This window comes from Ascidiella aspersa, chromosome 2, assembly GCF_963924565.1.
Source record: "Ascidiella aspersa chromosome 2, kaAscAspe10.2, whole genome shotgun sequence".
NCBI lineage: Eukaryota > Metazoa > Chordata > Ascidiacea > Phlebobranchia > Ascidiidae > Ascidiella > Ascidiella aspersa.
Genome location: NC_139448.1, coordinates 16,897,348 through 16,968,148, shown reverse-complemented (window position 1 = coordinate 16,968,148; position 70,801 = coordinate 16,897,348). Strand labels below are relative to the sequence as shown.

The following is a 70,801-nucleotide window of genomic DNA, read 5'->3' as shown; positions in this document are numbered from 1 at the left end:
ACGTCAAATGCTGTGTGTTCTACTCGTTTTGGTGATATTGTAACAATTCTTTCTAAAAAACACTACTTGAAGTGACAATGAATGGTAGACCGCACCAAAACATTAGGCGAGGCACAGTTTGGACATCCCGATGGCTTAATAGAACTCGGCAAGCGTCGTAATAGGATACTAGTTTGCCAAAAATTAAATTCCTTTATCAGATCAGCACTTAATTTTAGTGTTTATCCTTACTAAACCTTTAAATAAAGTTAGCCTCTCGAGAGCCTTAAGCAAAAACAAATTTAAACACCAAATGTATTTCTGTTGTAGCCAATTAGATTTCACCTTATGCTAGTCAACCTTTAGGTTTGCGTTCTTATCGGTTTCGAAATTACAGCGCAAACGCACATTGAACTCGGGACTCCAGTAGTCTTACTTTCAATTTTTAGGAAAGCTGTCCGCGAGACAACGCATAGGTGAGCAGCGGTGTTTTACTTCAGTGATATATTTTATCAATTAGTAGGGTTAACACAAAAACTGTACATCAATAAAGGCATTTTGACCGTATGCAATAATTAATCGACAGATAACTTTATAAACTTTCCATTAGGTTTAAAACTTTTTTAAAACCAATGTCACGTTCGTTCGCCAGGAAATCAAATTACGAAATGTTTTTTCAATCAATTCAAATTGCCAGTCGATTTGTGCATCAAAAATGTACAACATTGGTTTCAAACTTTATACCAAAACGTAAAGTGAGGTTATCCATACGCTGGAATTCCATTAATTATCTTTGTAAAAATTTTGACTGTATATTTTTTCTCGGTTTGCGTTGCATAAACTTTGACTGCTATTCCGAAAAAAAATTTTGCAAAATTACAAAGCACAATTATGAGGTATGGAATTCCGAATGGTATTAAACGTCCCCCAATGTCCCACGAACCACTACTTTAAGGGAGTACCATTTTTACGACTTTGAATGGCTTAAGATATTTTAGAAAGACCGTACAGACGTACAACCTATAATAAAGAAGTATATTACGTCAACTTTTTGGAGCGCATTTAATCCTAATACGCTTTTTTTGCCCTTGGTTGCCCTTAAATATTTTATGATGTTGTCTATTGTTGGTTGATTTTTTGGGTGCATCTAAAATATACAGGATCGCAAGGATAGCAAGGATCGCAAGGATCGCTAGGATCGCAAGGATCGCTAGGATCGCTAGGATCGCTCGCAAGGATCGCTCGCTAGGATCGCAAGGATCGCTTGCAAGGATCGCTCGCTAGGATCGCAAGGATCGCTCACTAGTATCGCTAGGATCACTCGCAAGGATCGCTCGCTAGGATCGCTCGTAAGGATCGCTCGCTAGGATCGCTAGGATCGCTCGCAAGGATCGCTCGCTAGTATCGCTAGGATCGCTCGCAAGGATAGCAGGGGACGCAAGGATCGCTAGTATCACTAGGATCGCTCGCAAGGATCGCTCTCTAGGATCGCTCGCTAGGATCGCTCGCAAAGATTGCAAGGATCGCAAGGATCGCAAGGATCGCTGGGATCGCTGGGAGCGCAAGGATTGCAAGGATCGCTAGGATTGCAAGGATCGCTAGGATCGCTAGGATCGCAAGGATCGCAAGGATCGCAAGGTCGCAAGGATCGCAAGGATCGCAAGGAACGCAAGGATCGCAAGGATCGCAAGGATCGCAAGGATCGCAAGGATCGCTAGGATCGCAAGGATCGCTAGGATCGCAAGGATCGCTAGGATCGCAAGTATCGCAAGGATCGCAAGTATCGCAAGGATCGCAAGGTACACAAGGATTGCAAGGTACACAAGGATCGCAAGGTACACAAGGATCGCAAGGTACACAAGGATCGGAAGGTACACAAGGAAGGCATTTTTCAGTTTGTAGTTAGTCCAGTATTAATTGTGGTATGCGGTCGTATAAATAAATAAAAAACATTTGACCCAAGAAAATGTTGCAGATAATTGAAATGTTTGTACTACTCAACGGCACACTTTTAGAAAGCGTTGAAATATCCAAACTTTAGCTAAATGTGTAGTGCAATGTAGGTTTTGATATTATAAATATTGTTAGGTTTGTTTTTCATTACTATAGGAATTCTCATATGAGGGAAAATAAGGTCGTTCTTGCCTTAACCGTATCCAGAACTGCGGAGTCGGAGTCGGACACGTAAAACTACCCGAGTCCCGTAACCGACGTGTGCAGTACCAAATTGTTAAACTGATATGTCTACCAACTGTAAATTGTAAAGGCGGGATAGCATATGGTGCATATTTTCTAACCATGTATTTTGAGTGGATGGATTGTGGCTACACCCCTATGAGTGAATTGCCGAAAATCCAACGAATTTATTTCCGTAAATTGGCGGAGTACAGGCTGTAGAGCAGCGGTCGGGAACCTTTTTAGCTAAGTGAGCCATAAAAGTGAAATATTCATGATTGTTTTTCCAGGAGAGCCATATAATACTTTTTACATAGGCTATATTATATGGCTGGAAAAAATAGTAAATTGAGCAGGGCCGTTTATTTAGTTATCATTTAAAGCAGTGCTCCGCAACCTTTTTTTCACTTGCGGCACACCAAGAGAGCTAAAAATATTCGGCGTCTCACGTACGAAATATATGACAATCGACAATAGACAACAAAACCAAATATGCTGGGCTACCCAGAAAAAATTATCGATTTCTGAATAAACGCGCCGAAGGCGCCTATAATTTGGCTTTTTACGTCCTATTATTTGCAAGTTTTGTGGTTTTACGCTCTTTCTAAAATATCCTAATACGGCCAAAGGAACACCAGCCATAGAACTGAAATTAGAACAACACCAACGTCAGAATAAAACAAATTTCGGAACTATAATACCTATCGTAATAACGTCTAAATCAGAATAAGTCCTAAACCCGTCGGGATGTTAGTTAAAAAAATGTTTTGAAGTTCGCTCTCCGGCGATTGGACGTAACATAGGTTTTAAAAAAAGTTTTAACTATGAAGGAAAGTTCATAAAGTTACATCTGGATTATTGCCAACTTGCCAAGGTTTTCTGTAAAATTTGCCGGCTAAAAGTTCAAACTTAAAAAACATCACGAAGCACAATTTGTAATTTTATGCCTACTTTTGAATAGCATTATGTTGCCCCTTGCTATTAGAGGGATTATAAGCATATGTAGCCAATATAGAACAACTATCCCCAGAGGTTTATTGGTAAAAAACGAACAATTTTCTTCTTTAAAGTAAAGTTCGGTTCTTTAAAACGTAATTATAGGATTGTATTGAAAACTGCTCCGTTATGTGGACGTACTCAATCCACTTTTAAACACCAAAAAAAATTGCACCGGAAGTGTCCATTTTAATTTTCTACACATATTTATAATTTTGTCTGTTTTTAGACGGTGCACAACCGAAATTACGGTCATAGGAGGAATATTGCTGCCGATAAAGGCTTACTACCCGAACAACCGGTTTTTTTTTAAACCCATTCGACATTTGGTTCCCAGCCAGAAGACCCGTTTGTTACTGCTATTTTAACGATGCTTGGCAGAAAAGTGGACACCTCTTCCTACCAGCGATCCTTGCGATCCTAGCGATCCTTGCGATCCTAGCGATCCTTGCGATCCTTGCGAGCGATCCTAGCGAGCGATCCTAGCGAGCGATCCTTGCAATCCTTGCGATCCTTGCGATCCTTGCGAACGATCCTAGCGATCCTAGAGAGGGATCCTTGCGATCCTTGCGATCCTTGCCAGCGATCCTAGCGAGCGATCCTTGCGATCCTTGCGAGCGATCCTAGCGAGCGATCCTATCGATCCTAGCGAGCGATCCTTGCGATCCTTGCGAGCGATCCTAGCGAGCGATCCTTGCGATCCTTGCAATCTTTGCGAGCGATCCTAGCGATCCTTGCGATCCTTGCGAGCGATCCTAGCGAGCGATTCTTGCGATCCTAGCGAGCGATCCTTGCGATCCTAGCGAGCGATCCTTGCAATTCTTGAGATCCTTGCGAACGATCCTAGCGAGCGATCCTTGCGATCCTTGCGAGCGATCCTAGCTATCCTTGCGATCCTTGCGATCCTTGCGATCCTTGCGATCCTGTATACTTTAGATGTACCGGATTTTTTAGCCATGAATGATACTGGCAATTGCACGTTTCAAAGTTGGCGGGAGCTTGTGAGACCAGACAGTAAACAACCAGCTTGAGTTGGGGTAACGCTACGCAAGACCTACTTAAAGACGACATTGTTTGCTATAGATTTGTTTGAACTAAATTGTAATTTGCCTTGTCATTCCTGTAGGCGTTTCCCTAATACTGCCCACAAAATAATTGCACCGTCAACCAGGGGTTTTCAAAAGTCAACTTTACCCAAGAAAAAATGTTTTTACCCAAGATTGAATATTTAGGAATTAAGCAAACAATAATGAAATATTATCATAGAATTGCAAACCAACAACTTCAATTAAATGTACTCTAATTTTATTCTTTTTAAAGACCAACAATTAAACAATTATTAATTTCGTAAAACTGCAGAAAACTATTTACACACAACGAATTGCGTTTAACATATTTACTTATTATATGTCTAGAGTCTAAATCATCATGATTTCCTAGATTTAACCCAGTGAGCTTTATACTATACTAACCTTTCTGATATTAAAAGTCCCCAATGTCCCACGAACCACTATTGTAAGGGAGTACCATTTTTACGACTTTGACCGGCGTAGGCTATTTTAGAAAGACCGCACAACCTAGGATAAAGAACATTAACTTTTTGGAGTGTTTGGCGCGTTTAATCACAATACGATTTGTATGCCCTTTGTTGCCATAAATATTTCTGATGTTGTTTATTGTTGTTTGACATATATTTCTTGGTATGCTGCTGAATGGGTTAAACTTTGCTAGTGTTCCGCAAGTTGCGGAGTACAGGTTTAAATAAATGGTAAATGAGTTCATGATTTTTTAGCCATGAGTGATACTGGCAACTGCACGTTTCAAAAGTGGGCGGTGGCTTGTGACGTTAGATAGTAAACAAACCGCTTGAGTTAGTGTACACTTGGGGTAACGTTAGGCAATGCCTATTTAAAGACGGCATTGTTTGCTAGGTGTGTTTGAACTGAATTGTACGTTATGTTAGTCCAATTAATTTGCCTTGTCATTCCTGTGGGCGTTTCCCTAGTACTGCCCAAATAATAATTGTACCGTCAACCAGGGATTTTTAAAAGTCAACTTTGTTTTTACCCAACATATAATATTTAGAAATGAAGCAAACAATAATGAATATTATTATAGAATTGCAATCCGACAACTTCAATTAAAAAACTCTATTTTTATTTTTTTTAAATATCAACAATTTAACAATTTGTAATTTCGTAAAACTGCAAAAAACTATTTACACAAAACGATTTGCGTTTAACATATTAATTTATTATGTGTCTAGGGTCTTAATCATCATGATTTCCAAGATTTAACCCAGTGAGCTTCATACTATAATACCTTTCTGATAGTCTGTTTTTTCCTTGTAGGTTATTTTCATCTCCTTAACTTTGTAAATCAAATGTCGTACTCCATTTCTAATAAAATAACACAGGCATTGCAAAACTAGAACACATGCATTAAGGTCAAACATTTTTTTGATGTTAAAATATAAATTGAATAATTGTAATACCTTTACAGGCGTTACGTTTGTTTTTTCTTTTATACGAAATGGACGACCTCAATACTTTTTACTAGGACGAAGACGGGCGTGGACTTAGCGATCGCGAGATTAGGGACGAGGTGGACACTTTTCTATTCGAAGGTCATGACACGACGGCGAGTGGAATGTCATGGGCCTTGTACTGTCTGGCTGCCCACCCGGATCTACAGGAAAGATGCAGAGAAGAGGTCATGGAAGTATTGGGCGACCGCCAGGAGGTGGAATGGTAGGCATTTCTGACAAGCTACCGGCCTATTTTACATACATCAGTTGCATTTACTTGTGTGTTGATTTTTAAGATTTATCAGTTTTACCTACTAAGGAGACTATATGCTGCTTTATTTGCGAATGCACTTTTGGATTTTAAGTGACGAAAATGTCGAATAACCAATTCCTTACACATGTTCGCTTGTAGGAAGGATCTATACAAGTTGTTGTACATGACCCTCTTTATCAAGGAGGTGCTTCGTCTATATCCCCCTGTATTTGCGATCGCTCGCAAAACTACGTCACCAGTGGTGTTTGATCGTGGATTTGGAGAAGACCAACACTGTCTCGACGATTCACCAGTATAAATTTTCATCATAGACCCCGTGTTAACGCCGAGTAACGTTTGTTGAGAAAGTTTTGTTTGGCTTTTAGTTTTTTTCTCCTTTCGCTCCATTTAGGCGAATTCAAAGCGAAAGTAAAAAATACCCAATCGATCTTCATTGAGGTCATAATAATATGGGTGTTTTTTGAATACTTGGAACCGGTTTGGTGAAATGGCGAAAAGCCGTTGTCACACGGTGGGACTGTTGACAAACTTCTTTGGAAACGTCCCCGTAAACTGGCCGTTTGTTTGCTAAGTCACAGTACTCTTACTTTTAATAAAATCGATAAAAGACCTTTCATCCTTTTGTTTGAATTTCCTTAGTCAATACCACCCGCATCTAATGGGTGTTGGGACGAGCTTTATAATTCACACGCTCAAGACTTATTCGTCCGGGCGTTTCCAAATTTTGCGCCTTCTTTACAAAAATTTTGTGTTGTCTTTCAACCGTCGTATTTTTTTAAATAACCTGGCACTGTAGCTGTAACATTCCTATAGTCAGACACTTTTCATGCCAGACTAAACATCCAGATATTTTTTTTTAACTATTTTATTTTTCTCCAAAGATCGTACCCGGATCAGGACGCACGACCATTCACAGCGGAACGAACGTCGGAATTCCTATCATCGGGTTGCATCGCAACGAAACCTTATGGAATAACCCTTCGGTAAACACCAGTTACCTCATAGTATCAAAATAAGATTGTTAATAGCCCCGATTTCTAAAACTGGAATAAGTTACTTCTCTGACCTAAATTGCAGGTACTTTGTACGGCACATCTTTGCGTTTTAATTTTGCAATTCGTTGTCGACATTATACGTATTATACATTACCGCGATAGTCGCATTGGTTATAAACATTTTTTTTTTGAAGAATTTTGATCCTTCACGGTTCGAAACCAAAAACGCATCTTCTAGATCTCCATTTGCTTACATACCCTTTTCGGCCGGACCCAGGTATATTTTTAAAACCTGATTGTTGTGTAGCATGTTTTATTTTGAAAATCTAAATTTGCTTGCCAAATGATCAATTTATCCAAGCTTTAAATCAGGTTTAAGTCGGCCTTTTTTAAGCCGAGCAGTATATCACCCCTGCTCTACTGGAGTACAGTTTATGGCTTACTTCAGCCAGGTTGTTCTACTGTACCGAACTGATTGGAAAATGAAGAAACCTTTGTTCAGTTGTGGACAGAATACGAATTTATCAGTTCGATAACTAGTAAAAATAACTTAAGGTAGTAACGCATTCAGTATACATTAAATTTAGGACGCCAATCTATAAAACTTTATATTCCAAGAAAACAATCTTTCTTCATTGGCAATAAAATAGATTCTTACCCAGCGTTTATTGAATTCCTAAAACATGGCACAATTTGGGGTTTAGGGTTGGGGTTTTGGCGGTGTTTGCGTAACTATTATTTAAACAAATTTTTTGGATTATACCACCCCAATTTTGCATTATATTTATCATTAATGTCGTTATCAGCTAGTGTGTGGGGAAAAAAACGGCAGTTATCTACTGCTCGGCTTCAATTCCTTAGAAGGAAAACTATAAACCCGATTGAAGCCATCCAAATTTGTCAGATCGGCTTGGTTAACCTATGTTGAATTGCTGTTTATAACTGCCGCCTACGAACGGTCAAAGTCGCTGTTTAGTGCAATTAAATCTCCAATTTATTTAAGCTTAAAATTTTTTTTGTGTACCCTGATATGTCGTTACGCTAACTTGCTGTTTTGTAACAATAAGTCAACTGTGATAAATTTAGTTAATTATCCTCGTTAGATAATAAATTATTCATAGGGCTGTTATAACTTAATTAATGTTTATTCTGTCATGAGGCAAAAAGGGCAACCAGCAGGTTAGCCGTCCTTTCCATACAGCTATAGGGTGTATCTTTATAGAATCGAAAACCATCGGCGGCAGGTTTTAGCCAGTCGATCACTGCTCCGCTGACGCGTATATTAACAAGTAAAACTCATAGTTAAAAACATGAGTAAAAACAGGATCAGACGTTTTGTTTAAAGGAAAATATATTTCGCCAAAGTGGCATCATCAGTTCCTGTAAGAGTACAAATAAATAAAATCAGAGCGCAGCCTGGGATAAATGAGTAGGCGACGCAAATACACGACTGGGATAAATGAGTAGGCGACGCAAATAAGGGGAAAGGAGGAAAGTTTCCCCTTCCTCCACTTATTTGCGTCGCCTACTCATTTATCCCAGTCGTGTTGCCTGCGAGGCTGTAGTGCTTTTCATTGCGTTTTTAGTCTATTATAATGTTTTAATATTTTATTGTTTACTTTTATTGGTTTGTTGATGGCTGCGCTCTGATTTTATTTATTTGTACTCTTACAGGAACTGATGATGCCACTTTGGCGAAATATATTTTCCTTTAAACAAAACGTCTGATCCTGTTTTTACTCATGTTTTTAACTATGAGTTTTACTTGTTCCATACAGCTAAAAACCTTTTTTCATTACAAAAACGTTCATTTTGTCGAATGTACTAAGGAACTGCATCGGTCAGAACTTCGCGATGGCCGAAATGAAGGTTGTGCTTGCCAGGGCGCTGATGCGACTTCGCTTCTCGATAAGCGAGCTATGTCCGGCTCCAGAGATTTTCCCCATGATTGTATTGAAATCGACCAACGGCATTCAAGTCGTTGTGGAAAAACTTTAATCTGACGTATGAGTTTTTTTCTCCTATAGACCTAAACCTTTCCGTGGCTTAGAAGAACAAATTGAAACATTGAACAGTTTTTTGTACTTTTGTGGTTTCTATATGCAATTAACTAATATACATTTCATCACAAGATGATTTTCTGTAGCTTTGAGATGTTATTTGATACGGCCGCTAATTAAACATGCAATAAAATCTTGGCAAATCTTACGTTGCCTTTAGTTTACAAGTAATTACACAGGTTTTCAATTGAATATTTCTGTTTAAAAATATTATTTTTTAGGGCTATCGATTTAAGTAAAAAATAAAACTTAAACATTGCAAAATGCAAACTCTTTTTTAAATTCTGCAAATTTATATGTTACCGTTCAAAATCTGTAGTGTAATTCCGCTTGCAGAAAATCCACCCATAAAACATTTCTATAAAATTTTATGGATTTATTATACTCTGGAGTGTTAAAATTTATTTAGTTGGGTCAAAAACGCGCTGATGTGTTTTGACAGCAATTTTTAGGTTTTAGTCATAACCTTGTAGAACACTGTGTTTTTTTGTTGCAAATCAGAAGTGGGTTCAACGAAACCCATTTTTTCTGCAACAATTTTTTTTAAAGTTGTCGCTAGACGCAAATAGTCCTGGAAATAAAATACATTACCCTATTGATGATCCTGGAATAAAAATGCATTAACCTCAATAAAACGCTATCCTTTTCACCGTATTTACTCGTTCAACTACTGTTACGGTAATATAATTTGCTGACATGCCTTTGCGGGTGTGTGAGGAAACATTTGTTTGTACACTTGAATGCACATGACCTGTTTTTTTACACGCTAACATTCTATACGTAAGGCGGCCTTAATCTCAAAATTTTGTCGTTGGGACTATTTACAAATGCACTTGAAAATATTTGCTTTCCATGGTAGGCCTAAATAGAGGAACCGAGGTACTATAAACAATTACTATAGAAAAATGTTGTTTGTACGGACACTTTGCCTTGTGCAAGTGTAAAGCGAGAATGTGCAAAATTTTTCTTGACAGGCTACACCAGACATTTTGACGTAAAGTGGGATAGTACAGTGATGTAATATTGTTGAGTATGAAAGTGTTTTAAAGGTAAACATTGGGAAGCGATTACTTTGCTCAGTGAAGGTATGTTCTGTTGGTCTACAAGTAACTGCGTGTGTTACATTTTTTTCCGTAATTCAAGCCTCAATTAGAACATTTACACTCGTATACATTTTTTATTTGTCATTGTAAGCGATGTAAACATTAGAGATAAATTTCAGTCATAAGACCTAAACTAGAACAACATCCATATCAAGCCAAAAATACATTCAGTTTGATTGCGCCAAAGCAAATTATTCGTCTAAAAATATGATTACGATTGCGACACGTACATTTTTAAATAGCCATTGACCCAAAAGCTGCATTGCCACACTTAAACAACGTGAAATAATTGCGTAACGCGTGTTAAGATAGTTTTAGATTATGACTTTTTTCTGCACAAAATTATGGCTTTGATTAGTTTATTTCAAGCTTTTAAAATGACTTAAATCCCAGTCAAGTCATTGGTAAAATAACATAAGTCTAAATCAAGTCCCAGTGAAGTCCAAATCATTATAAGCAAGTCAATTTCAAGTCGAGTTGTCGACGTAAAATAAACGTTAAACAAATAAAATTGGCAAATCTTTAGATTTTATGAATAATGCCTCAAGTAAACGTAAAAAAAATGCAACATATAGCTAGTGGATTAGTTTACGTCATTATTACTGAAACAAATGAATATAATTTTCAGAAATCAACAAACAAACTAATTGGCTTAGGTGTACAATTGTAGTAAAAATTAGTGAAATTTAGAAGTTTTAATAATGCATCCCCCAAACAAAAGGCCAGAGTGGCCCTTGTATCTAAAATTACACGTAACATACTGATTATTATATATTGTATAATACTATTATAAGTTAGAACCAACATCTGAAAAATCTACCAAACTTTTGTATTACAATAGTCTATCGGTAACGCATTCTTTAATACAGTCGTGCTCTATACTATAGCAGTGGTCCTTAAACTTTTTGAGACACGCCCCCCTTTTACAGTTTTAACAAAACTCGCGCCCCACCTTGTTTCAAAATTAAAAAACATAAGCATAACAGCAATTTATTTCCAGGTTAGTTGCATTAATGCGAAGGATGTAACTGTTTTTTGGATACCAAATGTTTATTTCGAGGATTAGTACCAGGGATATATCACTTCGCCTAAATGTTTGGTCATAATTCATACAGAGTTTTTAAATTTTTCGCCCCCCAAGGGGGGGGGGGGGGGCGTGTACCATAGTTTAAGTACCACTGTACTATAAGTTTAAAACTTACCCCTTGACGTCAAACCTAAAAATTTAACGTCCTTCAGAAAACACCATTCAGATTGTCTTGGTCGACCTAATTTGCTACATTCAGTTAAGACTAACAAGTGCATTGAATTTAGAGATCTCTTGCCTATCTTGCCTAACGGTTGCCTTTTAAAATTTTCCGGATGATACACCACTACTTTCGACCGCTGCGTTACTTACGTAACGGTTATGCTTGGACGATGCCATTATGAAAGCAACAAAAAGAGAAGGGTTAAAGAAAGAGCAAAGGAGGGAAACAGACTAAGGTGCAGAACGCGCTTACACAGTTAAACATCGCAGCAAAGGGTACTGGAGCAGCAGCAGCCAGGGAGAGAAATTATTTATTTTGAAAATTGTCTAGTTTATGAGAGCGTTAGAAACCGTTATCACTCGGCTGATTATTGTTGTGATAAGTATTTACAGCAATTATAAGGGTAGTACCCGAATTCTGTGCAACACAATTAGACGGTCACAACCATTTTACATTTTGTTTCTGTACTTAGGCTGTTAAATTCATTGTATTTAAATCATGCTAGAGTTAGTCGGATAAAGCACGAGTTCGGTCTCAATGATTTTGTGCCGAGTCATGATGGTAAAAGGTGCTCTGCAATGTCATTTTCCGGTGAATAGAACAGCGAGTAGAACAGTTGTGCACCATCACGCCGTTTTATTGAGAAAATAATTCCACTTGTTGAAAAGCCCTCCCACTGGCTGAACAGTCATTTTACTCTCGTTTAGATATTCGTAATGTTGGCTTGTTATGGGATATTATCCCGCCTCGTTCAGCAATAGAATCCCCTTTACTTCGCCAACTCATATCGTTCTTAATAGTAAACGTAACAAGATTCAGTTTATGTGTAACACAGTCTTGGTATTGGTTTTGCGCTTAGTTGAGTTCATATCAGGTCTATTTTTGTATGATAATCTGCCTACTTTTATGAGTTGTACGTGCATAATATACCTTTTTTTTTAAGAATAAGAAGTGAAGCTAAAATGGGGTTTAACTCTACCGCTAGCATGATGAAGTCAGCCGTACTGACTGGTTCAGCGACAACGATGTCCTTATCACCACCCAGTCTGCACCATTGTACTAAGAGGTAATACAATATATCTAACTTAACAGTTACAAATGCCGTTTGGTTGAAGAAAAATGTTGTCTTAATATTACGTGTTTGAGACCCGAAGTAGACCAGAAGAGTAATAGGTAAACCTATAATGTACCATCAAATTGTTGTAAATAATTAAACTCTTTTAGGGAACTGTTGGAATATTTCGAAAACACCTATAGCCTTGACGAATGGATATTTACATCACTCAAAGGTAAAAAAATTGTAATTGACTATAAACAATATCGAAGCTCAAAACCCAGTATTTGTAAAACGTTTGTACCGACATTATTTAATGCAGAGGTCGGCAAACTGTGGGCCGCGGCCAAATGTGGGCCGCAGAGCAATTTTTAGTGGGCCACGAGTTACTTTCGAATAGCTTAGTGTTATCATGTATTTGTTAGCCGCGTGCCGTTCATGTATTGCACTTCATTTAAAAAGTTGGTGTGGCATAAAATTTTTAAATTGGCGCAGCTTGGAAAGACTCGCGTGCCAAATGTGGCCCTAAGAGCCTGTCTAAGTATATATTAGTCAAATTAAACTATATGTAAACGAAAATATTTCGCGCGTATGTCCTTCGTTTTATAGTATGTTTTACATTATGGCTTCGCAGTGTTTTAGGCAACAGGGCACCCTTTAATATTTTAGCTTGGGATCAAATATCCTGAATCAGCCTTTTTTTCGTAGTGGTTTTACGCATTGGGCCTTCAATAGCTCTAAACCAGTGGTTCCCAGCCTTTTTGTTGTCACGGACCCCTTTAGACAGATTATTAGTTCTGCGGACCCCTACCTAAATTTTGCCTGAAACTCAATTAACATACTATTGACTATTGTAATAATTATGCTACTCAACTACTGTACTGTGTCAAATTGTTGCTGTTGTTGTTGAAGAAAGAAAGAAAGAACAACAGAACAAACGAACAAAGGTTGAATACACGAATGGCATAAAAGTTATATAAACAATTGACATAATACTAAAATAAAGAAACTAGAAAACAGTGGGGAAAAATATATAAATAAAGACAAGATAGGCCGACAACCAACCCGAACCCGCTACATCTGCACAGCAGGAAAATAGGGCCAGAGGCAGGGGCGCCCGCAGAAAATTTTCCAGGGGTGGGCAATCAGGGGTCCTGAATTTTCAACTAAGGGAATTCCCCTATTTTTCGCCTGATGTTAATGAATAATGACGTCATTAAAACAGTGAAAGTATGACGTCATAGAATGGTGATTGCAAGACGTGATAGAAAACACCCAGAAACACCAAATACGTCCAGCAAAAGCGAGCACGTGCGTCGTCGACAATCCTGTCAGGCGCCAGCTGCGAAATAACGGTGTACAATTGTTAACTTTAGGCAAAAAACAAACCAAGACCGTGAAATATGAGTGTTTAATTGTGGTAGAATCATACATAATTCGACTATCAGCAGCGCAGTTTTCAAGTTCCAACAAGCGCTAAATTACAAGCACGTCTTTCACCACGTGCAATACTAAACGAAGATCGTTTTTACCGGCTGTTATTATGCCACGATTGGCGCAACATCTGCGCCGAGCTGTGTGCCAAGTCAGCTAAATTACAAGCTTTGGCTGAGGGGAAATAAGTCGTGTCCATTGCACCTTAGCACGTGGTCTTAGAGTATGCATAAAGAGCATAATTTTGCGTTAACTATCATTACTTAAAAATTTATACTTTAAAACGCGCACGACAGTCACCATTATACCTCCTTTTAAGAATCTGCTTCATTTCAACCAGTGTTTCTCAAACTTGGGTCCGCGAGACAATTTTCTGGTACCGCGAAGAACCCAACAAAAAATCAACACGACGCTCCTGAAGAAGAAAGCGTTTTGTGCAATAAAATTTTCAGTCAACTTATTTTTCCAAACCGAGCTGATTAGTTGTTCTTTCATGTTATTGTACGCTTTGAGTTTAATTGTCCATTATGACGTCATAGTGTTGCATTGTGCTGACGAGAATCACGTTTTTACAGCTTGCCGCGCTGCCAATGTGGACTGTACGGTCACGGTTTTAAAACTGTTCGTGATTGCTTCACTCAAATAAATGATTCGTTAGAGGTTAACATAGCCGAGCTGATAGCAAAGAAGCAAGTGCACCAATCCCATTGATACCATCAAAAACAAATGTTATTTTGTGTTATTTTTAAAGGACCGTGAGCAATTTAAAAAGTTGCTGAGGGACCGTTGCGCAATATTTTTAAAATAGTTTGAGAACCACTGATTTAAACAAATGTCGATGTTACACCAACATCGGATATAAGCGCAGAGACCGAACAGCGAGAAACATACTGCGCATAACTTGACGTTTTTTAGCGAGAAAAAAATAAACAAGGTTTGACTTAGCGTTGTCAATTGTCGAATACTTGCTAATCACTAATCAGTTAACCTAAACCAGCGCTTCTCAACCAGTGGGGGCCATAAGAACATTTGAGGTGGGCCACAGACCAATTTGAAAAGCTAGATTTAGTTTCATTTGCGTCATTATATTTCATTTTAAAGGAATAATGGTTTGGGAGGAATTAAAAAGAAATGTAATTTTTTTGTTCAGCCGCAAGTATCTCACTAATGCACGGTTGATTAAATAATCTGTTTTGAAATATGTTCTGCTGTGTTTTGTTCTAAACCTATTTTAAAAGTTTTTTCTTTCATAAAAATTCTATTGGGCCACAGAATGGCCCAATAGAGAATGGTCATCTTTCATTAAACAGCCTTCAAAAAAAGTGCGCACTTTTTTTTATCAATGGTCATCTTTAATTAAACTTAATTATAATAAAAGTTGAATAAAGTTTTGTTGTATTCTTGCACGTTTTAAGATGAGTCGACGTTCTACAAGTGTCCAGACCGCCTGCGACTGCCGCTAATATTTTACTACTGCCATCCAGCCGTGGTCTACATTAACAAACTCCTCTTGGCAGGCTGTATAAAGGTAGGCTACGCTGTGTATGAAACACATTTTTTAAAGGCAGAAGTCGCCGTATTTTTGGTGCATTTTTGACAAATTGCATTTTGTTATGTAATACATTGATATTTTGCAAAACGTTTTTGATAAAATCGCAAAACGTTTTTGATAAATCAAATAAAAAAATAAAAAATTGTTTCGAGCCTCAGCGGTATTCTTACGTCATACTCTGAGAGTGCTTTTCAGCCGGGTATATTATACCTTTAAGTGTATACCGGATAAAAACTAGGGTATACAACTGACAAAAGTATACGAAGGGTATACAGATTAGGTTAGTAGCCTATTAGTGCATGCACAATTGTGACAGAATACGTTTTTCGAGACCATGCCCCCAAATAATATGTATGTTTTAACCGAGTAAATACAAAAAAAAAAAAAAATGCATAATTTATTTTTATGCCCCTTGCCAAACAAACATCCGGATCTTCCCTTGTTTATGGGCAATGTATTTTTATGGAACACGAAGTTGTTAACAAGTTATTAAAGGTTAAAGAGCTTTGCTCTAGGCTGTAGTACTGTTGTGTTTTTTATTTATTTAAAAATCATTTTATGTGCAACGACAAAAACTTTAAAAAAGGAAAGGGTGAACGAAGAATTTGAAACAATGTTCGAGACGGGCGTGGATGAAATGTCTTGGGATGACACCGAAAACTATCGCATGGGTGGATGCTATCAATGGCCAAAATTGGCAGAAGTCGTCAATTATCGCCGAATGGTAATGCGTCATATTATTGTTACTATGATTTAGCTGCGTTAGTTACAGTTTGAGGAACACATTTTATTAATCAATGCAGGTACGCGAAGTGGTACAAAACGTAATCCTACAAACTGATCTGGAGTTCCCAGTAACGAAAGAAAGTCCGTGGTGGGCCGTTTGGATGGGGATCGAACATGAGAGGATCCACTTGGAAACCTCTTCCGTACTTATTCGTCAACTTCCCGTAGATTTAGTTGAGCAACCAGTGGGATGGAAATACGGACCCTCATCTACAGGTATCCAGATCCGCATTCTGTTCTCCTTTAGACAAGTCTATACAAATTTGCTCGTGTTTCAAATTGGCGTAATAGTTTGTTTAAAATGATATTTCCAGTGAAACAAAATGATTGCTGTGCAATACAAACAGTTCCAATTATATATAAAACGAAAACTACTACACGCCAATCATAGTGGTTCGCAATATTTTCTAGCTTACGGCACAGTAATAAATAAAAAAAATATGAGCATTTCCAAAATAAATAAGAACCTTTACGTGGCACATAGTTTGAGAATCACTGCGCTAGACGATTTTTTCCGAAATTAGGAAATGCGCAAGACCAGATTTTGCAGTTTCGCCTTATCGACAGAACAAGAGGTCTACAAGAATCCTATGGTCCGCCAAGCGGGAAGCAGCGTCCGTCTCGGAAAATCTGAGGATTGTCCGGCATGGGGCTGGGATAACGAGTACGGCTCATTGGGTCTCGAGTAAGTTTTCGCTCTTGACTTTAAGCTTTAAGCACTCTCTAGCGTTTTCACACCTATGTCAAAAAAAATACAAAGATCAGAAACGCTTTAACAGAAAAAAATGGTAACCGCTACTTGGAATAAAAAACAGGAATGCTCTGTCAATTACGACGGATAGTAACTATGCTCGTGTGTATATAAAAATAATATGCGATTTTCTATCACTTTTTTTAGAGACTCATGCTTTTCGGAAATCTTAAAGTAGGGGTTGTTAAACCGGGGTCCATGGACCCCCTTGGGGGTTCGTGGATTAGTTGTAAGTGGTCCACCAAGGCTTAAATCGCAATATTTATTTTTAAGAAGTCATTAATTTTTCAAAGAAATCAGTTTAATTAACAATAAAGCGGTTTTGCGCTAAATGTATTGAGACATTTCACTTTCTAATTTTTCGACCGAAATCAGAAGATTTATGGAGTCTTATTTGTATTGTGACGTTAATTCATGACGTCCTTTTTAAAATTTTCTTGCCTGCCGTGTTTCACGCGAATCAAAAACAAATTTTAGGGGTCCGAGGTAAAAATAGTTTAAGACACTAACTTAAAGCATTTACCAAAAGCATTATTGATTTACCAAAAGCATTATTGTGACACACAGTGTTCCTGCGTTTGAATGTTCCAAGTACATGGTAACAAACCGCCAGATGCTAGAGTTCGTGAAGGCAGGAGGATATGACAAAGAGGAATTTTGGTCCGAGGAGGGATGGAGTTGGAAGAACTTCAGGCAGGCAAAGTAATATATTGTTTTAAGTTTTTTTATTGTTTCATATTGTGCTAAGCAACGACAGCAAAGTTCATTTTGCTGTGCATTCCCAATGAGTTGAATGAGTGAAGCTGCATGTTTGTTTGGTGGGCCATAAAACTGTGTTTATTACCGCTATAAATAAGTAATCCCGTTTTTAAAGGCCCAATGATATGGAAATGTTTTTTTAAACTTGTTGACCAATTTTGTCACGCGGGAAGTCGGCCGAAAAATCGAAATCAACTAGCCTAAATTACTTAAAACTATGGACAAAATACCCGGCGTTGCCAAGGTTTTGTTAGGTATTTACCTGCATCAACACTATGAAGCCTTAAAGACTTTTTTAACAGCAATACACGATAAGGGAGTGTTTACAACGGGTAGTAGGAAACATTTAACCATTGTTGCGACAGTAAAATGTACGTTTTGCCGGGCAGTTTTAGTAAAAAGCCTGAAGCCAATGGGATGCTTGTCGTCCATCGGCAACAATACGTCTCCTTTAGCCGCTCGAAATTAACTATTTTGCCAGCCAGCCTTTTTTGTGGGTCAGTCGGTAGAGATGTCTCGCATGAATTAACTCGAGCGTTCACATTCCCACAAGCTATCAAGCTGTGACCTTTTAATGTGGCCTTTTAATCGCTATAAAAAACTGCCCGTGTGCAAGATTTTTTTTTTAAAAAGCCAAAGACATGAAGCTTGCATAATATAATAAAAAGTAACAAAGAGTATAACATCTTGGTCGAAGGGCCAAGTGATGCGATTCAAAGGATGTTATACCATTTTTGTTATCAGTGACTTAAATACACTTAAGTCACTATTTTCAAATGACTTGACTTGACTTAAGTCATTTAGGAAAGAATTACTTGCCTTAAATTAGGTCTTTTGGCTATTTCCTAATTTAGTTTACAATTTACTTGCTATATGTTCCGTTTTTGGTATTATTTCAGTTGAGGTATAGCTCGAAATCGAGCTAGTTTACCTTGGAATTGACTTGCTATAATTATGACTTAATTGGGACTTGATTTGCGATTTATTGAAAATGACTTGATTTGGACTAACACTGTTGACCTGTTGTTACCTGTCAGGGTGGTCCAAGGTTGACATTATCACGGGCCACATTATTTCTGGCATTTTTTTCGCAGGCTACAGCATACAGTAGGCTGCATGGGTGAAAGGGGTGGATCAACGATTTTCGTTTGCTCGGGGCATGAAATGTTAAAAGATTACGTTACAAAGCACTGTGCCAAAATAATGTCGAAAAAACATATTCTCCGTAAACCAGCTGCTATCTTCGAATCGGTGCTCAAATGTGCAAATTAAATTAAGTGTAAATGAGACCGGGAAAATGGTGCGCGCAAATTACGATAAATATGCGTATTTGACAAAATTTTCATTTAGAAAAGACGTCTTATAAGCGCATACGCGAAGTGTTCGTGGGCTAAAAGAAACAGTGCGATTATCTTGTAAGAATTTTAGGTTGGAGATGTGTTAAATACAAAAAAATCGCCAAATTTCAAAGACGTTATCGTTTCGCGAAAAAACGTTTTAGCTGCATTAATTCGGCTGAAATTGTGTCTTGGAAAGGGTGAGGGCGTTAGCGTATAGTCTTAGCGAAAACCTGTAAAAATACTTTCAGAAAAGCGATATATTTTATTATTATAAAATAGTATCAGGTCTAAATTTTTATTTTATGTTTATATTAAAAAAACCGAAAACATTTGAGTGCTGCAGGAAAAACGCAAATATACCTTATAAGTTCACAAAACAGCCATTTTAGAAAGTGCCATTTAGGAAGTCATGCGCCTTTCTTTAAACCGTTACAACACATACCGAATATTAATAATTCTTGTCATCTCCTGGATCCGAACTTGATGAGCAATAGGAAACCGGTTTATTTAATAGTGTAACCCGTGTAACCCTAATGACGTAATCATAACCAAACAATTTGAAAAGGCTTGCTGTTCGTTGGTCACTTATATTTCTTTGCTTAAATCTTCAACAGTTCGCAGTACCGTAAATCAACAGCATTTTACGGGCCAACAGCAATGAATGCATCATGTGGCCTAGGTTTTGAACAAGCTGACCTACGACGTCCGAATTTGGCGCGCTGAACTATTTGAAGCGGTGGTTCTTAACCTTTTACGTACGAAAAAACATTTTCGTCTAAAAAACATCTTCCCTAATGCTCAAATTGCATCTTTGATTTTCCGAAAGTAAACTATTTTCTTCATTGATATGCACGACGATCAGCCAACATGCACAATCCAAATCGTTGGGAAGAGGGGGCCTTTACGGCTAAAACTATTTTTTCTAAAGCATTTTCTTCCATTGTCAGACACCAGTTTTTCGTGGGTAACTGACGCCCTTTCATTTTCGCAGGCATCCCAACTTTTGGGTGTGCCATCTCGGGTGCAAGTCCAACTGCGGCTCAGCATTGTCAAGTTACAGCCACTGCAAATCGACTGCAACAAACAGTCACGCCGATTATCACGTCGAAAACAAATATCGGTATTGACTGTGTTACGTCGTATTAATTAAGTCGTATTAATTTATTATTAATTAATTAATGTTGTACGGTTCTACAGTTACTTGACTTAAACTTTTGTTAACGTAGATTCAAAGACATGTTTATGTTTCAGAGCAACAACAAAATGAGTTTGTGTTCGATTGTAAAGTCCATAATATTTTGTACTTCCCGGTAGAGAGAAAACACGCACACCTGTATTTGTCGGATAGAGAGAAAATACCTTAACCAATTTATCTGATTTTCTCGGGTCGGCTATAACTATATATTAATTTACAGATTAAGGTTAATGTTCGACGTGGTTCCACTGCCACTCGACTGGCCGGTGGAGGTTAATTACCACGAAGCCAAGGCCTTCTGCGCCTGGGCGGACCCGCAGTACCGGCTCCCGACAGAGGCAGAACAGCATGTCATCAGAGGTCTTGAGCCATTTGACCCAACAAAGCTCTCCGAGACCGACCCTATTTATGACGAAAACGTCACCGAGATGTTCAATATCAACTTAGCGTACGGATCTTCAACTGTAAGTGCGCGTTGCTTGTTGCAGCCAAAGCCGGCATAAACTAACAATGCGTGATATGCCAGGTCAAGTTTCGCACTGCATAAACCTAAATAACCCTATTTTTTGGTTTCTCAATGGAGCTAGTTCCATTTTAAATTACACCTAAATCATTCGTCAAAAAGGTGTAATTAGCGATGGGAAATATTGTTCAAGTCGATTTGTTTAATTAGTACCTTAATTAGCTATGACATCAAACCCCAGTCAGAAATTTTAATGCGGGCCTTACTCGAACTATCATCGGTGTTAGTATGGCCCATTACCAGATTACCACAGAAACCCCATAGATATATCCCAGCTGGGAGACCGGAAAGGTAACATCGGCCCATGTTAGATTTTCTTTGATTTCCCATACATGGCATCCCACATATGGTTCAAGCGTGAAACTAGCCTGGCCAAATATATTCCTGCTTTACACCAATTTTAAAATAGCAAGCAATCAATATTTATTGTCATTAAATTTCCGCGCACAGAAGCACAATAACAGCACGTACAAAAATATCAAACGGTTATTCAAAAAAAAAAAGTTAACAACAATTGAAGAAAACGGCTTTAAAGAATAACTTAGGAATGATTAAATATAAACACAAATAGAAAAAAAGAATTATAAACATTGCTGTAATAAAAAAAACATGGATAGAACTTTTGACATCACACGAGTTACAAACCGCAAAATACTAAACAATTAAATCATAAGTTATGGCCAATTCTTTCAGAGTTTTGACAGTTGATGGAATGCTTAACCAAGAGGTTCGTAAACAATAAATGGCTAAATGTAACTGTTGACAGTATACTCATAAGTAAACACATATTAATGCAATTTATGCCTGAGTTTTGGTTTTCATATCCACTTGTAATTGTTTCTTGGTGGTTACAAACACAATATTTAGTGTTGAGTGAGGATATGGAACATCTGTAATAACATAATTAGTGTTAATGTATGTGTATACATGTATATATACACATAAATATTAAAATTATGTGCTAGTAAAACGTTTGAACTAACTATGTTTACAAAAGCAACAAACCAAATAAAGCCTTTTTCTTAATAAAAATAATCACACAAAACACATATTTAACAAATATAGCACTCGAGAAAGTATGGCAAGTGTACACACAATTTTTTTAGTAGACCCAACCTGCACCCCAATTTGCCTATGATTCATAAGTGGGGTGAATTTTAATATTTTGTGCACTCTCATCAAAACATGCCATACTTTCCAGACTAGGTTATATTGAACCCAAAAATTCAATAAACACATTTAACACAATATATTATGTATGTAGAGACAATCATTTAAATAAAAATATTTATATAATGATATAAAACAACAAAACTTGGAATAATCCTCACAGTAACAAAAAAATAAACCATACCTTTTTGTACCTTTCATACTTTTTTCTGGCTTTCAATTATAAAGAGTATTCCACTTTCTGAAAATAAATACATGAATACATGAAATATCTAAGGAATGTATATTTTTATACAGAAGTAAAATAATTGTTCTTGTGTAAACTGCTTCAATTATAACTTAAAACGAGGTCCTTGTAAGAATTATTTCTTCATTTTATAGGCATAGTAATAGTTTTTATGAACTTTCATTATGGATACTTAATATTTTTCTGTTAAAAAATCTTTAAAATCAAGTGGATTAACTCATAATTTAGCTAAAACTCATAAGATGAAACAATATAGTTTTAAGTGGTATTAGGATATTTTCAAGTTAAACATTTTAACAGACAAATTTAACATTAAAAAAAAAGAAAAACAACAGACATTTTGACTTACCATATGGGGATTTGGTTTGAGATGGACTTTACATTTCTTCATCATTTTTTCTGTTCAAAGACAATGTAGCATCGAGCCTAACCTTCCTTAGCTGCATAGCAAATTTCGTTGTCCACAAGCTACAACTGCACTTAGTTTCATAACATTTTCACGATACACAAAAACTTAAAAACTTGCGCTGCTTCTTCAATGCATACGTTTGGTAAAAGAAAACAGTTCACTTTTTAAAAAAGGTCGAACAACCCGCAACAATGGTTGTCATTGTGACGTAACGTTTCCCGCCAACAATTTTAAATTTGTTAACGGTGATTTTAAAAAGTGTTGCTGGTAATTTTAAATTTTATAACGACGAATTTTTTTTTTTAAGATTATAAAACATTTAAATAAATAAAAATGTTACACCTGGTAGTGGCCAAGAGCTTACACATAAATGTTACGTTACGCTCGGTCGATTTTTATTTAAAAATCGATTTCCTGCCGGAGTCTCATTAAGAACAGTTTAGGTATCCAATATGTTTGGTATTATTAGTACAATGACATTTTCACGCTTGATCCATAAAACACACATTGGTTATATCACATGTTTTCCAAAAAAACTAGTTTATCCTCACCCTTTTGAGCTCATCGTAATTTGGTAAAACTTAGGAAGCTCAAAAAATGGAACCCGTGATGAACAAGTAATATTAGATATTCAATTTGTTTAAAGTCATTGATGTGGGCTTAAAAAACATGCAGGAAATACCATTGACCTATCTTCGGTTATCATAGAATATCATAGAAACAGTTTACAAAAATCTCAGCAATTTTTCCACTTACAATAAAAAACAACTTTTTTGTCGCTAAAAATCTTTCTACTTTGTTTAAAGTGAATTATTTAAGCTTAAAAACCATGCAAGAAATATCATGGGCTAATCTTCGATTTACCCGTGGGCTATCATAGAATATCATAGAAACAGCTCATAAAAATCTTAGCAATTTTTGAATTTACAACAAAAAACTAACGTTTATGTATCAAAACATGTACTACACAACATCTTACACTAAATTTCGTTAAGATAAGTTATCTTAATTTATCTAAGATAGGCCACTGCTAATTCGAACATGCCTAGTTTATCTAAGATAGGCCACTGCTAGTTCGAACATGCCTAGTAAGGCCCAGGGATAACTCCAAGATAATTTCTGACTGGGACACTGACTAAGCGATACTCGTTACTCGGTGACGTGCATAAGAAGAATTTATCAACCCCGAAACGTTGTAAATGAAGGGGCATTTTCTGTGTTAATTATTCACAATTGAAGTTTATATTTTCTGATTTTGTCGTTTCGTCTAACACGATTTTGCACAGCAGGAACGACTAAAAAACACCACCTGTACCCTGACAATTGTTGCGGTACACTAATCCCATCTTTATTTTATTGCAATTGTTTGTGCAGCCGGTCAACATGTTTCCAGCATCGGAGCGCAGCGGCTGCCACGACACGTTCGGCAACGTATGGGAGTGGGTTGAGGATCATTTTAACGGTATTCCAGGCTTCGCTACAAGCAAGTTTTACGCCGACTTCTCGGCACCTTGCTTTGACGGCCACCATACTATGATACTGGTGCGTAAATATACATGAATCGTTTGTTGTTCCTTGGCTACTGTCGTTCGTAAAATTTGGGTATAAACATACGTATTTTTAGTATAGTTAATTTGTTTGTTAGGAATGGTGGAGTAAGATAGAGCAATGTGTAACGTACACGTGTTAATGCTAAAAACATGTTATCACACTTTTTACCTTACTAGTGTAGTGTTCCTAAGCTTTATTGACGATCAATGTTTGCGGGTAATCGCGAAACAGCCTATAAACAAATGTATATATTCTTCAAGGTTGAAATCCCTTGCTTTTATATTTATCACATCCAAGTCTGAGTCTAACTCCTAAATCTAACTCATTAAGTGTTAAGTTTTTAAGTAGGAGTAAAACGCCGGTGAGTTCTTTTAAAGCGCGTAAGAAGGTCAAAACAATCTATTAAGTTGTTAAACGAATCATAAAGTCTATTGTTGATCAGATCGATTCGCCATGTTTCCTTGCTCGATAAAGTCGATTTCGTAATCAGAATGCATTACCACTACGTTTTTTTACGCAGGGAGGAAGCTGGATTTCGACTGGTAACGAGGCCTCGCGATTTGCGCGATTTGCGTTTCGCCGTCACTTTATCCAGCACGCAGGCTTTCGAATTTGTCGGACTCTTAAAACTTTGACACCGCTCAAACTGGTCAAGACTCCGGTCTACATTCTTGGTTGTCCCGAGGGTAAAAACGCTTTTACTTAGAGCAGGAACGGGCAACTTTTTGCCTTGTAAAATAAAAGTGCAGACTTGGATGAAAAAACTGGAATCGTCATGTTTGCAACCACTTATTTTACGAGGGTTCTCTATCCCTGACCGATAGTGGAAAAAGTTACTGAAAGTGTTGTTTTCAAGCAGGGTAAAGCTGCGTCGGATTTAGCTTATATTTATAATTGATATGAATCGAAAAATTAACAAACTCGTAGCAACGAAAGTTTCGAAATGATTTTCATTGGAACGACGCATTGTCACATTTTTCATATTACCTTAAAATGTAGCTTATATATATTTGTGGTCTGAATATGCTTAAAATTCTACCGTTTTAAATTTAACGTTTGTTAGTCATTTTAAATATTACATATTACATTATGCATGTTCAGTCTTTAATATGCATGTTCAGTCTTTGTTTGGCCACTCTTTATTACCACGCTAATGTCCGAACTTGTTTTTTCTGATTTGTCATATCCCTGAGATCGCAGACTGGGCCGCTAAAAATAGTTAGTAGGGAACGATGTGGGTTTTTATTAAACCTGATTTAGGCCCATGTATGTGAGATTAACAAATAAAAAACAGTTTCGGACGATGTACAATATGTACATGCTTTCCGTGTAATGACATTCTCTTAGCAAATACGCGCACGTTTAAAATAAAATATTTCCAAACCGTGTGCTATATGTAATTTGCCGCATTTGCCTAATATAAGACAATAGGGTGTATCTTTATAGAATCCCAAACCATCGGCAGCAGGTTTTAGCCAGTCGATCACTGCTCCGCTGACGCGTATATTAACAAGTAAAACTCATAGTTAAAAACATGAGTATAAAACAGGGTCAGACGTTTTGTTTAAAGGAACATATATTTCGCCAAGTGGCATCATCAGTGTTTTACTCATGTTTTTAACTATGAGTTTTACTTGTTAATATACGCCTAATATAAGAACACGTTTATGTGTCTCTGCATTAAAACATTTGGGTTATTGTTTTATAAGTAGTGTATTACCAGCCTACGCATCATTGGGTTTTATCATCTGAAGGTGTGACCAACGTATTTTACTTCTGATTGTATACTTTACACGTAAATGGTACAGTGATACAAAATATTTCCTTCAGGTATTTTTTAATCATCACGTCCAAAATTGCTGTACTACACGGTACCTGTTATCATGGATTTTTACACGCTCAGTATATCAAGTGATCGACTTTCGTTGTATTTCTTTGCAGACCACAAGGACAGTCTTCACACGCCGTGCGGCATAGAACCGATCCTACAGAGCAGCAGCAACGCGCAGTACATAGAGGATTCGAAGGATACAGTGCTCGAAATGATTCAACAGCAATTTCCCAAAAACGGTTGCTCGGCGATAGACATTCTGTCGAAGCGGATTCGATCGTTGGCCTGGGAAGCGACGCAGCCGCAACACGCGAGCCGTGTTTTGCTGATTGGGTGTGGTCCGGGTCGGATGGCGTTCGACCTATCGTCGTCCTTCGGCCAGGCAAGCTTTGCTTTTCGTTACTCCTATGTGTGACTTTAAATTTGCAGCATTTTTTACAAACTAGATACAAACATTACTTGTATACCTTCCTTATACCGGATCCTTTCATGGGCTAACAACGTATTGTGTCACCCGGTATGATAAGACGAGTGGCCTATATATACTACTATATAATTAAAATAAACGCAACGGCTATAAATTTTGCATAGACCAGGGGTTGGCAACCTTTTTCTAGTCGCGGGCCAAAACCGAACTCAGAAAGGTCTCTGTGGGCCGTACAAACTGTATACTAAGAATTGTGTTATTAAAATGTTAGAACAACTGTAAATCAGGCGGGCCTCGGGTCTTTTTTGCACTTAAAATCGTGTTTAATTTTATTTAAGGAGGTACTAAAGTGTTGACGCAAAGCGCATAAAAAAGCTTTGTTTGGTTTGGCGTTCGAGTTCACACGTCGTCAACCATACTACTAAAGAAAAGTGTACTAAAACTACTTTGAGGGAACGCGATAACATCTAGTTCAAAAGACAGCATCTAAACGTAAACAAACCGGACGTAGAATGAACATTTTTTGAACTTAAGTAGTTAAAATGTATGTGAAGTTGATTTGTGTCTAATTTGTTAAAGAGGCGGCGGGCCGGATGAATTACATCCGGCCCGCAGGCCGTAGGTTGCCGACCCCTGGCATAGACGCTAGGCATTATAGATATCGATAATCACCTAAACTAAAGAAGTAATTTTGTCTTCTTATTATACAAACCATGTTTCTTTTATTGCTTAGGTTACCGCTTGCGACACTTCGGCCCGCTGTATAGCTATTGCTGAGTTGCTGAAGGAGAAAGGCCAGTGTGATTTGGGAAGTTGTAAGTATAGAGAGTAGCCTAATAAAAAAGAACAAGAAGAACTTGAACTGTGTGATTTGTGGCAAATAGAATAAAGGCTTATAAGAAACATGAATTTAACTTCTACAAAAGAGATTTGCTTGAGTCAACTGACACCAGTGCTACACATAGGCCACCCTACAGAATATTTTGAGATTTGACCGGAGCGCTAATAATTATTCCTTGTAAAACTGTAAGTGCATGGATTGGAGAGAAGTAGATTTATATACTCATCCGTACCACTGATTATTATGCAACTTTTCAGGCGACGTTGTAACAGCAAATGACAACTCAACTGGTACAGTCATTCGAGTTCCGAAACACACAATGCCAGAAAAGATTACGTTTAAACAGGTTTGAGGTCATCAGCTTGTATATCGTTTGGAGTTTCGTTTTTTCTCCTTCCTTGGGAACTCTGCATGACTAGTATAACAACAATTCCAATTGTTATATAAATTGTACATCATAGCTTTTAAAATCTGCTCATATCTGCAAAATATCTATACCGATTTAGTTTAACAATTTCAAATTTTCTCTTCGCAGCTGACGTGGATCCCATGCGAGCTGAGAAACTTTAACTTGGTGATAAATCTTTATCTGGATAGGGCAGATAATCCAAAAGGTAAAGTGATTTTTTTTAATTGTAAAACGACTTTTTTCATTTCGAAATTATTAACTAATAAAAACAAATTGGACCGCATGTCCTCTTAAAGCGCCACCGTTAAATCCATGGGTTAACGTAATATAGGCACTGCTTTTCCGACTAAACCAATCATAAAAAAACAGGACAATGTTAAATAACAAACCATAACACCCTTTGGTCTTGGTTGTAGAGACAAGTTAAATTTGCCTAAAAATGGCTTTTTTTATTGTGCCACCTAATACGTACTGTAACCCTTACGATTTGCAGCCTGGATAATTCGTATGAAGGAGTTGGTGCAACACATCGCGGGTGGAAAGGGCATTTTTATCACATCGAAGTGGTCTAATGACAAACTAACGGCTGAATTGGAACCGGAGCTAGTCCTTCGTCATTCCGAGGACGTCGAGTTGGAAAATGTCTTTTACTGTTTCTCGATTTGGCAAGCGGCGGCTGGACGTGAATAATTTTCGGCGCATATTGTGTCTTGTAACAAAAACGCTTCATATTACAGACATGTTATCTATGTCCCGTATGCTTATTCTAAAATGGTGGTTGTAACGTCTTTTTCATACAATTGAACATAAAATGCCTTAGGCCGTAGGTGAAGTCGCACTTTGTGATTCAAAGACAAGGTGTTAGCTAAATTCATGTAGAAAATAACCATATATATCGATTGTGACTATGTGTGACCGTTTTATTTAATTGATATGTGTGTTGCTTGATAAGGAATTGCAAAGCCAAAAAGGTCGAATAGATCGACATCATCATGATTAGGACGTTTCGATACGAGCTTGTATCATGTTCAGTTAATGTGACTGAGAAGTAATTCAATCATTTTATGAAAATATAATCGACCGAGACAATTAGGTTTGTCCTTGACCATATCTTAAGAATCATATTGACTAACTGTCCGCAATAGGTTTATCTAACTTTAAATTTTGCAGTTACCACTGAAGGCAACAAATTATTTCTTTCAACTATCTTCGCTTCTAATATTTAATCGTGTTGCATTTTCTTCTGCTTTACGAGATTTAGACATATATTATTATTGCTGTAATAGTTATTTAATTGAGACTAATACAATTTGTCACTTTTTTTAGTTTGTACAGGCCTACTAATTTTTTGTTCTGTAAATGACTTTGTGTCCGAAAAGTCCGCTCGCACTTTCTACTTTGTAAAGTTATTACAAACAAATAAACTAAAAAATGTAAGCAGTTTAATTTGGAGTATTGACTCTTGAGCTTGAAGTCAGTCACGATGTTTTACAATATTCTGTATCAGGGCTGCGGAGTCGGGAGTCGGACTCGGTTTGTTTTTGCTGGAGTCGGACTCGGGACTCGAGTAAGACCTTGTAAAACTACCAGATTCCCGAGTCCGGCATGCGCAGTACCGAATTTTAAAACTGATATGGCCGCCAAATGGAAACTGTAAAGGTGGAATATTATATGGCGGAATGTTTCCAACCTTGTATTGTGAGTGAATGAATACGACACCTCTACAAGTGGATTGCTGAATATCCACGTTATTTTAGTTACGTAAATTGGTGACATACAGACTGTAGAGTCCGGGCCGGACTCGGGACTCGACAAAATCGCACATTTGACCGGAGTCGGACTCGAGTTATTTTTAACCGACTCCGCAGCCCTGTTCTGTACATCAGCGTTTTTCAATTTTTCATCTCGGTGACCAAAATACTGGGGTAGTATAAAAGCGAAGCTTTGGCGGCTCAATTCTCCTCACTGAACTTTTTTTAAGCAATCAAAACATGAAACATTAACATATATAAATTGCAATTTTATTAATATCAGAAATATGTATGGAAAATAATACAGTTCAGAGAAAAAAATGAAGAATAGTTTTATCACGCCTTGTTCAATAGAAGGTGTACAGCCGGATATAATTCAACAAATGATTGTTCCCTTAGCAGATTTAGAGTTTTCTGTAAAAACGGTATCTTTTTAAACAAAGTTGTGTTAAACTTAAAAAACGGCAATGTTTAGCAATCAACAAATAAGAAATATTTATAACGTTAGACGCCTTTATGCTCGATTTATCGATACCGTAGCAAAGTTTAACATTAAACATCTCTGAAGTATAAGAGTTCTTGAGCTAAACTTTTCACACATTGCATTGCCGAAATCGTGCTTTTTAAAGATATTGATAAAAACAACATTCAGATATTCTTAAGCTTTTTTCCAAATGTTAAAATAATAATTTTTAGGTTTTTGAATACCAATTAGTACAAACACCCGGCTTGTATCAAGATTTTTTGCCAAAAAATTGCATTTATTTGGTTTAAATTGGCAAACTTTCAATTTAAAAGGGTGCGTGACGCGTTAGACACATACAAATGATACTATGTATGGAATAATGTAGGCCTATATAAATTAACCCGTCGTAAAATGCATGGCGTCTTTGGCTGAATAGATTTTTTTAAAACCGCCTAAATGCAATAAAAGTAGAGGAAAGTTCGCAATTTCGTTTTGCGATTTCTTTTAAAATTAAAATGGTGTAAAGTGACTTTTGTAGTTACGTTATTTGCCAATAGACCACAAATTTCGTTGGGTTTTCTGCTTTTTAAACGTGAATGGAACTAAAGGTTTCGCGTTAACAACTTGATCTAATATAAACTGAATTTTTAGGATTTAAAGGCAATCGTTTGCGCTTTTTCTTTAATGCAGTGGGCGTTACTGCCTGACAAACACCTTATTCCTTACAAAATGCTTAGGTGGATCATATATTTAATTATTTGGTAATTTTATGCGAAACTTTGCTGCTGCATCGTTTTAAGTGTTATTGTCCGGCTTGGTAATTCATGGTTTTTGGACGAGTTTTAAATTCGGATTCCCACTAATATTAAGAACCTGAATAGTTAATAAAAGCTGCAGCATTTTTTATGGGGTTTAGTAGAAAGTTTTTTAGCATGGTCACAGGGTAATCATAATTTTTAGCCTGCAAGCCTGCAAATTTCCCGCTACCCTTTACGTTTTACAGCGATAAACAAAATTATTTTAGTTGTCTGTTTCCTGCACGCATTTGTTAAAGTGCAGTTGATGTAGGCCTATACTCGTCACCACTAAGCACTTTTGCACGACCCACAGATTGAGCAGCCCTGATTTGAACAGTATGCTATATAACGATCGCAATGACTAGAAAATATACTGATTTATGACAAAAATGTCGTCTTAACTCCGTAAAGCAGTCATCCTCAACCTTTTATGGCTTACGACACACCTCAAAAATAATAAATAAATTTTCGGCTCCCCAAATGGAATAGAATTTTACTGAAATGTCACTATAAATGGAAATGAAACAACACAATTAACTTAAAACATGTACTAAAATGTCATTTGATATAATCGTCTCGAATCCTACACAAATAGTTCTATCAAGATGCTTACCAATTGAGCAAAAATGAAATTTAAAAACATTGTCAAATACCTATTGGCACCCTTGAGCATTAGAAATGGCACACCAGGGCTGCGCGGCACCCCGGCTGAGAAACACTGCCCTACAGTGCCTATTATTTTATTCTTAACTCCCTAAAGTGTCTAGAAGCTGTGTATGACATGTGTTTATCATCAATTGGACTGCCCGATTATTTTTTCAATTTTTTATCTCTGAAAAGCGCTTAAAACTCAAATTAACAAAAAATACAGTGATGCCTAAAAATGCACCCCTATGTTCCAGGGCAATTATTTTTACAGGAGAAACAACTTTGTAGGGTTCTCTAACAGCTGTGGAAATTTCATGATGTTATTCCGTTTTCTTTCCTGTCAAAAATGTGCCACAAATGATTGACTGGGAGACAAAAATAATTACGACAAAAACAACATGTGTCCAAAAAAATGTTTTGAGGGCCACACATTATTGATTTTAATAAATAATTTAAGGTTAGCAAATAGGGAGAAAGATATGTATACATCCGCTAGTCTACTGTAAATTGTAAACTGTGCCAATGTAAAATTGTTCGAATCTTAGCAACCTGTTGAATCATAAAACAACTGAGAAACGCATGCGAAAAACTCCATAAAAAGGCCAGACACAACTTAATGTGACAAAAAGTGTTAGGCATGGCATCATTATGACCAAGTAAGTCATTGGAAATACGAATTGATGTATGTATGACCTGCCAACGGCAGTATGTACACTTGACAACCTGAGTGAATTTATAAACGCACATGGATTTTTTTGGAATCAACTGGGAAACATTAGGTTTGCTTGAAAATCTAATATCACCTGAATAAAAATGGATAACATGACTTTCATAACAAGAAATAAGCCACTATTATAGATTAATCTACCGAAGTATCTTAGTTTGGTTTTTATGTGCTGCCTGAAATACCCAATTGATTTCACCATAGTAAATTAAGATGAGAAACCTACAAAGAATAGTTTAGAAGAGTGATAAACACAAATATTGAATTTAAGCCAATTCAGCAAGTTGATTTTAGCTTAAAATTCTTGACAAAACAGAACTACTGAGGTTTATAAAAAATATAAAACAAAGTTGTTTGTCTATGTTAGTAACAGCTCTTAATCAGGTTTATCAAAATTAACCCTGTGATAATTTTAAATCAAGGTGTAAGGCTGTTGTTGAATGAATAATCTTTCTACACCTGGCAGGGAGTAAAATCCGCACTATTTAAGAGCATTATAGAAAAATGCTATTGTTGATAGGAAAAAATCAGTTTAATTTAAGAAAAATGGAGCTCCAAAGAAAAAAGAAAGAAAGAAAAAAAAATAGTTTCTTAAAAGATGGATTTCATGTTGAATGCAAAAGTTAAAAAACACTAGTGATCAGGCAAACTCATATATTTTTGAGAGCACAAACATGTGTCAACATTACACACTAATAAAATGTTATGTTATGATAAAATCTGAAGTGCATTGTTTAGTGGGAAATAAATGCAGTGCTTAGGCATATGAAGTGCTTATTGTTATCCAATTTTAAAGTTTTGGGTGTGTTAGGCCAATCTATTCAGCTTAAAGGCACCATGCATACTATGGCATGTTGCGCTGTGTGACCCATAATCTCTGCAAAGTGCACATTCTATTAAATTATATTATAAATGGCGATATTTCAAGCAAATTTCAAATCTCTGTTATGTACCTAATACATGAAGTCTGTTTTGAAATTGAAAATCTTGCCAATTTAAGGAAATAAAAGCTATAGAGTATACGGTAGGAAGGATAGTAATAACTTAGATCTATTCAGTAGTGAGGATAGCAATGACTTAGATCAGGGGTGTCCAACAAGCGGCATGCGACCTAATAAAAAATGGCACGCAAGTCCCCCCAAAAAATTGTTATTTAGCCAATTGTAAAAAAGCTTAATTTGTTATTCAGCCAATTGTCAAGAAATACTAAATCTGTTAAAGAGCCAATTGCCATTGTTTGTTAACAATATAAAACAATCGCGGCAATCACGAGTGGAGGCTAGCACTCACAGGCTAGCAGCTTGGTGTGAAGAAGCAAAAGTCGGCTCACCGACGGACACTTAACCGCAATAAAACAAATTCCTACTAGCTTTCCATGTGTTTTATTATTTGTTAAAAAGCGCCTTTAAGATTAAAAAGAATTAGTTACGAAACTTTGGCACGGGAAGAAGTTATAAGATAAAAATTGGCACGCCGGCATGTTTGAGTTGGACACTCCTGACGCAGATCTTGAGCGTTTCATGTGAAGTGTAAGCAACATAAACTTTACAAACGCGGTGATCTTCAGGAAAAACTGACATGCTTTTCTACTCAATTTTCATTGTTTTTTTGTTTTAAACATGAAGCTCATGGTTCACATTATGAATGAATAACGCTTTGTACCCTACTTTTATAATGTTCACTGAACTATCTCTGAGATGAATCAGAAAAACGCACATTGTACATCATATCCATATACTGTGAAATTTTGGCAATATTCCTTTGGGGATTTTTGGGGGAGGAATTAACAAGGGAGGAATATGAAAAAAACGTTGAGAACCACTGGTCTAAATGAAATATTAGTGTATCATTTGAAAACGAAATGTTAGGACCAAATACAGCAGGTTTTATATCTACTTGTTTTATGTCTCAATTTATGATGAAATCCTATACCACCCTTTCATTGCAAAACCTAAAAAAATTATATAGGGGTCCATGGTAAAAAGTTGGAACCTTTATAGTATTTACCTGAACAGACATTGGGTCAAAAGACTTCATTGTTGCAACACACTGAAGAATCTCTTCAATAAAAAGCTCTGATGTATCAACTTCTGACATTAGTTTTTCAATGAGCATTTTCAAAATGACTGGAACATAAACTTTAAATCTGTTACATAAAACAAAGCACAATCTAATCAGTAAAGCAGAACTTTGTGCTCCCATTTAATATAAAGTGGTAAAAAAGTTTAAGACACGCCACTTTGGTGTATCAAACAGTTCATTAGAATGATCTTTAGGGAAACAAGCACACCTTGTTTTTGATAACATTAGATTGCATTATAGTTTAAAGAATATTGGATCCTTAGATTCAAATCCAGATTGGATTTCAATCCAATTCTGTAGTTTATATTGGGTTATTGAACCTGCTATAATTACTTTGTTTTACCAGACGTGTAGCATGGCTGTTATGAACCAATAAATGTTTTTTATAAGAATAACTAGCTATATTTCCATAAACACCATTTTTTAGTAACATTAGTTCAAACAAATAAAAATGTATTAACCTAATGCTGTGCGAAATGTAATATGTACCTTGGAGAAGTCAGTTTTGCTAGCTGATTTATAATTGCAATGGCTTCTTCATTACATTTGGTATCCCCATATTGCAAATAATGATCAATAAGAGGGAAAATATATTTTAAATGCTTGGTCATTGATATACCAATGGTGTCAATGAAAGCTTGCAATTCTTTTAAATAGACCCTGAAATAAAAAAAACATACATACAACAAAATCGAGATCATATTGTTTTATATGGCAAAGTGTTACCTGCTCAGTTTAACATCACAAGAAGAGGTCAAATTTGATAAAATTATTTGTATGACTTTGTCATACCTCGTAATTTTACAGGGAGGACCTTCTGAATTTACAACCCTATCTTCCAAAATTGCTAGACACTTTAACATACATTGTAAAACACTCTGCAGTACAGTAGCATTTCTTTCATACAGCTTTTTTACAAGGGCATCATACAAAACCTCAGCTCTTCCATACATCCTACAAAAATATAAGTTTTGGTTTTACTCTAAGCAATATGAATTAAACAAATATAAAAACAATAAATGTATCAAAAAGACATAAAAAATCAACTCTTCCACTGTTTGGAACAGTGGTTAGGTTTAAGTAAGTATTTACTTAATTACTTATTTAAAAACTCTTTTTGCATTACTTACTTTTTTAAGTAAATTTTCCATTATTTAAACTTTTTAAGTAATTTTGCTTTTAGCTTGGATAACACTGTACATTTGAATCTATGTTACATTTGGTTTTAAACACAATATTACACATAGAACATTATTTAGGTATGGTAAGAGTGTCATGTTGTTAAATAGACATTACTTATTAATGAATTTGTGACGGAAAACAAGAGTATCATACTTTTCAATTAGGGAGTTTGCAAAACTTTGCACCAATTTTTAGTTTTATAAGCCAGAGCTACCCCTTAATTTTGTTATGCTAAACATAAACCTGATTACAATTACATTTATTTGAACAACACATTAACATTTCTAGACTAGTGTTAAAAATTGGAAGAAAGTCGGGCCATAAGCATGCAAACTAACTATGGTAACGGTTCAAGATTTATTTGTGTCATAATGACTTTTTTCTCAAAGAAGACAAACGTATTGTGCGTTTTTGACATAACAACTTGTAAAGTAACTTGAACAAAACCCCAGATTGGGAACCACTGGTTTAGAGCTATAAAATGCTTGTCAGAAAGTAAGATTAAGTGTTTGCAACCTGTTTCACAGCTTTCACATCTATTGATTTTCAGGGTAATACAAGTTAATGTGGTGGGTTTACCTCATTTCGGCTTTAGGTACACATTTGAAAACAGATTTTAATGCATCCAATCCCAGCAAATTAACTGTGGCGTTGTAATCATCAATCATCCAGAGAATTGGGGGTAAGACTTTTGATAAGAAAGGTGTTAAACAATCCCATCCACATTGGCAAATGAGTGAGACAAATGCTGTATAAGTTGCTGGATATTTCTTCCACAAGTCCCTGATTACACAATAAAAGTGTGGGTATTACAGGTGTGACAATCGTTAAATTATAAAATCGATTTGACAAAAATACTGAAAACATGTGTATCAAAAAAGCAGACAATAATTTTTAATTAGAAACTACAAACCGGATTTACTTAAATAAGTATTGGTGGCAAAATATAAAATATTGCATATTTTACCAGTAACCGATGTTTGTTTAATAATTTAACTTACCTGGTCAATTTGACTTGTAAAACAGCTAATGCCTTTTTAATTAAGTTTCCTTTCAATATTTGATGAATATTATTACTTTTAAGGATTTTTAAAATAGACTGAAGCAAACTTGTTGAGGCATCTGCACAGTTTTGACATGACCATTCATGCTGAGGATTGCAATATGTCCAGTAAATCAAAATAAGTTTGTGACAATGGATTTTCACAGAGTGAGAGAAATTAATGTTTTCACGATCAGCAGTGGTTACCCTTCCAAATTGCGCCTCAAGTTTCTCACAAAAATCAAGGAAATTGCAATGCATCAGCTTATGATTTATACGAGAGTAGTTATAAGTTTCAGCATCACTTATGTCCAATGCTTCAATTTCCAAGTAATCACAAGCATTTACAATTGTTGTATCAAACTCGCTACAGTTTTGCATCTCATTCTTACAGTTTGGTATTTCATTCATATTGCAAATCGGTTTACAAAAATGTACAAACAAATGCCCTAATACAAGGATGGGCAACTATTTAAAACAACATAAGAAACATAAAATGTTGACATTTAACTTTTCTAAAAGCAAGGCAAAGAAAATATAAAGTATTTTGTTGTTGAGCATATTCTGTTATAAAGATACCACAACCTTTTTTGTAGATTTTGACATGGGGCAAAATTGACCCCTGGCGGGGCAAAACGGACCGAACTAATAAAAGATTTTACTTTCCTTGTTATGTGAAAATGGTGGATCTAGGATTTTTGCATAAGGTGCGTCACAGTGTGACGTCATAATTCAAGCAATGGTATACATGGCGCCTTATAAGCAGGGAGTCGATCCGGAACCGAACCGGAACTTTATGAACCGGTTTTGGTTCAAATTTTTCCAAACCGTAACCAAACCTGAACCGTTTTATATAAGATTTTAAGGAGCCGAACCGGAACGGAACCGAATATTTTGAAAGTACCTGAACCTTAACTGAACCCGAACTTGTAAATATAAGCGGTTCGCTCCAGCATGACGTCAAAACTTGTATTTTACAAAGTCAAGTTACACCATGTTCGAAATTTTATGAAAAAATATGAATATTAATTAAATAAAACGTTGATTTTTGTATATTTTAGATATTTTCAATAATCAGTTGCTGGTTTATTTAATACGTCACGTAACTTAGATTAAATGACTTACAACTCTAAGATTAAACTCTACATTTATTGAACCACATTTTTAGATTTAACGCAACTTATATTGTATCCGAACCAGAACTTTATAACCGGTTTTGAAATAACGATGGTCGAACCGGAGCTGAACCGGAACTTTTAAATTGGTCGAAACCTAAACCGAAACTGAACCGGATTCCGAAAAAATCCTTGAACCCGAACCGAACCTGAACTGTGAAAGTCAAACGGTTCGACTCCCTGCTTATAAGTTCAAAATATTTTTTTTAAATAGGACAATGCGTTGCATCAATATAAAAGTTAAATGGGCACAAACCACAAACTTTCCTATATTTCTCTTATGCCATACGAGCATTAGAAACAAATTATTAATTGACCTTTTTAACAACAGATCTTGCTAAAAAATCTGTTTGTTTGGCCTTTCTGCAAAGCTGATTTAAACAAAAAATAATAATAGATTAAGCAATTTTATTCCTGTTCGACAATGTTTTACTGAAAGATTCAACAGGAAAAGTTTTAGGTTCAGTTACACTAGTTATAACCGAAACCGACTACCCTGTGGGGGTCTGTTAATACACCCATTAGTGATGTTGTCCTAGTTGTCGCAAAAATCATAAAATGTATTGAATGTAAAGTACAAGCACTGAGATAGGGGAATACCCTGATATAACAAAATTATATACTGCCTATAGAGCCGTAGACTCCAGAGCAGTGATTCTCAACCGCGGCTCTCAGAGCCGCATGCGGCTCCCAACTGTACATTTTGCGGCTCTCACTAACGGAGTGAAAAATTAGTTAGCAATAACAGAATTGCAACAAAGGAAGTAAAATAAATTAAAAGTGAATGAATTTGATCAGCAAGGATCCCGAGTACGAAGTACTAATGTTCCCGGGCTATTTCCGTCCGGCTCTTTAAAATAATTTTGTGGTTTGTGACGTCATAATATATTTAGTCTTGATCGACAAGCTATGGCAATAAGAAATAGCTGTTTCAACACTGTTAATTAGTTAGCCTAGGCTAGCGTAATGTATTTTTGTTGTTTTCTTGTTTCTTTCTTAATGTTTTTTAATTATATGCCTACTGTTGTTTTTTATGCGGCTCCTTGCAAACTTTATAGGTTTGAAATGCGGCTCTGGCTCTAAAAAAGGTTGAGAATCACTGCTCCAGAGTATCAAAGAAAAAAAAATATTTCTTAAATAAATCATTTTACTCGTTAACACAGAGATTGTAAATTTTTCGGGCTCGCGCCCTTTGATATTCTTATTAAAACTCAAAAAGATCGTAAGTTTTGCAAGAGCAACACTAGACCAGACCATAGCAGAGACAACAAGGGTCATGTGAGACGCAGCCACAATGAAATAATATTTATTGCAAATAAACAAACGACAAACAGTACTTACAGGTATACTTGCGATATACGTACAATAATTAGGGGAAAGCGGGGCGTCGAAATAACGTTTGTGGCCAAAAATTAGGCAGATTCGATTTTGCACAAACCAGGGAGGGGAGAAAACGTGTTTGGGCAATAATGATATAAAGATAGCTCAGAAAAATTATGTCTTTGTTACTAAAGTTCGGGTAAAGACAAAGTTACTGTTTTGCTAAATAATTTGTAGGTAAGAGGGTCTGTTTATTAATCCGAAACAGTTGGCGTTTCGGGTTAAATTTTTTTAAAGAAATCAGGTTTTCATGTGATAGACATAGAAGTGGGACAAAACGGATCCCCAAGCGGGAAAAAACGGACCCCTCCCAAGATAATCCGTTATGCGTATAACTAAACTTATAATTGCACTGTTTGTTTTTGGATTAGCCTTTCAGTAAGACATTTTGGAACTGGAATGAAATTAAATAATATATAATTTTTATTATATGTTTAGATCAGTTTTGAAGGAAGGCCGAACAATCGGAAATTTTACTAAGATCTGTTGTAAAAAAGGTCGATTGAGGCAGTTTACGTACGGCCTATTTATAACCATGTAACTTATATATAGTTGCAATGTTACTTAATATAGTGCTATTTGGTTTTCTTGTATGTTTTGGCCTACTTTTGTGAAATATTTTCAAACTATAACACGCCATTTGTACCATAACTGAAACTATGACGTCACGTTGTGACGTAACTTGTGTCAGTATATCTGAAAATTTTTATGTGCCCCTTAAACAAAAATCCTTGATCTTCCATTTTCATACAACAAAGGCAAATAAATTATATTTTATTAGTGGGGTCCGTTTTGCCCCGTGAAAAAATCGACAACAAATGTTAATTTGTTCAGAAGGTACGTTTCTTTCTGTTGTTGTTTTTTAGCATAAGAATAACTTTCAGTAAGACATTTCAGTTGCTACCCTACTCATCAAAAAATGTTTTGTGAAATTCGAAATATAGCAATTATCCCTCTTAAGGGGTCCATTTTGCCCCCACCTTCCCCTACCTCCAACGTACGCGATCTAAACTCCAAAAGTGAACAGTTTGAGACTGCTGGTTTTGGCATAAATGCAAATCGCTTAAATAAATTATTCCAGCTGGCGGCAATTAAATTCGTGACACCACGCTTTAACACGAATAATGAAAACAGGAAATTTTGGACAATTGACGAAACGCTTCCAGCAATTTGCTGACAGTTTTGAATAACACGCACAGGCAGGCGTACGTTGACGTCACAACCGGCCAGCCTGCTTCATCTGAATGGCCCGATAATATGGAGCGAGTTGCCCGATAATATGGAGCGAGTTGCTATAGTCACTATAGGCCAGGGTCAATCGCAAGGATGGCTAAGCTTAATCAAAAGGACTGCAAGGGTCGCTACCAGGGATGTCCGATAACATCAAAATGAGCGATGTCAAGTTTCAGTATCGGTACTCGTCGCTAGGGTCATTTGCTAGAACAAATTGGAAGTTATTTGCCAATTTATTTATAATTAGGGCGAATATTTTTTGACTTGTCAAAAAAAGTCAAAATTTTGTCAAAATTTACACGTTAGGTTAAAATTTGTCAATTTTTTGTAAGTCGAAATCGAATAAAATTGCACATAAATCGCTTACAAAATTAAAAAAAAAACTAAAGTCAGCTTTTTGAAATTGGTCGTTCGGTTGTTTTGAAATTTATCTTTCATTTTATCAAAAAAAAAAATAGTTTTGATGTAAGTTCAAAGTCATTTTAACCGTATTATATCTTTATTAGAGCAATATACAATATAAAAAACGCGTGATTAACGACACCTAGATTATTTAAATCAATGTATTTCTAACAGGTCAAAATTTTGTCAAAATTTCCTATTTTTTTGGTCAAAAATATTTGCTCTATTTATAATTAATGGTTCGTTAATCTTTGAGAATTAAATGACAGAGAAAAGCGGTCGCTTTAATGTGCTGGCTTTTGTGGAGGACATTATGCTGGGGTTTTTGTGCAAAGGGAGAATAATTGTTGCAAGTAAAGTTTGTTTTTGATAAGCGTAACTATAGGCAGGGGGCCATATAGCCATGTTTTCAAATGTTAAATTTAATTCCTACATAACAAAATAAAAGGCCTTAAAGAAAGAAAATCCACGGCCCTTTCAAATAAACGACGACAATGACTTCAAACAATGACGAAAGTAATAATACGTTAGTTAGCGTAGTCTTTTGTTATAAGCACTGTCAAAAACTGGCCTTAATTAAAACCATTTTTTTTCAGGGTCAGGGACTTCAGTGGGTGGTGTAATAATGCGGATCTCTCAAGTTTTATCTCTGTTTAATGCGAATGTCTTAAGTTGCATCTCGGCTTTAGAATGATTGTATGGTAGCACCGTTCGGGAAGCGGGAAGTGGTTTCATGCTTTTGTTAGTTGACATGGAACATATGTTGGGGATTATTATTTTTATGGCGCCACTGTTTCGGCACCTGGTTTTTGGCTATGTTTGGGGTTATTGGTGGGTTGGGTTTAATTAGGGTTAAAAGCATTAGGGAAGTTAGTGATTTACTTAGGGGTGGGGTTTGGGGTTAGGTAAAATGTTGTAAAGGCCTGATTCCCACGTGTTTATGACTTATTCCGATTTAGACGATATAGTCTATTTAATTAGGTAGGCCTATTACTCTATTAGTCCTATTTAGGTCATATCCCGGACTGTATTTTATTACGACGTTGATGCTGTCAATTATGTCTGATTTCGGGATTATGGCTGTAGTCCGTTGAGGGATTGCGTGGATTTTCGAAAACTGGAAAGGGGGTCGATCGCTACAACAAAAAAGTTGGAAACCACTGGTTAACTATAGCGTTCGATTTTATGTAAAAATTTGCTATACTGTTTCAGCCAGCATGTTTATTTAATTTAGGTAACGCAATAGCTTATTGTTACACAGAATAGCAAAAACTCAACGAAATCCTAAATCATTACATTTTTCCTAAAAATTGCAGCCGTTATACACAACAATAAAAATACCTATAACACTTGCTCGAAAGGTTGGTTTACAAATTAAAACTATTAGACTACGGTACTATCTTTTTTTTCAAATCGAAACTGCTACGGAATTTCAAGATGCATAATGTCAGGTCGCTAGATTTACTGTACATTCGAAGAATTCAGCATAGCTCCGCTTTCAATAAATGCAACTCACAGCGCAGCAAAACACGTCGTGGAAGTATTGCAATGAAATTGTTGTTTCTAGTTGAACGCATTTCAAGAAGACGCGTTAAACTATTAGCACATAAAGCGACTGCATTGGGGATAAACTGGTTAGCTGCCGACTACAGCAAACAGGACGCATTATACGAAGAAAAGAGAATATGGAAACAATTTTAAACAGAGGTTTTCTTCACTCAGGTGAAACGAACACAACAATATAATCACAAATATGTTACAGATGCTCGCTCGCTACACACGAATGGTGGCATTCGAGAGCAGTTTATTGCATTTAGTACAGTGGTTCTCAACCTTTTTGTGCTCGGGACCCCTTTTAAGTTTTTGATAACTTGCGCGACCCCCCAATTATAGTGTATGATACATAAACCTGAGTAAATAAAAAAAAAAACATTTTAAAATTGGCACAATTCAAATAAGGAAAAAATATAGTCTAGGATTGTATCAAAATTTGGCTAAAATGTGCTACGTACAACAAGCTAAAGTTACGGTTTGAGCCCGGGTTGCCAGATGCTTGGTTTAGGATTTGGACATTGTTGGTATGAAATTGTTGGTATGGTCAAATAATATTTAGCATGCACCTATAGTGCGAGACCAAAGGGAATCGATGATGGTAACTGTTCTTGGTGAGCAGATAGTCGTTAACAGCAGTGCAGTGCAATAGCAAAGCTGTCTGTAAATTCTATTTCCTTTTGCCAAAATTACAAAACCAAAGTTTATTACTGAAATTCTGTGGATGTTTTGGAAAAGACTATGTAAAAATGTATGATGCCGCTGAAAAATAGAAATACTTTGCCTGTAACCTATTGTAAAACTAGCACCCCATCCGTCAGAAATCAGTGCAGTTCTAAGCAAAAAGGTCTACGACAATCAGTGCATTCAAAGGATCAAAAAGTCCGACTTTTAGGTCTTGGACAATGCACTAATTTGCATTAACAAATGTGCATAAGAAGATTAAGTTTAACAATACTTGACCCAACCAAACCCAAACGCTAACCAGCGCCCTAACCCAAATAATGTGCGATAATTTAATACTTATAACGCTTCAGGCCCCAATACCTCAATTTGTGACGTAATAATCTTGAATACAATGGACAAGAAACCATCTTATGACCATCCGAGTTTGGGCCTTTTCCCCCAGCATTTAAAGAATTATTAAAATAACGCACATTATTTGGGTTAGGATTCGGGTTAGCGCTAGGGTTTAGGTGGGTCAAGTGTTATTAATCCTATCTCATATTTTTTGTTATTTTTTCTGAACTTTTAATGAATATTTTTAATTTATCTTCGCCGGGAGTTTACCTAAAGGTCCAAATTAGTTGCCAGGACCTCAAGGTCTAAAAGTCTAGACTTTTCTGCCATTGGATGCCCTGATTGTCGTAGACCTTTTTGCTTAGAAATGCACTGATTTCTAACGGATTGGGTGAAACTAGCAAAAATTTAATGTAACTTGACCTAGATTTCAATTTGGAACTAGAGCGCCCTATACTACACCTGACCTGACGCTTTTGTGCTGCCCAGAGTTAGTGTAGAAATACGCATCACAATCGTATTTATGTTGTTAAAGTTGGTATAAACAAAGTTTGGAGGCCTTGTGAGCCCGTGGTTTTACTTCATCCCACAATATTTCAAATAAATTAGGACAGATAGCTTATTGTCCTAATGATTTACAAACCGTCAGGCACAGCAGTTAAAATTAGGACAATTTATCATTTTAATTCAATTTATAGCAGTTTATCGTCCTAATTTTAGGCCATTCGCTTAAACTTTAAGCGTTTATTCATTTTTATTAGACATTGTTAAGGCCCGTTTACACTACAGCTGCACTGGGCGTGGAATTGTTTCACTGCAGCTGCAGTGAGCTGCTGGGCGTAAAAATCGCGACAAAACGTAATGTTTTTCTATAGCTGCACTGGGCTTGAATTTAGCAAAGCGTGGAAATCGCTCCAAAGCGTATTTTTTTCCAGCTGCACGGGGCTTGAGTTTAGCAAAGCGTAACTTTAAGCTAGCTGCAGCTGCTGCACGGGGTTTAGCAAAAGCGTGAAACGCTCGCCACAATAGAATTTAAATGCAAATTACGCCCAGCGCAGCTCAGTGCAGCTGTAGTGTAAACGGGCCTTTAGACTGAAACTACGTTTGATTCATTAATTAATAAGTGTAATGGTGACGTCATAAACGCGACAGGTTCACTGCAGCAAAAATCACACAAAGATAATTGCTTTTGCTTCGTTTATAGTGCTAAACTTATAGTTCATATTGCCTAATTCTTAATTATTTTCTTTATGGAATTCCACATGGCGACCCCCAGGTTGAGAACCACTGATTTAGTAGTTGCCTTGTTGCAGAATTGCAGTGACGTTGATTAGCAATACTGCATCAAAGTTTGTAATTTATCTGAAAGTTAATTTGCTTGAATCCCTAAATAATCCTTTATCAGATCTAGTTTATTGCATTGATCCACCGTTCTAGAAAGGCAAGCAATTTCAGGCAACCATAAGCTATTTATTATTTTATTTACACTATATGTCTAACGAGCTAAATTACAGATAATGCATGTGGGGTTCGCACTTCGCCATCAGGGTTGGTAGCCGAGGTCGCATATACGGGCGTTTATGTCGCATATACGGGCGCTTGTAGGTCGCATATACGGGCGGAGATGTCGCATATACGGGCGTTCGCATAATGTCGCATATACGGGCGAATTTCTCTACCGAACATACTGTGTGGTGTAAGGCGTCGGAATGGCGTTCTATCAGATTTTAGTAGGCCATTATGAAGTGTTTGTGTTGCCTGACAGTTATGACGTCATATAATGTCTTCATCGTGACGTCACACTCATCAAGTGCTGTAGTAAATAGCTCATATTTGGCTAGGTCGCATATACGGGAGTTCGCATAATGTCGCATATACGGGCGAATTTCGCTACTGAACACACTGTGTGGTTTAAGGCGTCAAAACGGCGTTCGAATGAATTTTAGTTGACCATTATAAAATGTTTGTGTTGCCTGACAGTTATAACGTCATATCATGTTTTCATTGTGACGTCACACTAATCTAGTGGTGTAGTAAATTCCCATATATTTGGCTAGGTCGCATATACGGGCGTTCGCATAATGTCGCATATACGGGCGAATTTCTCTACCGAACATACTGTGTGTTTAAGGCGTCAAAACGGCGTTCGAATAAATTTTAGTTGGTCATTATAAGGTGTTTGTGTTGCCTGACAGTTATGACGTCATATTATGTCTTCGTAATTACGCCACACTAATCTAGTGGTGTAGTAAATTACCATACTGTAATACTGACGGTCCTAACGATTCTTGCTAACAAAATACAGCAGCTGCCAATTAACACACTCAAAATACATTTGTATTGGATAAATAAAAAATATAAACAAAACTATAAAATAAGACTATAAATTAGCAAACGGTTTATATAAGGTTATTTTGTTACATCATACATTCGATTTTTGTTCTGGTAATGTATTTCATATTTTGCTTGATTTCTTGTCGGTTAGCTGACCGTCATAAAATATGGCTTTGTCTCCATGGTAAATTTCGATATACAGCGAGCCAATCCAAAATTTGGCAGCAAAATCGTATAATCTTTTATTTAAAGAAAACAATTACTAAACAAATACTGTAAAACGTAAAATAAAATATCGCGAAATCCAAAAAAGAACGCAACAGTATTGCAATAATAATAGTATACTCACTTGCGGGAGGCTATTTGTATGTTTAAAACAACAGATAAGTAAATGAAAAATAAATAACAGGCGTAATATATATCAAACTAGATTTTTTCATTAAACACAGTGTTTCTATTGAGGACAGCGACTGAAGTGACAAGAAGGATTAGGAACATAAAAAATGAATTTATTTAATTTTAAGTTAAAAAAATTATTCGAACGCCGTTTTGACGCCTTACACCACACAGTATGTTCGGTAGAGAAATTCGCCCGTATGTGCGACATTATGCGAACGCCCGTATATGCGACCTAGCCAAATATATGGGTAATTTACTACACCACTAGATTCGTGTGACGTCACGACAAAGACATGATATGACGTCATAACTGTCAGGCAACACAAACATTTTATAATGGCCAACTAAAATTTATTCGAACGCCGTTTTGACGCCTTAAACCACACAGTATGTTCAGTAGAGAAATTCGCCCGTATATGCGACATTATGCGAACGCCCGTATATGCGACCTAGCCAAATATGAGCTATTTACTACAGAACTTGATGAGAGTGACGTTACGATGAAGACATGATATGACGTCATAACTGTCAGGCAACACAAACACTTCATAATGGCCTACTAAAATCTGATAGAACGCCATTCCGACGCCTTACACCACACAGTATGTTCGGTAGAGAAATTCGCCCGTATATGCGACATTATGCGAACGCCCGTATATGCGACATCTCCGCCCGTATATGCGACCAACAACCGCCCGTATATGCGACATAAACGCCCGTATATGCGACCTCGGCTACCAACCCCTCTCCACTTCGCAGGTCTGTCGCATTTTTTTGCACATTTCATAAAAAAATTGGGTGTGGTCACTGGTAGTGTTAAGCAAAAATCTTAACGTATACAATCAGGGTTTGATGCACACATTGGGTGTTTAAAAATCATGTGTGCACTCAAAATATTTTAAAGCAAATCTTAGGTGTGCAACTTTCACAGAGTACAGACTGTCTTACAGTAGTGAACAGTTGAAATTTACTTTACCTTTCTTATAAAACAGGACTAAAATTAAGTTTTTATGGTTATTGTTATTAAATAAACCTCAACCATGCTGATAAGAATGACACAATCATAAGTTATAAACAAAAAAACATGTTGGTTTGTCAGTTTCTTCAGACAAAAACTATTTGCCTTAACAAGCAAAAAATATTTCAAAGCTCTGTACACATATTCCGGGAGCAAATTAGAAAAAAATGCAGTCAATCAACTCCTATAGAACTGCATTCAAAAATGCCATTACGACGTAATGTATTTGGTATACAAATGCTTCCAGAAACATTGCACAGGCAACTTTTTAAAGAATGTTATAATGATGCATGGACTTCCCCCATTGAAGATAAGGAAGTTCATATTTTAGAATGCTTGGATAATTTAAAAAGCTTTGAATTGGCAACTAAACAAGCAGGTCTAATAAAAGAAGTAGAATTTGAGTTGCCCCCATTAAAAGGCAATAACATTGAGCAACATTTTCAAGCTATTGCAGTGGAGCAATCTAAAGATTACCTGACATTGATACACGATATTGTTAACAAACAACTTCCACCTATGCCTTCTGCTTCTGAGTGGAAAAATACACCAGGCTGGACCAAATATGAGCCACTTAACGGTGCTATATTTTCTGTAACTCAGGTTGACACCCCAGAGGAACATGGACTTATTTTTGACTGTGAAGTATTGGCAAGCAAAACTGATCTTCCTGTTATGGCTGTTGCAGTGTCATCTAAAGCCTGGTACTCATGGACTAGCAAACATGTAGAAGATGATGTACCACAACATTATAACCTTGATTCATTAGTACCCTTGGAAAATCCTAAAGATCGTAAATTCAAACAGTCAAAGCTTATAATTGGTCACAATGTATCATATGATCGTGCTAGAACCCGAGAACAATATTATCCAGAAATGTTATCCAATGTGAGGTTTATGGACACCATGAGTATGCATGTTGCCACAAGTGGCTTTAATTCACAACAGCGACTCATATATAAATCAAGCACTGCTGATTTACACAGTCATTTGTCTTTAAAAGACTCCTGGCTAGATTCTGGCGCTATGAATAGCCTGGATGCAGTTCATAAATTTTATTGTGGCAGCCATTTAGACAAATCTAGCAGGGATGTCTTTGTAAAAGGAACAATGCAAGAAATTCGTGATAAATTCCAGGAACTCATGCATTATTGTGCTATGGATGTTGCTGCCACACACAGAGTACTCCGGAAACTAGTCCCTTTGTTTTTCAATAGATTTCCACATCCTGTTACTTTTGCAGGAATGTTAGAAATGGGTCAAATGTACTTGCCAGTAAATAGGAATTGGAATAGGTACATAAAATCCTGTCAAGATGTATATTCAAATCTTGACCATGAACTGAAAAGTCACCTGGCTTTGCTTGCCGATGATTGCTGTCACTTAGTTCAACAAAAACTATATAAACAGGATAAATGGTTGTGGAGTATTGATTGGACAAGCAGTGAATTAAAGTTGTTGAAGAAACCACGTCCCGGTTGGAAAGCTCCTGTAAAATTTCAAGGAAGGCTAAAAAACTTTACTGAAATACAACATAGCTTTGTGGAAGAAGAGAAAATAAGTCTTGGGTTGGCTTTAAATGATAACAAGTGTGTTCAGTCATCATTAATTGATGAACTTTACAGAACTGGTTGCTTTCTACCCAAAATAGAACCACATAAACCTGGTTACCCAAAGTGGTATTCTGAGCTATGTCCTAAGGAAAGTAGTAATGATTGGAGACAAGGAAAAATGTTAATTTCAACATTAACAAGAATCACACCTAGGCTTTTAAGATTGAAGTGGCTTGGAAACCCCTTACACTTTATTGAACTTTATGGATGGGGTTATTTAGTTTCAAAACACAGTAAATTAAATTTTGTGGAAGATTTTTCTGAACCATATTTTGATGAGTTAGAAAATCCTGTGAAAAATAAAGCACAAAGTAATCACACTTGTGCAGAAGCTGTTCCTGTTGATGGGGGCTACACCTTTCACAAATTGCCACACAAAGATGGAATTGGAAATAACGTTGGAAACCCTTTGTCACAAGCATTTCTCCCTCACATTGAATCGGGTGAGTTGAGCTCTAATGATGCATCAGATGCTCAGCGTTGTTTAGAGATTAATAAAATCTGCTCATACTGGAGAAGTTCACAAAAGCGAATTTTAAATCAAATGGTTGTTTCATTGAGTAACAGCTGTTTGCCAAATAATGTATTGTATCATACTGATTTCATCCCAAACACACTAGGTGCTATTATACCTGGTGTTGCTGTTAATGGCACAATTTCTAGAAGGGCTGTGGAAAAAACCTGGCTGACTGCAAGCAATGTTCAAACTGATAGGATTGGAAGCGAACTAAAAGCAATGGTACAAGCACCCCCAGGTCAGTGCTTTGTTGGGGCAGATGTTGATTCCCAAGAGTTGTGGATAGCTTCATTGCTTGGGGACTCTGGATCACTTGGTGAGCATGGTTGCACACCTTTATCATGGATGACACTACAGGGTAACAAGCGTGATGGAACAGACCTGCATAGTAAAACTGCAAAAGCAGTTGGGTCAACTAGAAACCAGGCCAAAATCTTCAACTATGCTCGAATGTATGGAGGGGGCAAACAAGCATCATTAAGAACACTTAAACAGCATGATCCAGGACTTTCACAATCAGAAGCAATTAAAAAAGTTACAACCTTGTTTAAAATGACAAAGGGAGAAGTTTCCTACAAAATTAGTGAAGAAGGTCTTTGGTTCCTCAATAAAACCAATTTAAGACTAAATTGGGCCAATGTGGACCAAAAGACTTGCAAATACAGCGAAGTCCTAAAATTAAAAAAAGCTGCAGAAACTGCTTTTGGTAATGTAAGACAGGTCAACTTTAATGATTTGGTTACTGGAACGTTCTGGGTTAATGGTATGGAATCACACATGTTTAATAAATTAGAAGAAATTGCAACTTCTACTAATCCAAAGACCCCAGTTTTAGGATGCAGATTAACTCAAACATTAGAGCCAAGCAAAGTTAACAATCAGTTTTTACTGAGTCGAATGAACTGGGTTGTCCAAAGTTCAGCAGTTGATTACCTTCACCTATTACTGGTTGCAATGCGGTGGTTAATCAAAGAACAAAATCTGAGGGCAAGGTTTGTGTTAAGCATTCACGATGAAGTTCGATACTTGGCTGATGAAGAACATCAATATAATGCTGCATTGGCACTTCAAATTTCTAACTTGTTAACTAGATGTATGTTTGCTTACAAGCATAACATGCATGATCTACCCTTTAGCGTGGCATTTTTTAGTTTAATTGAGATTGACAAAGTATTACGCAAGGAAGCTAATGAAGATTGTGTTACACCATCTAACCCATTTGGCTTAAAAAAGAAGTATGGAATTCCACTTGGCGTTTCATTAGACATTTATGATATTCTAGAAAAAACAAATGGCAGGTTTAATTGACCTTTTTTTACCTAATATGTATTTTTTATGAAATCAGTCTTACTTTCTGGTATAGCTTTGCTTTCAATGTTCATTCTGTTTCAGATTCTTTAAATACTTGTATTTATAGTGCCTAACATTATGATTGCTTACAATGTTCCCGATGACATGGACAGACCCTTGTTTGGAGTTAGCACCAGACGGGTGGGTGCTTTGTGCTTGTAAAAATCAGTAAATTTGGTTTTGTTGATAAAACTTTGATGCCATTAAATTAATATTGTGCATGTTCAACCTTTTCAGGAGAGACTTCTTAACCTCATTCTAGGTATAACAACCACTATCTGTGTTTTGGTGACTTTTATCAGCGCCTTTGCTTTTCCTCAACCAATCCGTAGCATCAATGCAGTTAACATCAGTTTTGTTGTATGCATTGCTTTAGTTTGTGCTTCATTGTTATGTTTGGTAAGCACATAAATAATACAACTCCATAGTATTAATATTAAGTATAAAACTTGTTTCGAATTCGCAATAATCACAAGCCTGATCTTGCTATACATTTTTTAGATTCATTGGTACAGACAAGGTGATTTGGACCCGAAGTTTCGGCGTATGATATACTTTCAATCAATAACAGTTGTCATGCTATGTATATCTGCTAATTTATACATTCATGATGTGGTTGGTAGTTGCCAGAGCTGACAAAATTAACCTTGGAGCAAGATATATGAGCCTTATTACCTGTTGTCTGTGCTACTTACACTGTGAAAGTTTGTGTTACTGCAATGCCATATGAATATTATTTTCGCAATAATAAAAAATATCTAGATTTATTGTTGTAAAAGTTTTATATAAACATCTTTAGAAATGTCTTGTGAACGCGTTTCTCTCAAGGTTTTTTGCTTCTCTGCATGACGCTTTAAAAGCTTCAATTTTCTAGAGTAGTCTCCGCCATACTGAAATGTAATATTTTGTTTTCAGATAAAAACAAATTTTATAATTATAACAACCTAATATACTTACACATTTTGCTAGAACGTCAATTTTCATTCCAGATTTCCTGTGAAAACAAACAGAAAATTTAAATGCAATACTTACACATCATTTAAATTAACTCACGTTTCCCTGCAAATTATTTTAGACCCAACAACCGCCTGGATTAAAATCTGGTAAGATTGGAAAGGTAGTGTTTCCTTTATTTTCAAGCAAAGGCTTTTAGCTAATTGATAAACCTTGTCATCCGTACATACTACAAAAAAACAATTTAGAACAAATCTGATTACATTACATCAGTAAAGTTTTGTACCTCTGGACAATTCTTCTACCACCTTTCCGTTTAACATGAAATCAATCTTTTGTAAGTTTGTGGTTTCATAAGATGTTTCCTCATAATCAAAGCTAAGAAATATATATATTGGTAAAATCTTTAAACCAAGATGGTGCTCAATGCCTTCTAGTGTTAAGCCAGCTTTAATTTTGTTTAAACATAATTTATCAAATATACAGAATTGAATTTTTTTGTTTCTAAAACCCAAACAATAATAGTAATTTAGAACAAAACAGAAATATATATTTTGCTTACAGTGACATTACAACATGTCGGACAGAAAAATAAACCGACTGTCATATCAATTAGCATAATATGTATGGCATCCCCCTACATTAGTAGCACAAAACAAGCATGCTAAGGTTAAATAATGTGCGAGGGCACGCTTCTGCTACATTTCTCTGCAGTAGCTGTAATGATTAATAATATAATTTCTCAAACCTTGCATAGCCAGAGGTTAACGACTTTAAAGTGTCATAAAAATCATCAACCAAAACTTCACAGGAAGGCATCTTGTACACAATGAGCGATTGTGCATCACTGATAAAGGTGTTTTCAATAAGTTTGCCATTACAAGCCTAAACACAGAAAAGAGCTAGACTGTTATCCATATTTTTTTTATTTAAAATCAAAAATTCAACAAAGCAAAATGTAAAATATTACTAAAATGAAGGGGGAACCAGTGTTACTCACAGAACAATGTTTCATAATTGCTGCATTGTACTTTATAGGAGCAATAATAGTGGCATTTATCATCGGCTGTAAAAATTCAAGAACTTCACTTGTGTTTGGGAACATCGAAGGCTTTGTAATTTTAATTTCCTGAACTTTCTTTAATCCATTTAACTTAGTCGGTTTAATTCTTGCTACAAAGTAAACAATTTATTTTGTAACATGTAAATAACTAATTGTACATGTTAGCTGCATTTTTAATCAAACACTTTAACTTTATGCTTGAAAAAACAACTTTTAAACAAAAGTTATATACAAAAACCTTTAAATGGAACATTAGGAAAAGTCATCACTGGGTCGACTTTAAATTCTTGTTCCAAACGTTGTCTAAAAATGTCCATATGCAACAATCCAAGATAACCAATTCGAAAGCCTCGACCTAGAAATATTTTACATTCAAAAAATTAATGTTTAGTTTACTTTTAAAGGAAACCTTCCAGTTAGGTTACCTAAGATTGGGGTGTCAGCATATTCTACAGTTACACTCCGGTCGTGCAAAGTAAGTTTGTTGATTGCATTTTTTAAATTCTCAAAGTGACTTGGAATGCGGGGAAACATTCCAGCAAACACAACAGGCTTCGCTTTGGAAAATCCTGGCAATGCTTCAACATTTTGCTTGTTATGAAACAGGGTGTCCCCGATTTGTGCTTCAGAAGTGTTTTTCATGCCACAGATGACATACCCAATTTGGCCTAAATAAAATATATATAATTGTGACTTAAGTTAAGAAATATTAGATTTTAAAATATTACAATAGGCCTGTATAAAAAGTATGTTTGCTAATAAATATGACAATTTTTCCTGACTTAAAATAAATTGTGTAAATGAGGATTTTGTTATTGAGTACCTGGGTATAAAACGCCAGTTTTCTCCCGAAGAGGTCGTAAAAGACCTACTTCCTGAATGTTGTAGGCTTTTTTACCACCATCTTCTCGATTTTGCAAAAAGTGGGATGATATGTCATCGCCTGTTTTAATGATACCATCAAGAACCGCAACATATGCAGTTACACCTTTGTGGGGCTCGAAAATCGAATCAAATAACAACATTTTTAAAGCAGCAGATGAAGAATAGCTTTTAGGATCTCGTTCCACTGGCGATGGAAGTTCTTTGACAATTGCCTGTAATGAAGTTATTACAAATTACATTGAGAAAATAGAAAAACTATTGTGCTTGCAAAGTTTGTTTGAAAAAAATAATATATTTATACCATTTATCTAATAAAAACTTTAATATAGGTTACACTTCACAACTTACTTTTAAAACGGCATCAACGTTAGTGCCAACTTTAGCTGATACCAGGATAGCATCATCTGGATTAATCCCAAATACTGCACTCATTTCTTTCAAAACAGTGTCAACTTTTGCTGTTTTTAAATCAATTTTATTGATGACTGGAATAACTTCAATGTTGTGCTTTATAAATTGTGTTAACTTATTTTTTGTTTTTAAAATAAAATACAATTATGTGGCTTACCTCCATAGCTAGATAAAAATTGGCCAAGGTTTGAGCTTGAATGCCTTGGGTTGCATCCACAACTAACAAAACACCTTGACAAGCAACTAAGGATCTTGATACCTCATATGAGAAGTCTACATGTCCCTGCATTTTTTTTTACAAATCAATCTATTGTCCCCTCCAAACAATACATTAATACACTGGCATTTATGGGGTAGAGGCAAACTATTTTGGCATTCAACAAAAAAAATAACATTCATCCATACCCACCGGCGTGTCAATAAAATTTAACAGATACTTGTTTCCTTCATCTTCATAAACAACGGAGGCTGTCTGAGCTTTCACTGTAATTCCACGTTCCTTTTCCACCTGTAAACTGTCCAGGACTTGTTTATTTTTAGAGGATGTGGAGATTGTACCAGTTACTAAAAAGAAATGCATACCATTGATCACTGTGCTTTTCTGCTTGTTTTATTATTGCTTAGTTTTGTATCTACCTTCTAATAGGCGGTCAGCAAGTGTGCTCTTTCCATGGTCAACATGAGCAATTATACCAAAATTCCTAATTTTTTCTGGAGTGAACTGTGAAAGTTGAATATCGCTAATTTTTGCTTTGTATGGTAGACAGCTACTTGTGCTAATTCTTCTTAAGTATGTCCGTCTTAGATATGTTTGGCACAATTTATGCAGTTTAAAACATTTAACCCTTAGCACCATTTTTGGTTTCTTTTAACCTGTATTAAATTGTATGTAAATAACACAAAGAGTAAATCAAAACAGCACATGTTAAAATGGCATTAAAGAAACTTGTACATATGGCAATGACTTTCATTTCCTGGCATAACAATAATAAAAAATCAAGCTACTACCGTAGGTAAATACAGTAGCAAGTCAGCAACACTTTAAAACAATGAATTTTTTTCTTGGTGCTCTGGTACACTGTACCAATGACTTCATAACAATAAGAAAATAATACTGCATTGGTAAAGAGGTCACAACATGTTTGTTAGCTTAAAACAATGGATAAAACATTTTAAACCACACACAATTTAAAAATCATCACAGTGATCTCCAAACCAACAAATAAATTAGGCCGAAGTTGATGGAGGAAGTTCACATAAAAAGCTTGGGTGTTTGTTTAGTTCTTCTAATATTCTTTGTTGCGATGGTTCATGTAAATGCTTGCGAAACAGGGATTGAATGGTCCGCCTCTGCACCAACTCATTTCCCTGTGCATTGCTGCAGAACAACAAGCATTTATTTTAAATCACTTTTCTATTTGTTTTTAGACAATAATTATGATGTTGAAAAGTATACAAAATTCATGATTAATATGAGTTAGTTCAAAAGTTAAATAAAAATAATTATTTTGGTTACGTTACCTTGATGTACAACTTTTATATATTAAAAAATTACCACTGTTATTCAATGTAAAAATGATCAACTCATCTTATAACTGGTTGGCGGTTCTGTATAATATCAATTAGGTGTCAGGACAGCAAATCACTGTCATCTAATTCTACAACCTTTAATTTGAACTGTTTTTAATAATCACACTAGGTTGCTTACCCTTCCCATTTGGCAATAAAGTGATCCAGTATGAGGGCAATAAAAAGGTTTATACAGACTACAGAAGAAATCAGCCACCAAGCTATGAAGAAGATTTGAGACCAAGGGCTAACTTCTTTGGTAAAAGCATTAAGAAATACGCCCCAGTTATTGACTACCATAACATCCCACAGAACAACCTATAAAGTGACACATGATTAGCAACTTGTGGAAAAAAATGGAAAAACACCTGTTAAAGTTTTACCATTATTCATAAAACTGGATTTACCAGTTTATCAATATTATGACTATTTAGTCAATTATGGTGCATTAGTGTCAGCAAACTTAAGTAAACAGCTTAAGCTTTTCAAAATAATTTCATATAATTAGTACAAAATGTCATTGTTTTCTTTATTATGAAACAATCTTGTGAGTCACCCAAGTATTTCTATATTACATTAAGCCACAACTTGTGTTGGATAAACTGTTAAAAACAATACAGGTAAAAAAAAACGTTTTATTGATCCTTGTGGGCAAAAGTGTTTGAGGCTTATCACGATGCATGTCTTGACCTAAATCACTACTCCATATGCTGTACCATACACATTGAAGTTCTTTGGAATGGTTTTGGGTTTTTTTTTATTTATTAGTTGGTTACACATACACAATTCCTAAGTTCCATGAAGCTAAATGCCTTAATATCAGTGTTACATGCATAGACATTGACCTTTTAAAACTCCAGGGCGTTATTTTCCAGTGTTGTAATGACTTAAGTCAATGACTTGACTTAAGTGCACTTAAGTCACTGTTTTTAAATGACTTGACTTGACTTAAGTCATTTGGACAAATGATTTGGGTTAAAATATATTGTTTTAATGAAGCAATTATTTATAAAATTGCGTTATTTATCCCAATCTTTGCACATAAAAGAATTTGCTTGTAATGTGCTGCTTTTATGTTATTTTTTACTTGAGTTGCTCATAATAATCGGAGGAGTTTGCCGGTTTTCATAATTTAAAGTTTTATTTTTTGACAAGGGCTGGACTTGAAGTTGACTTGCTCTGATTATGACTTGACTGGGACTTAAGTTATTTCAAAATGACTTGTTTACAACACTGTTATTTTCTAACACAGTGTGGTCCAACTGCAGGCCCACGGGCCAAAGTTGGCATGCGAGTTCCACTTTTTTGGCCTGCGAACTGGGCATCAGCTTTGCTGCAAGTGAGCTCCAAATCAATATTTACATTTTTTGCAATGATTTTAATGGTTTCGTTTTGGTTGTACACCACTCCTACACCTCTGTAGGCTACAAACTCTGTTTTTGCCATGTTTAACACTGAAACTGAAATTTATTTTGCTAACTTAAAGATAAACAATAAAAGCCACACATTTTTGTCCTTACAAATGTGCATCCTAAGCCAATGAAGGACAACATATAGTTGCGATGTAGTCTGCTCATAACAAATAAATTGTATAAGTCAGCGGTTTTCACCAGGGGGAGAATGACCCCCTAGGGTGCAATTTTGAAGTTTCAGGGTGTTTGGAATTTAGGAACAAAGAGCTTTATACTTTCTTTCGTCTTGACTAATTTATAGGTATATTTGCAAGTGCTGTTGTTTAAGGGGAGGAATTAAGATCGAATAAAACATTGAGAACCACTGGTCTAAGCGCAGTATGTCAGTGAACACTAAAATACTCTTGAGTTCTGCGGTACACAAATATTTATCACACTACACCAGGTAGTGTCCAACCTGTGGTACGCGAAGGTTGTTTAGGTGGTACGCATGTTTAGGTGGTTCTTGCAGGACAACTCATTTGCTTGAATCATATTTTAACGTATGTTTAGCTTACAACTACATCATTCAACTCTATTTCTAGATTAAAAGCTATAAAACAGTAGACGCTATCTATCAAGAGCAATAATTTGACACGATTAACCCCCACTGTCCCACAGAGTTGTACGGCTTTTCAAAGCAACTTTGCTCCTTGTTGACTAGTATGCACATGACCTGAATTTTCAAAATCGTTATGGTACGAAACAACAGGGATAGTTACATAACAGTGAATGGGCTTCGGAATTTTTTTTCGACAAAGCCAGAAAAAAAGATAAACAAAATATAAATTTGTGAGGGAGCACACAAAATAAGGCCTAGAATGCAACAATACCTAAAGTAGAAAAAGTCTAAAAAACCATAGTATTAGGACCAACATCATAATAAAGCCAAATACGCAGTAATATCCAGTACAGCATAAAATCAAAATGTGAACACTTATAGTGAACACTTATTGGAAGTGTAACTTTTGTAAAAAAATTTAAGCCCTGTCAGAAATCCAAGGTGTCTAGAAACAATCTGCACATCCATGTATAGTGCCTATGATGGAAACAATAGCTTACCAATGATGCAGCAAAATCATTAAAATTGTTTGCCCAGTATTGCAACTGTTCATAAGTGCCACATTCATAATTCGATGGTGGCAAAAGTGTAGGAGCTGTTGTGTTTCCTGTCACACAACATAACATTATTATTAAAAAAATATGATTGTGTTAGTAACAATTTAGTTGACAGACTTAATTAACATCACTATTTTATATCAAAAATCACATTATTTTTTTATATCTAAAATATTATTTTACCTATTACATCATTTATTGGCAAGCCTGGCGGTGGGTCAATTGCTTGTTCAAAGGCCATCATTCCCATAATAGCAAAGACATAGTAGATTATTATAATTATTCCAGCAAATGACTTGAGACTTCTAATGATTTCCAGCATTACGCTAGTAACAAGGGCAAGTCGCTTAAAGTTGGGAATAATTCGTAGCAGGCGCAAAAGCACAAGAATGTTTACAATCCGAGCACAATCCCACAAAGATAAGCCAGGTCCAGTTTTGGGTTCAGAGCTGTGTGAAACAAAATACTTTTTTCTATCTAAGCAATTTTTAGATTCGATTCAAAAAAGAAAAATTAACACAATGTGATTGAATTTAAAGAAATATCTATATATGTAAACAATCAAAAAAATTACTAAAGTTATAATAATGATTAATTAAGTTTTGTTGTGTAAAACAAGAAAAGTAGATTACTATATACAAGTTATTAATAATTAAATTTAAATCGGGATTTATTTTTAATTTTTTTAACACATATGTTAATATTAAAAATCTCATTTGTTTCAACTTAAATTAAATCATTTACAAATTACTATTCATTAATGGACAGAAATGCAGCTAGGATTACATTAACATAAAGAGTATAAGTTGTTTTTTCAACAAATTTGAACCAATTGCTTACACCAGATTAAACAAAGGTTTAAAATATGTGTTTGTAATCAATCACTGCCAACTGCTTCCCTCAATTAACATGTACATCACAGACAGATATTTCACATTAAATACTAATTGCAAGCACCAACCTATTTCCATATTCTGTCAATTGAATGGTTTCAATCGTGATCAGTGCAATTGTAATAATTCCATCATACAGACAATTTAGATTAAAAAAGTACTTCTTTCCCATTGATAAAATCTTTAATATTTGCTCAATAAAATAAAATGCTGAAAAGGATGTGTTACTTTTTATACAGATTTATCTATAGTTTAACACATATATAGCAGTTAACAGAACTCCACTGACCAACAAACACATAATTCATAATATTTAGGCGACTGAAAACTTCATGAAATGCTTCCTCATAATGGATCGCAATTTCCACAGTCATGAGAATGGCATTAAGCAAAACAACAATGTTTCCAACCATGTTGAAATAACGGTGTAATACCACCCACTGAACTGCAGACATGCAAGAAGAATTCCACCTGGGCACTAAAAAAATCTAATTTGAGAAAGGAGTTTCATAACACAAATGATAATTTTTGTATATTTATAATTTATCATGGTATACAAAGAACAAAAAAAGTTTACCAGTAAGATGTGTATGCCAGTTATATGTCACCATTGAGTCAATGTTTTCAAACAAACCGCAGAACTGGCAGTGATTTAGGTACATTTGACTTTGCTTGAAGTGATTGGTGAGAGCAGTTATTATGAGACGCCGCTGATCAGGTGACATGTTTGCTTTAACCGCAACCGACCTCACCGTGTCAATAGAAACACTACAGTACATGCCAAAAGTCAACAGTTTTTAACTAGCAAACCATGTGCCATTTTAAGCTATCTAAACAGCAAAGGTCACAATGCTATATTCTCATTATTTGAAAAAACAAGAACTAAGATCAAGTTCAGTGGCTATAAAAAAGGCTAAAATACAGCTTGGCTGTGGTATTTATTTGCTTGGTAAATAATAAAAAATAAACAAAGCTAAACTATTTTTACAAAGCTGAAAAAAAAACATGACAAAACAACTTTAAAAAAATGTATATTACCGATGTGTTGATGATTCGCCTTCTTCCACTTCTGGCAGCTCATTTGATTTTGAAAGGCACTGAAAAGATGCTGATAGAGCAACACAACGTCGGAAATAACTAGTCTGAAACAAAGAATCAAAGGTAATTGGATAATTAGTATGTATACATTTTTTTAACTTGGCACATGTTTTACCTGCATTGAAGACTGAAAATATCCACGGAATTGGTTGTAAATGATAGCTGTCAACAGGTTAAACACAAGGAAAGTGCCAATCAGAGAGAATACAATAAAATACAAAGCATACAATCTGCAAAATAATAACCTTTTTTATGTCTGAAACAACAAAATCAATTACAACATTGCTAATGATATTTCCAGTTAAATGAAATACTAAAAAATAATATTCTTTTTTGATTATTAGTATTATTGTAAACAATAACCTGTTTTCAGAGTATGAAGGCATCATTATGTCTGGATTGTTTGCAGTTGTCAACAAAACAATCAAAGAAATAAAAGCAGTGTCAAATGTTTTAAAATACTCTTGCCACTCTGTGTTGTTGAACTCAGCGCCATGAGTGGGATTGTGGTGGTTACTCTAATATATATATATTATACATGTTAAACACCAAACATTTGCTATCAGAATATTTATACAACTAAAGAAGGTACCGTATAAAAAAATTAATCTGCTTACCTGTGGAAAAAGAAGCATCCCAAGCATGGTGAAAAAATATAAATGCAGTGAAAGAAGAATAAGGACAGACATAATTTCTGGCAAGGTGTTCCACATTGCTTTAAGTGTCTTCTTTAACATTGTTGTGTTCTGGGCAAGAAAATAGGGACGGAACAGCCTCCGTACACGAATTCTGTAAGCATAAATTCACCTAGATTATATGTATATACCAGTTGGAATGCACCCAGCAATGCTACAGCTAATTAGAGCATAGAGCAATTTAATAAAGCCTTCTAACCAAGCAGTTGTTATAAACATATTTGCAACTAGGGTAAAAAGAGCAAAGGATTGTTAGAAACATCCTTCCCAAATAAAGAGAAAACTTGAGTACTAACCATGGAAGTAGAAGGCAGATATGTTTACGTGACTAGTAGCATTAGCATTTTCTTAATGTTAACAAAAACTAATTATGTGTATAAATGTTTCAGTTTGAAAATGCTATAAAGAATCTCCACAAACAAATGAAAATACTTTTACATGCATGCATGTGCACAAATTGTTTAAACTGAACAAATTGGTTCAGACCTGTAGATGTTATTACCAAGAACCAGGGATATTACAACATCAACAAAAGACAGTAACAAAACAATGCATCCTCCAGTAAGCCAAGGATTTTGACGGATGAAGGACTTCTGTTGATTGCGATTTGTTAAAAGATACCCTTGTACAATATTGGATACAGATAAAACGAAAAGACAAACTATTTCAATCCCTTCTGTAAAGCCAATTGGCAGCTCAAATCTAAAAAATTAAAAAAAAAAACAATATATACATATGTATATATATATATATAAATAAGGCCACAGCCTATATTATTCAAATGCGAAGATATATTTACCTTGAATATTGATGTCTTGGGTCTGCTGACCAGCTCAGTGATGAAGGTGTTTCAAAAAATGCAAGTATTAATAAAATAAATGTGGCTACGTTCATGGAATACTGTACAGCGGCAGAATGATACCATCTGTACAATTTCAAAGCGGAAAATGATACCTTATGGTGAATGCTTCTATATCGAATAGCATCTTCAATGAATACCAAACCCTGTAAGGTTATTTCATTGATAGGTTGACTTTGATCGGGTGTAGTGAGTGAGTATGTCTCTGATGTTGTAGTGGCATCTGTACCCCCTACCACCTGATCACTAACAAATGCATCACCATTATGCAGCAAATTTTCAGTGCTTTGGTTGGTAGTGTTGCTATTACAGGCCATTTTGGTAATTGAGTCAGTAGAACCAAAACTGTTTTTCATTGCCGTAAGAGCATGATACTTTCCAGCAGAGTTTGGCGAGCTATTCATTAGTTTACATTACAATTTATATTTATTTATTCATCAGAGATAAATTCCAATATTTCTGAAAAAATAATTAATTTCCAAATATCTTTACTTTTGAAACAATATTTCCCAGATTAGAAACTTTGGCGCTGGTCTAGAATCCTACCACAGTTCTAAAATCAACGCACAAAATTTGAGTTAGCATGCGGGTTAGCGTTTGGGTGTGGGTGGGTCAAGTAATATTATATTCCTAATTTAATAATAATACTTGACCCACCTTAACCCAAACGCTAACCTGTACCCTAACCCAAATGGTGTTTCGTTGTGGTAGGATTCTAGACCAGCGCCGAAACTTTTGCTTATTACATGCTTATAAACAACTGATATTACCAAAAGCCATAAGCGCAGGGTTGATGCCAGATACTTGGTTAATAGGATTAGGGCACTTTAAGACCAAATCATAATTTAGCATGAGGCCCTAGTGAGAGACCAAAGAAAAGTAATTCGTTAATTATTTACAGCAATTCAAATGATAAAGCTAACAAAGTAATTATAAGGATTTTCGAAAATCATTGAAATTATGCAAAACTTGGAGAATTAAATCTAATACTTCTATCACCCAAACCCTAAATCAATGCATAATCCTGTATGGGTGCAAGCGTAAAAGATCGAGCGATTCGGTCAAATAGCCACTTTCAAAACTATTTTACTGGATGTAGCATTTAAAAAAGGCTTATATTATTGTATAGGTATTGATTTAACAAGCAATATTCTCGATTTTGCCTAATTTGACGTCACTATGCACGTGACCGTTGTCCACTGACGCGTGACCAAGAGCCTAGCTGAGAGCTGCATGGCGACCTTTCACGTAAAATAAAATCTCATGTTGTTACACACTTTGTCACGAATAATGTGGTAAGTTTGGGTACGAAATAGTATGGTAAATTTGTGCCGTGTACCTTCCTGCTCTATGCTATTTATAGTCTTCACTCTAGATCAGCGTATCTCGTGCGCCATGGAAGGTTGCCAGGTGCGTCGCGAGGAAATGAAAAAACTACTTAACAAATTCTGTATTAGTTTTTATTTAACCAGTGATGGAAAGTGTATCCCCTATCGCATCTATAAAGAGCAACAGTCCGGTGTCAAAACAGCGTCCCAGAACGCCGCCGGTTAAAACATGGCGCATATACGTCGACACTATATAGAACGGCCGATGCCACCGTCCCATACTGTCACAAATTTAATTATTGCAACCCTTTGAATCATAACTAATGTGTTAGGCCACTGGAATCGCCGGTCGGGTCGGCTACCCGCCGCCACAGTTTCCCCTCAGGGATAGAACTTGGTGTGAATTTCGTAGCTCCCCTTTCTCAGCGCTGCGTGATATCTTTGTGTGCGATTTCGTTTTGGATAGCGTTGTGTTGCATCATTATTCGTCGGGTGGATACCGAGAGAATCGGACGCATTTGAGCACAGTTTGCAATCTCGTTGGTTAGAGACAAGCTGTAGCCTTATGCCAGCACTTGGTGTGCATGGTTATTTTCCTTATACTGATTATCGTTCTGTCCAATAAACGTCGTGCTCGAGAAAGTAAAGTCATTCCTATCCTTAGCAGCTACTTTGGGGATTGTGTCCCGATCTAGTCTGCGACACATACACTCAGCGGTTTTGGATGTTATTTAGGCCACTTATAGATCTGACACTATAAGCGTATTTTGTTTTAGTATGTCGATGGTTGCTTTGCAGGTTTTGTTGTGTGTTTCCCTAAAGCAGTGATTTTCAACCTTTAAAATTTTCATCCGCACTTTTTTATTTCGGAAAATTTCCATCCGCACGAAACAAGCACAGTAAGTTGGCAACCTTTTGTTTTATTTGTGAAATAATAATGAAAGGGTTGTGTGTTAAAACCGTGTGCCTAAGCCTTGACTGATATAAAAAAGATAGCTTAAGCTGCAATGAGCCACTCTATACTCGACTATGTTACTGTACCTGTAACGCATAAGTGGGCGCACCAGCTTTTTTGATTGCTGTATTACACATAATAAAAGATAATAAAGCATCATTTTCATCCGCACATTCATTCGCACAACGTTTGTCATCCGCATTACAATTTTTTTTCATCCGCACTAGTGCGTACCATCCCGGCACTGCCCTAAAGTATATGTATTTTCTAAATGTGAGGCGCTTTAATCTCTTTTTTAACTTTTGTTTGCGAAAAATCTGAACAATTATTCGTATGTGCAGGCTGTGTATTCCAGGTTGTAGGCTTACAAATGATTTGCAGGATTGTAGTCATGATAGAAATAGCGGTGAGGCTACAGTAATCATATTAACATTAAAGCGCTTGCCAAAATGTTAAAACGTCTTCGAATTTCTCCAATCCGATGAAAATTTTGTTAGGAATAAGACCTAAATGGCCATGACTTTGCAACCTTTTACCTAACTCCAAACGCCAACCCTAACTTTAGCAATAACTATCGGTACCCGAATAATTTCGACCTTAACCCAAATTCTAATTCCGACCATTTACCGCCCATTACCCCAAACAGGGGCAAACAATCCAGTGCCAAAACAGATGTGCCGTTTAAACTAGGGGGCCCAAAGTCGACACCATAACGACCGATGGCAAACATTTTACCCCAACCGTCCCACACCACGCCCTTTTTAGGACTTATTTGAAACAGCTAGGACATGTTAAGATCTTATTCTGCCGTGGTTGCTACTGCACATTTTGCTTTATAATGTCGTTGGTCTTAATACTGTGGTAATATAGATTATTCGGATTTAGATGTTGTTTGCATTGGTGTTCTCATCTAGCGGTCGTAGTTTAAATATCATGCATAATGAAATAGACACCAGCTAGTGTTGGATTTCAATCAAAGAAAATACCTTTCAATAGACAAAAAAATTATTTATTCCACTGCAGTTTTCTACCCCATATCTCTGTGAACATGGATTTTCAGCTCTGACTAACATACTTTGTGTTTTCATAATTTTCAATTTTAAAGGCTTATTTATTTTTTATTGCTTTATCGGCTTCTCACAGAGCATATCGTACTTTTATAAATAATAAAACTAGGAGGCTTCTGGAGTGAAAACTTGCTACCAAACAAAGAGATATAACAAGATAACCAGTGCGCCACCACGTTTTCAAAGGTTTACAAGTGCGCCTTGGGGTAAAAAAGGTTAAGAAACACTGGTCTAGAATCTAGATGTTTATTTGTGTCTTTGTTGTGTTGCGACTTATCTTAAGCACAGTTAAGAATTTTATGGTTCCATATAGCCTACATTTAATACCTGTACCGGTATTTTCATTTTTTGGATTGTTGTTCAAAATATGTATTACCAGAATAATAAACCAACAAAGAGGACTTTTTGTTTTGTCGTTTTTTTTTTTTTGCTTTTTTTGCTGAAAATACGATATGCAAAGCACATTAGGGGTATTGTTAGTTTTTTCTGTGTTTTTTACCAAAAATTTTAAAGAAGAGTCTAGGCCTACTACCAGGGGCGCCCGCAAAAAATTTTCCAGGAGGGCAATCAGGGGCGTAACCAGAAAATCGAAAAGGGGGGTCCTGAATTTTTAACTGAGAGAATTCCCCTGTTTTTCGTCTGACGTTAATGAATGATGACGTCTTTCACTACCTGCAATACTAAACGTAGATCGTTTTTCCGGGTGTTATTACGCCACGATTTTTCGCAACATCTGCGCCGAGCTGTGTGCCAAGTCAGCTACATTACAAGCTGCGGTTGAAGGGAAATAAGTTGTTTTTTGGGCTACACGTTTGGTAAATATAAGTTGTCAATTGTCGAATACACACTAGCTAATCAGTCAACCTAAACAAATAACGAAAGAAAAAAACTTCCAGCGTTTACGGTCGACCAAACAAAAGACGAAAAACGGCGTTTTGCGCTCGATTTTGGTTTTGCATTAGATTAAGACGCGTGACCCAATTACTTAAAAAGCACGCCGCTTCGAACAGTTTGTTAAACCATGACAAAAACGAACAAAAAACGATAATATCACTTACAAAAAGTGGGTAAGAATTCCCGCCCCCCTGGATACGCCACTGGGGGCAATGGATGATGTACAATATTTTTAACCTTTATTAGTAATACATATTACACTTATAAATAATACTAATAATCGCATTTTACAATTCCAGGGGGGGCAAGTGCCCCCCCCCCCCCCCACGTGCCTACTATACAGGAATAATCGACTTACAACAAAGATTAGTACAGTTAGAAAGTGATAGAAGCTTCTGCAGATTGTAAAAACCACCAAGAAACAAGCATATTTCTACACACATCAGCACATTTCAATCATAATTTTGGTATAGGACACATTTCAAAGATTTTGATAAACTCGGTGACAGGGTGTCACCGAATCAGTGACAGGGTGTAGCACAGTGGTCGGCAAAATTTTTTTGTCGCGGCCCAAAATACTCTTTTCGGAGCTATTGAAGGCCCACTATACGTAAAACCAGTACCGTACAAAAACAATGGCGGATTCGGGATATTTGTTTTTAAGAAAGTATTGCACTGCACCTTGATGGTTAAAACGCTGCCACGCCATAATGTAAAACATAGTATAAAACGAAGAATGTACGCGTAAAGCGTGAAAATTTTTACCGTTACATATAGTTAAAGTTGGCAAAAAGTATAGTTCGACAGATACACAGGACTACAATTGGCACGTGGGCAGGCCGGATTAACCAATAGGCTAATAAGGCTACAGCCTTAGGCCCTGGAAAAATTCGGCCCTCAATTTTTTAAGGTTAAATTTTTGTAAGGCTGATAGTGATACAGATCCAGTATCAGTACAGTACAGTTTTTGCTTAAAAACTAATAACTGAGTCGAGCCAATATGTGCCTTGTGTGTGAGTAGGTAAATAAATCATTTTATTTATGCTGCAAACGAGTTAAGAACTATTCACGTTCAGTGCTATCACTTTTAAGAGGAACACACAATAAAACGTAAAAAGCAATAAAGCAATAATACCTCAAGCAGAAAAAATTATAAACCCATAGAATAAAGACCAATGACATAAAGCTTAAATACGCAGATTACTGCCCAGTACAGAATGAGATCAAAATCGTCTGAATAAGACCTAAATATGTCAAAATACGTCCTAAATTCATCGTAATATTGCCTTAAATGGGCAAAATAACATCTGAAACTGTAGGTAGGGAGAGGGTATGGGTCGATCGGGCGCTGAGTTAGGTCTGAAATGGGTCGTTTTGGTGTCGACGTTCGGACGCCCTAGTTTGACCTGCGCCATCAGGGCGCCGCTGTTTTTGCATAGGATTTTAGTGCTGTTTAGTCTGGCGTTAACGTAAAACGTTTTTAAAATTTCGGTTGCGGAAGTTGAAACAGTTCAGCTTTGACCCTTTTGGTTCGGAACGAGGAAATTTGCCGTTAACGCTGGCAACCGTTTAAGTGTGATCTGGACAACGCTAGCGTTTTGCGACAGACGCTAACGCTAGAAGCGCATTTAGTGTGAACGAACCTACACGTATGCTAGATGTAATTTACCATATAAGCTAAATTGTAATAGGGGAGATGTAGGACCAGTGACTCGAGAGCTGTTTTCCCCTTTCCATTTAAAATAGTTTTTGAGGATTTGAGAAAATTAAACGATTTTTGAGGCAAAAAAGTAAAATTATGTCATCTAATAGAATTGGTATTTTGTTGTAGAATCTAGAACAGGCTTTCTCGACCGTGGCCCTCGGTCCCCTTGTGGGGTCACGGGCATAACTCTCTAGCTAGGTCGTGGTTTGCAAAACCCAACTACACAAGTGCCTTTATTTATAAAATTTGCCTGCTAACTTAAATTTGTGATTTTGGTTATGACCTTTCTTGTAACGTGTTACTCATTTTTCTGACACAAAAGAACATTTCATCTTGAAACACGCAAGGTATGCTACGGGGTTACTTAATGTCAACTTTTATGCTAATATTCAGCTAGGTCATGGGCCGGCAACCTACGACCCGCCAATGTAATTCAACTGGCCTGCCGCCTCTTCGACAAACTAGAGACGAGTCCATTTCAAATAGGCCTGTTTTATTACTTTTTGACTATACGTAAATGCAAAAAAAATTTTCGAAAAATTTTCGCGCTTCGCGCGAATGTTCTTTCCACGTCCGGTTTGTTGACGTTTTAATGCCCTCTTTTAAAGTACATCTGCACTTAAAAAAAAGGTTAACAAACGCTGGATAGATTAACTATTAAGGTTATTGCCTTTCCTGAAAGTAGTGTTATCACATTTTTCATAAGTGGTATGGATAACGAGGTTTTCCAATTTTATTTTGCGCCAACACTTTAGGCTACTTCCTCCGTAAACGTAATTAAACATATCTTTAGGTGCAAAAAAGATCCGAGGCCCGTCTGATTTACAGTTGTTCTAACATTTTAATAACACAATTCTTAGTTAACATTTGTGCGGCCCGCGGAGGACTTTCTGTGTTTGGTTTTGGCCCGCGACTAGAAATAGATTGCTGCCCCTGAGCTAGCTTATTCACAGCGTATTTGCCAAACAATAGTAACGCATTATTAAAATAAAAATCTAGGAATCATCTCGGCGAAAGTAGTGACAAAATATTAGTCGATTACAAAAAAAGATGCAAAAACGTCAAAAGTGACCTACTGGTCCCACAGCTCCCCTACAATAAGTCTATGACACTTAATTACATTTATTACATGTTTTATATTATGTTTGTGTTATTTTGCAGTAGCCTAAATAGTTTCAATTTTTCATATATGTATTTTTACTACTTTTTGTAGCCTCGTTTGCGAAATTAGGCCAACAGCCTTAGGCCCACAGTACCCTTAATCCGGCGCTGCACGTGGGTCTGAACCACGCTGAGACAATATAAAAAGTCCAAGCCACATGTATATTTGAAACAAAGTGCAATGAATGTACGGCTATCACGCGGCCCACCACTACATGGCAACACTAATAAGCTATTCAAAATTAACTCGCCGCCCACTAAAAATGGCTCTGCGGCACACATTTGGGCCGCGGCCCATAGTTTGCCGACCACTGACCTAAAGAGTTCTCTCATGCTGTATTGAGCTTTATTTAAAAACGCAAAATAGATTATTAGTCGAAAGACTTTATTAAGGTAAGGACACCAAAAATGTCCTTGCATTACTGATTACTTCTTTTTCAGAACCACTGATCTATCTTATTCGGTATACTTTTCGTCAATAACAGCTTCAACTTAGGTAAAACGACAAACCTGTTTTCAAAATAAACACGGGTTAAGTATTAAGTAGGCCTACACTTTAGCGTTGTGCTTAGGCCTACTCATCGTTTTCTACAACTCGTGGCATACATGTAAGCAAATTCGACTGGTGCATGACCATAGTCCGACTGTAACCTCAATTATTCTATATTAGTATAGATAGTTGTTGCATAGCGACGTCACTCATTGTATCATTAAGTTACCAAGTTAATGCCTTCTAACTTGTTTCTATTAATTATATCAGTACGTTTTGTTTGTTTTATGCAAATCTATTTAACCAAAGGCGCCGTATAAATTGTGGGATGTTAAGCCTTTACTATTTGCCAGTTTGAAATAAATTTACGCATTATTTTTATTTCAGCTCCCTATTTGCGCAAGAGTTTGCCCGAGAACAACTCTAAGTTGCAAAATTAACGATATAAACACCATTTATTTTGTTAATAACGCTCTAATACCGTCATCAACATTTATCGTCTTGGTCGTATTTGGTCATATTTGGTCGTATTTGGTCTAAGTTGTTATATATAGGACCAATTTGAACCCATTAGCACTTACCAAATGTTGATGACGTATGAAACACGCTATTTTTTGCGTCGTTTTTTGGGGAGATTTTCTGGCACTTTTCCCGTGATGTATCAACCAAAAAATTCTGTTGCAGTTAGTTTTAGGTTTACGCACCAAACGTACATACAAATGCTATACTTCCAAACTCAAATAGCACACTAAGAGTAATGCAAGAGTCTGTGGTTCCAAACTTTAAATTCAATCGAATGACAAATGTCTGTTTTTCATCGTCTCCCTAATTCTCTAATAAAGAACCTATACCGACATAAATATATATATATATATATATAAAATTTATTAAAAAGTCATGAAATACAAAACAATAAAATTTTAAGCGTCTTTTCGGCGCCGAATGGTTTTGGTTCGTGCGATTACATTGTCTTTAGAGAAATATATGCAGAACACTCAAAACATGAGTGAATTGACTTGCAACTGGTTGGGGATCTTGCAAGCCAAGCTTCCACCTCATGTTCCTCTGTGTCACTTATCCTGTATAGAAGCGGCGTGCGATCGCACAACTGGTGGATATCTTTGTTTGTTATCAGTGGCAGGTCGTCGGGAAATTCGTCAACGAAATCCAGCAGTTGTGGTTCCAAATCGAAAAAGCTGGAATCGTCTGACCGCAGATCAAGTTAGTGTTTAATGCCATACGAATATTGAATCAGCACTAATGAATGAAAATGTTTTACCTTTATTTTTCTAACCGCCGTGCACCACCGGAAACGCATGGGACAAGGTTGAAAGGTTCCGCCAGTTCCTTTATTTCATCCAGGAAATCAACCTCTTCCAAGATTCTCCTCCTGATCCTAGTTGGCTTTCTCATCTTGCCGACGACCGAGGATGAGGTGCAGCGATGCTCAGGGTCATCTTGAATCCTAAACAACTTCTCCCTTGTTAAGGCTCTCTGCATATTTGCCATCCAATCTTCCCCTTTTTTCTTGTCCATTTTTGGTACATCATGGACAGTTGGAGACTTGGACATTGAAGGCGACTTAACTTTGGGCACCATTCTAAGCGCATCACTCAAGTCTTTCGGTGTAATCTGATGATTGGTTCCACAACGCTTGGACACTGGCCGTTCTAACTTGCTTGGCTGTCGCAATTGTGACTGGTTCTGTACCGCAATTTGAGCCTTGTGGTTGATCGGCACATGTAGTTTCGAGGAAGAATCAACTTTGTAGGGTGCCTTAAGTCTTGTTGGTCGACAAAGTTTAGAAGGAGAACTATTGGGTGCTTTGTGAGAGCTAGGTGCAGCTGACAACTTAGAGGTGCTCACTTTTATCGTTGTCTTA

At 36.2% G+C, this 70,801-nt stretch overlaps 7 protein-coding genes across 8 annotated transcripts in view; 4 read left to right on the top strand and 3 right to left on the bottom strand.

Annotated features, from left to right (window-relative positions):
* Window positions 1–9,144, top strand: part of LOC146164055 (cytochrome P450 4F4-like) — a 17,436-nt gene extending 8,292 nt beyond the window's left edge. Inside the window, exons 7-11 of the mRNA XM_083383263.1 lie at window positions 5,710–5,900; window positions 6,090–6,243; window positions 6,833–6,934; window positions 7,141–7,223; window positions 8,776–9,144. Of these exons, the coding sequence (XP_083239389.1) occupies window positions 5,710–5,900; window positions 6,090–6,243; window positions 6,833–6,934; window positions 7,141–7,223; window positions 8,776–8,944 (699 nt within the window). The 3' untranslated portion in view covers window positions 8,945–9,144. The remainder of the gene's footprint in view (window positions 1–5,709; window positions 5,901–6,089; window positions 6,244–6,832; window positions 6,935–7,140; window positions 7,224–8,775) is intronic.
* Window positions 9,145–11,633: 2,489 nt separating this feature from the next.
* On the top strand, window positions 11,634–29,078 carry LOC146164054 (uncharacterized). The gene is made up of 16 exons (XM_083381330.1): window positions 11,634–12,425; window positions 12,584–12,648; window positions 15,263–15,375; window positions 15,986–16,123; window positions 16,203–16,401; window positions 16,753–16,870; window positions 17,504–17,638; window positions 20,027–20,155; window positions 20,451–20,694; window positions 23,954–24,121; window positions 24,651–24,816; window positions 26,072–26,343; window positions 27,122–27,203; window positions 27,487–27,575; window positions 27,765–27,843; window positions 28,132–29,078. The coding sequence occupies exons 1-16, from the start codon at window positions 12,322–12,324 to the stop codon at window positions 28,326–28,328; spliced, it is 2,298 nt and encodes a 765-aa protein (XP_083237456.1). The 5' UTR covers window positions 11,634–12,321; the 3' UTR covers window positions 28,329–29,078.
* Window positions 29,079–29,652: 574 nt separating this feature from the next.
* LOC146164053 (TELO2-interacting protein 2-like) lies at window positions 29,653–36,793 on the bottom strand. Its single transcript, XM_083382681.1, has 6 exons — window positions 36,290–36,793; window positions 35,868–36,071; window positions 34,833–35,060; window positions 34,596–34,766; window positions 34,032–34,170; window positions 29,653–29,803 (listed from the first exon to the last, which is right to left on the bottom strand). Exons 1-6 carry the CDS (start codon window positions 36,739–36,741, stop codon window positions 29,726–29,728), a joined length of 1,272 nt encoding a protein of 423 aa, XP_083238807.1. The 5' UTR covers window positions 36,742–36,793; the 3' UTR covers window positions 29,653–29,725.
* Window positions 36,794–46,824: 10,031 nt separating this feature from the next.
* Window positions 46,825–50,280, top strand: LOC146164052 (DNA polymerase subunit gamma-1-like). The gene has a single exon (XM_083383062.1). It carries the CDS (start codon window positions 46,909–46,911, stop codon window positions 50,278–50,280), a length of 3,372 nt encoding a protein of 1,123 aa, XP_083239188.1. The 5' UTR covers window positions 46,825–46,908.
* Window positions 50,260–51,131, top strand: LOC146164051 (transmembrane protein 243-like). Its single transcript, XM_083383066.1, has 3 exons — window positions 50,260–50,463; window positions 50,560–50,721; window positions 50,824–51,131. Exons 1-3 carry the CDS (start codon window positions 50,401–50,403, stop codon window positions 50,956–50,958), a joined length of 360 nt encoding a protein of 119 aa, XP_083239192.1. The 5' UTR covers window positions 50,260–50,400; the 3' UTR covers window positions 50,959–51,131.
* On the bottom strand, window positions 51,043–54,491 carry LOC146164050 (translation factor Guf1, mitochondrial-like). Of its 2 annotated transcripts, XM_083383064.1 has the most exons (13): window positions 54,272–54,491; window positions 54,045–54,199; window positions 53,793–53,918; window positions 53,573–53,731; window positions 53,163–53,436; window positions 52,765–53,007; window positions 52,578–52,694; window positions 52,277–52,449; window positions 52,025–52,161; window positions 51,563–51,654; window positions 51,376–51,505; window positions 51,280–51,316; window positions 51,043–51,212 (listed from the first exon to the last, which is right to left on the bottom strand). In XM_083383064.1, the coding sequence occupies exons 1-13, from the start codon at window positions 54,489–54,491 to the stop codon at window positions 51,087–51,089; spliced, it is 1,989 nt and encodes a 662-aa protein (XP_083239190.1). In that variant the 3' UTR covers window positions 51,043–51,086. The 2 variants fall into 2 exon arrangements, with proteins under 2 accessions (XP_083239190.1, XP_083239191.1); XM_083383065.1 differs by lacking the exons at window positions 54,045–54,199; window positions 54,272–54,491 and having other exon boundaries at window positions 53,573–53,682; window positions 53,793–53,895.
* A 43-nt stretch (window positions 54,492–54,534) lies between these two features.
* LOC146164049 (two pore channel protein 2-like) lies at window positions 54,535–61,773 on the bottom strand. Its single transcript, XM_083383063.1, has 13 exons — window positions 61,260–61,773; window positions 60,947–61,162; window positions 60,383–60,554; window positions 60,129–60,283; window positions 59,881–59,995; window positions 59,706–59,809; window positions 59,245–59,435; window positions 58,957–59,145; window positions 58,736–58,877; window positions 57,958–58,223; window positions 57,718–57,824; window positions 55,344–55,522; window positions 54,535–55,013 (listed from the first exon to the last, which is right to left on the bottom strand). Exons 1-13 carry the CDS (start codon window positions 61,721–61,723, stop codon window positions 54,863–54,865), a joined length of 2,451 nt encoding a protein of 816 aa, XP_083239189.1. The 5' UTR covers window positions 61,724–61,773; the 3' UTR covers window positions 54,535–54,862.
* Window positions 61,774–70,801: the final 9,028 nt, after the last annotated feature.

Excerpts from the sequence above, each read along its gene's own strand:
- LOC146164054 (XM_083381330.1), top strand. The coding sequence starts at position 12,322 with ATGGGGTTTAACTCTACCGCTAGCATGATGAAGTCAGCCGTACTGACT. Across the intron at positions 16,402-16,752 it reads ATACGGACCCTCATCTACAG|AACAAGAGGTCTACAAGAAT; the intron begins GTATCCAGATCC and ends CCTTATCGACAG. Across the intron at positions 20,695-23,953 it reads TAGCGTACGGATCTTCAACT|CCGGTCAACATGTTTCCAGC; the intron begins GTAAGTGCGCGT and ends TTGTTTGTGCAG.
- LOC146164053 (XM_083382681.1), bottom strand. The coding sequence starts at position 36,741 with ATGAATGAAATACCAAACTGTAAGAATGAGATGCAAAACTGTAGCGAG. Across the intron at positions 34,171-34,595 it reads GCAAAACTGACTTCTCCAAG|ATTTAAAGTTTATGTTCCAG; the intron begins GTACATATTACA and ends TTTATGTAACAG. Across the intron at positions 29,804-34,031 it reads TTGACCCAATGTCTGTTCAG|AAAACTCTAAATCTGCTAAG; the intron begins GTAAATACTATA and ends CCGTTTTTACAG.
- LOC146164052 (XM_083383062.1), top strand. The coding sequence starts at position 46,909 with ATGTTGGTTTGTCAGTTTCTTCAGACAAAAACTATTTGCCTTAACAAG.
- LOC146164051 (XM_083383066.1), top strand. The coding sequence starts at position 50,401 with ATGATTGCTTACAATGTTCCCGATGACATGGACAGACCCTTGTTTGGA. Across the intron at positions 50,464-50,559 it reads TTGGAGTTAGCACCAGACGG|GAGAGACTTCTTAACCTCAT; the intron begins GTGGGTGCTTTG and ends CAACCTTTTCAG. Across the intron at positions 50,722-50,823 it reads GTGCTTCATTGTTATGTTTG|ATTCATTGGTACAGACAAGG; the intron begins GTAAGCACATAA and ends TACATTTTTTAG.
- LOC146164050 (XM_083383064.1), bottom strand. The coding sequence starts at position 54,491 with ATGGTGCTAAGGGTTAAATGTTTTAAACTGCATAAATTGTGCCAAACA. Across the intron at positions 52,450-52,577 it reads TCCTAATGTTCCATTTAAAG|CAAGAATTAAACCGACTAAG; the intron begins GTTTTTGTATAT and ends TTTACTTTGTAG. Across the intron at positions 51,655-52,024 it reads TTAACCTCTGGCTATGCAAG|CTTTGATTATGAGGAAACAT; the intron begins GTTTGAGAAATT and ends TATATTTCTTAG.
- LOC146164049 (XM_083383063.1), bottom strand. The coding sequence starts at position 61,723 with ATGAATAGCTCGCCAAACTCTGCTGGAAAGTATCATGCTCTTACGGCA. Across the intron at positions 58,878-58,956 it reads TATGAATTATGTGTTTGTTG|CATTTTATTTTATTGAGCAA; the intron begins GTCAGTGGAGTT and ends CATCCTTTTCAG. Across the intron at positions 57,825-57,957 it reads GCCAATAAATGATGTAATAG|GAAACACAACAGCTCCTACA; the intron begins GTAAAATAATAT and ends GTTGTGTGACAG.